This window comes from Heterocephalus glaber, unplaced genomic scaffold, assembly GCF_053883595.1.
Source record: "Heterocephalus glaber isolate CG9 unplaced genomic scaffold, H.glaber_assembly_v1.0 deba00001532, whole genome shotgun sequence".
In the NCBI taxonomy this organism is placed as follows: domain Eukaryota; kingdom Metazoa; phylum Chordata; class Mammalia; order Rodentia; family Bathyergidae; genus Heterocephalus; species Heterocephalus glaber.
The window spans coordinates 18198249-18270337 of NW_028258330.1; the positions used below are offsets into that span (position 1 = coordinate 18198249).

At 42.2% G+C, this 72089-nt stretch overlaps 1 protein-coding gene, 1 long non-coding RNA gene, 1 other non-coding gene and 1 pseudogene across 8 annotated transcripts; 2 read left to right on the top strand and 2 right to left on the bottom strand.

The window, feature by feature from the left end:
- Positions 1–927: 927 nt before the first annotated feature.
- Prnp (prion protein (Kanno blood group)) lies at positions 928–17934 on the bottom strand. 4 transcript variants are annotated; one of them, XM_004840768.3, is made up of 3 exons: positions 17830–17934; positions 14807–14888; positions 928–3246 (listed from the first exon to the last, which is right to left on the bottom strand). In XM_004840768.3, exon 3 carries the CDS (start codon positions 3234–3236, stop codon positions 2502–2504), a length of 735 nt encoding a protein of 244 aa, XP_004840825.1. In that variant the 5' UTR covers positions 3237–3246; positions 14807–14888; positions 17830–17934; the 3' UTR covers positions 928–2501. The 4 variants fall into 4 exon arrangements, with proteins under 4 accessions (XP_004840825.1, XP_021110674.1, XP_004840827.1 ...); XM_021255015.2 differs by having other exon boundaries at positions 17834–17930; XM_004840770.4 differs by lacking the exon at positions 14807–14888 and having other exon boundaries at positions 17830–17929.
- On the top strand, positions 4211–6956 carry LOC147824666 (large ribosomal subunit protein uL23 pseudogene; annotated as a pseudogene). Its single transcript, XR_015441979.1, has one exon. The product of XR_015441979.1 is annotated as a large ribosomal subunit protein uL23 pseudogene (transcript).
- Positions 17935–19775: 1841 nt separating the features above from the next.
- LOC110348324 (uncharacterized) lies at positions 19776–53580 on the bottom strand. 2 transcript variants are annotated; one of them, XR_015441980.1, is made up of 5 exons: positions 53013–53580; positions 42062–42148; positions 33887–41110; positions 31288–33303; positions 19776–20757 (listed from the first exon to the last, which is right to left on the bottom strand). It is a non-coding gene; the product is annotated as an uncharacterized LOC110348324 (long non-coding RNA). The 2 variants fall into 2 exon arrangements; XR_002393460.2 differs by lacking the exon at positions 19776–20757 and having other exon boundaries at positions 27222–33303.
- On the top strand, positions 45361–45466 carry LOC147824667 (U6 spliceosomal RNA). Its single transcript, XR_015442101.1, has one exon. It is a non-coding gene; the product is annotated as a U6 spliceosomal RNA (small nuclear RNA).
- Positions 53581–72089: the final 18509 nt, after the last annotated feature.

Sequence of the window (72089 nt, forward strand, 5' to 3'; positions counted from 1 at the left end):
GGGTGCACCAGTGTGGTAAGACTGCACCTGCCGAAGTTGCCCTTATCCTCCCGACTCTGACCTGGTGACATTCAAAGGTACCAGTGAAATCCCCTGATCTCCAGTACGGGCACTGCCCACACCTTCCCTTTCTGAGCTGCTTGGTTGAGTTGCGCCTTGAGACCTTCTCCTACGTGGTCCCTGTGCCACATGTGATGCCCCTCCTCGGACCTGGATCATAAATCCCTTGATCTGTAGGCCTCTCAGAGTGTGACTTCCAGATGAACTTGCTCCCCTATTGATAACATTTCAACCACTGTCACTTTGTGTGTTTACTTCCTGCATCTAGGAAATTACAGTTGCTAAAGAAATCCACTGCCAAGGATAACCAAGAGCACCACAGCACAGGTGGAGGAATAAAAGTGAAACCTGTGTAGTATGAGCAAAAAGACTGACAAATCAGTAAACTTTTGGTCCACAGGTGAGAAGAGTGATTGTCATTTGGTCTCAGGATCTGAGAATATTTTACGGGCTGTGTTAGGTATGTACTTCAGAGCCCAAGTTTCATTTTAACCAAGAAAGTCTATTTGTTTCTCAGTGGTAGAGCACTTGCCTGGCATGCATTAGGCCTTGGGTTCCACCACCAACACTACCAAAAAAAAATATCTATTTCTAAACCCAGGACATAAAAATGCTCCCAGAGTGTGAGGACTCCATTTTCCTGCCTCACGGGGCCTTTGCATTTTACCCAGGGCTGAGCACACTGAGATATTTGTGGAAAAGGAGCAGAGCTGAACTGGTCCGTGGGTGGCTGGAAGTAAGAATGAGGGCAGGATCAGGGCAGGCACAGGACATGACCAGGCAGCTGAGGAGTGAGGCCTGAAGGTGCTACCCATTCTGCCTACAAAGGCTGGGCATTGGTGAAGCAACTACACTCGAGGGCTGTGCTCATTTTAGCTCAGTTTAATTTCAGTCAGATAATAAACACTTACAAACTTCTTATACAACAAAACAAGTACATGCAAAGTTACAAATATAGAAAATATAAAGTACATGCATATTTCAAAGACCAGTTAGTATCCACTTTGGATTCTTATACAAAACTATTCAGTGCACATTGTAAGCCTAAGGGCCACGCAAAAAGGTTCCCACTTTTTAGGTTTATTTAATGCCTTATGAAACGGCTAATGCATTAGACACTTCAGATGTTACTGCTCTAAACAAAACTTCTAAGTTTGCCATATGCAATATATGTATTTTATATATATCTTACATAGAATACCCACATAGTGCAAGCCAATAACATTGCAGTATAGTAAGACATTTGCTAGGTGACAGTATTGAACAATTTAGTGAAGAATTGACCTTATTTTGATAACAGTAATAGAATTTCTTCTACTTGGAATGGATATTTCTGTCATCTGCAACTTATTTTTTAGATTGTCTCCTTGTTCTTTGATTTAAAAGCAAATTACAGAAATGAAGGACTCAACCTAATTTTGAGACAGAAATGAAGAAACTTTTTTGTCTGCACATTAACTACCTCTTCATTACATAACCCTCCAGAGGACCATGCTTTGCAACTGCCGCTTTCCTTGGAGTCACAATCGGCTGGTCCCACTCAAACAAGGTTAAAATCATTCTAGTTTCCAGTAAATGAACAAAGGAGATTTGCTTTGAGTGTTTAGAAGGTAATTTAATTTCTGTGTTACCTGTAGTTCATGTTTCTAAAGAAAGGGTGCCATGTGTGGATGTTTTACACATCCCAAATGGGAGGCTGTCTGCAAGGGCAATGTTTGCAAATGCTTGAGTTTTCAGTCCCAGAAGACTTCAGTCTGTGCTGCAGTCATGCTCACCTTCTGTGAATGTGTCCTCTGCCTGGAGGCCTAGGGTTGCACCAGTATTTTCCTCCTGATGCAGCAACTGCTGTGCAGCCCCTATTTCAAAAGGCTTTCTGTGGACACAGGGCACACACTCTAGCAGGCTGAACTTGTGGCCAGAGGGTGAAGGATTTCTATTGTTTGCTTTTCTGTTTTTTGAATAGTATCACGTGGCCTTTTTCCAAATTTGGCAGAAATGCTGTCATGTTTTCTTAAAAGGGAAGAGAAAAAATTTCCAAACTGCTATAAAATCACTGCTAAGCTGGAATATTCATGTCCTGAGCTCTGGCTGCTTATGAAACCACAGAGGTTCAGGCAAAGGTAACTGACAACTGTTTTGAGATCTGTTTCGGCCTCAACCTGTTGTACTACATCAAAAACAAGCCTAGATTAACTGATGATTATTTTGTTATACTCTTACTGGCCTGACATTGGCCCATGAAGGACTCAAAGGGGCCTTGAATAGATAGCATCTGGGTCTACTCTACATTTTCCAGTGCCCATTGGTGCCAAGGTTATTAGCCTATGGGGGACAAAGAGAGAAGTAAGAATGAGATGCCACCACTAAAAGGGCTGCAGGTGTATACCCCTCCCCCAACCTGGACCAAGATGAGGATGCCAGTGCAAATAGGAAGATCTTCCTCATCCCACTATCAGGAAGATGAGGAAGGAGATGAGGAGGATCACAGGTGGGGAGGAGAAGAGCACCAAGCCGGCTCTTCCGCGGTAGTAGTAGGCCTGGGACTCCTTCTGGTACTGCGTGGTGCACATCTGCTCCAGTACGCGCTCCATTATCTTCACGTCGGTCTCGGTGAAGTTCTCCCCTTTGGTGGTGGTGGTGACTGTGTGCTGCTTGATCGTGATATTGACGCAGTCCTGCACAAAGCTGTTCTGGTTGTTGTACTGATCCACGGGCCTGTAGTACACTTGGTTGGGGTAACGGTACATGTTCTCACGGTAGTAACGGTCCTCATAATCACTGCCGAAATGGATGAGGGGCCTGCTCATGGCACTCCCCAGCATGTAGCCAGTCAGACCTCCCACCACTGCCCCCGCCGCTGCAGCGCCTGCCATATGCTTCATGTTGGTTTTGGGCTTACTGGGTTTGTTCCACTGATTGTAGGTGCCACCTCCATGACCCCAGCCACCACCATGGGGCTGTCCCCAGCCTCCACCATGGGGCTGGCCCCAACTACCACCATGGGGCTGTCCCCAGCCACCGCCATGGGGCTGGCCCCAGTTGCCCCCGCTGTGAGATGGGTAACGGCTGCCCCCGCTGTTCCATCCTCCTCCTGGTTTTGGTCGCTTCTTGCAGAGGCCAATGTCACTCCATGTAGCCACAAAAAGAACCAGTAGCCAGCAGCCAGCGTTCACCATGATGAATGATCTATAAAAGGAAGAAGAGGGCATCAGTGTCCTGCATTTATGTTGAAACCAGGTGACATCTTCTGCATAATGAATGGATGAATGCATAGCAATAGCAACAGCCCCTTGGCCATGAACTCCTCATATCCTGGGCCTTTCCTGAATAGCACTTAGAAGAAAAGTGATCAGAGGTAAAGGGCAAGCATAACTCATTTTTTTCTCTGAGGCAAATCTGATCTCAAGTTAACAACTAAGATCTGATCTTATTAAAAAGCCTTTGGACAGCAAAAGTAATCACCAACTGAGTGAAAAGACAGCCCACAAAATGGGCAAAAATTTTAGCCCATTGTTCCTCAGACAAAGGACTAATATCTAGAACATATAAAGAATTGAAAAAAAATCAGACCCCCCCCAATTTAAAGACCCAAGCCAAAAATAGACATCTGAAATGAATACTCACTTTTCAGATGAAGAAGTACAAATGGCAAATAAATATATGAAAAAATGTTCAACATCACTGGTCATTCAAGAGATGCAAATTAAAACACTGATATTCCATCTCACTCCAGAAAGAATGGCTGTTATCAAGAAATCAACCAATAACAAATGCTGATAAGGCTGTGGGGAAAAGGAATCCTTCTCCACTGTTGGTGGGAGTGTAGACTGGTGAAACCACTGTGGAAAGCAGTGTGGAGATTCCTCAAAAAACTAGGATTAGGGCCGGGGATTTAGGTCAGTGGTTCTGCCGCCTGCCTCAAAAGCACAAGGACCTGAGTTCGATCCCTGGTACCCCCCCCCCAAAAAAAACAAACAAACTAGGATTAGAGGTCCCATATGACCCAGCTATTCCTCTTCTGAGTATCTTCCCAAAAGAATTAAAAGCATCATACCACAGCGATATATGCGCATCCATGTTTATAGCAACACAGTTTATAATAGCTAAATCAAGGAAACAATCCTGAAGAATTTTTTTTTTTTTTGGTACCAAGGATGGAACTCGGGACCTTGCGCTTGTGAGCCAGGCGGTGGAACCACTGAGCTAAATCTTCTGTCCCCTGGAAACAATCCAAATACCCACCAACTGATAAATGCATAAAAAGATGTGTTTTTTTTTTATACAATGGAGTACTACTTAGCCATAAAGAAGGATAAACTTGAGACATTTCTCAAGTCTTGCACCTTGAGACCATACTCTTAAGTGAAACAAATTAGACACACATGTCTAAATATCGCATTGTCACTCTGGTGTGAGAAACTAAAAGTGTAAATAAGGACCAAAATATATAACAGATATTGTGAAACAGAAATTGTTCAAAAAGAAAGGGGAACTATGAAGGGCGGAGGGAGAAAGGAGGAAGGGAAAAGAAAAAAATGAGAAAAGAAGGATAAAATGGAAACAAAGCTTTGTAAATAAGGAGAGGAAGCAGGCTTGAAGGGAGGGAAGGGAATGGGAAAAAAGAGGAATCAAGATATATCAAGTACAAATTCCCTATGATGAATGTGATCATTATGTATATCTAAATTGTACCAATAAACTTAACTTTCAGAAAAGTTAATTTCTAGCTCTGTTTCCTGGAAATTTGATAAGGTAGAATGCCAGCAACATTGCTCAGCAAAAGCATAACCTTCAATTGGCTAATTTCGTCTGGTCTGGGAGGAACTATTCCTCCTTACCCCCTACCCAGTGGGTTTGTCATGGCTTTGAGCTTCTTAGAAAAGTGATTCTTGGAACTGGGCATGTTCTTGTGGGGACCCTGGAAGCTGTACCACTGGACATCAGGTTCTATGGGGCATTGATCTTCTATACCAAGGGTATCCCTTTACCCACCAATATGGATCTCATTTCCTGAAGCAGAGCGGTCACAGGCAGGGTTGGGTGTGGAGACAACCTCCAGTTTGGGGCTGATGTGTGGATACCAAGTGTGGCCTATGGACATTTATGAGTCTCGCGCCTAGTTAGGAAGCACCCAATGTGGGTGCTGGGGATTAAGTCACTCTGAAAACAGCTGCATCTTCTTTCTTCTGCAGGGATGTCAGCAGGGAGGGAATAAGTCTCCTTGTTTGTGGCTTGTTTGGGGACTGGGGCAGTGCCTGGCACACAGCATGACAAAACAGATATTTATTAAGTGAAGCAATTAATGTTCCTGAACTTATAAATGCCAAGAAGGGTTTCTTCAAAGGAATTTCAGTACAATTTTACTAGAAAAAGGAAATTTTACTAGAAAAACCAGGATTTTGCAAGTCTACTTGTAAATTCATTACTTTCTCTACAGACAGACGGAAGGACAGAGCTGCTTAGAGTGGGCAGCACTTAAAATAAGTGCAGTCACATACTTGCTGAATGAGTTTTAGTTCAGCATTTGATATTTTATAAGTGATTTCTTCTAGTTTTTGGTATAAGAGAAATCTTATATAACAGGGCCAGTACTGTGTAGAAAATGACAAACAAACCAAATATCACAACTTATGACCCTTTGCAGAATGTCCTTCATCAAATCACAAACCTCCTTTCAGATTAAAGATCACATTTAACCTCAGTGCTCAGTTCCAAGGGAAGAGGCCAAAGATAGTGGAATGATATAAACTGTGCACTAGGTCAAATTATGCTCCAAAATATCCCCGTGGGTCACAAACCCTAGAATGGCACATGTTGCCATACTGCAGTTAGTCTGGTGCCCAGGAATGGGGTTATTATAGTGTTTTTAAGAATTAGGTCTTTTTACCAAGATGGCGCTGAAGGCGAAGAAGGAAGCTCCTGGCCCTCCCAAAGCTGAAGCCAAAGCAAAAGCTTTGAAAGCCAAGAAAGCAGTGCTGAAAGGCATCCACAGCCACAAAAAGAAGAAAATCCACACGTCACCCACCTTCCGCCGTCCCAAGACACTGCGGCTCTGGCCGAAATACCCTTGGAAAAGCGCCCCCAGGAGAAACAAGCTTGACCACTATGTCATCATCAAGTTCCCCCTGACCACAGAGTCAGCCATGAAGAAGATAGAGGGCAACAACACACTCGTATTCACTGTGGATGTCAAGGCCAACAAGCACCAGATCAAACAAGCCGTGAAGAAGCTCTAGGACACTGATGTGGCCCAGGTCAATACCCTAATCAGGCCTGACGGAGAGAAGAAGGCGTATGTTCGACTGGCTCCTGACTATGATGCCTTGGATGTTGCCAACAAAATTGGGATCAGCTAAACTGAGTTCAGCTGGCTAATTCTAAACACACATTATTTTCACCATAAAAAAAAAAAAGAATTCGGAAATTAGTTTTCATATCCTGAACAGCAAATGACTAAATTGGAAAATACTGTAGGAAGAATTATTAAACAAATAAATGAGTTAACATGCTGTCTATGTTTCTATTAACATTACTGAAGTCAGAAGTGCTGTCTTGGTGGTCATCAGCAAAAATACATTTGAGAATTACTAGTGAGATTAAAGTACTCAAGGGCCGGGGATTTAGCTCAGTGGTTCTGCCACCTGCCTCACAAGCGCAAGGACCCAAGTTTGATCCCTGGTACAAAAAAAAAAAAGTATTCAGATCTTACCAGTTAGGGTTTTGAAGGCTCGGGTGGGTGGGAGTCATAGGGGCAGGGGTGGGGATATGCTAATGGTCCCCACTCCTGCTCCTGCACCCCCTAACTTCCTAGTCTCCTGCAGGCCTGCCTGCATGATTCCCCATTTCCTCATGGGGTCCAGCTCTCAGGCTATGCTGTTCACCCAAATAAGGGACTGTCCCCTCAGTTAACAGCTCCCAGTCCAAAGGGTTTTGATGTCACTCACCTACTCATTTCACTCAAGCTCAGTGAGCCAACCCAGCTAATACCCTGCAGTTATTCTTGAATTTTCTCTCTCACAGCTTGCGCCTGCTCTATCAGCAGATCTTATGAGCTCTATCCTGAGTAAATCCTAAGGCCCTGGGCTTCTCCATTTCCCAACACTGTTATATAAGCTAAGCCTTCATCATTTCTGAGTCCTTCCACAGCCTCCCCTCCAGCCTCCCCACTTCTTGCCAGCCCCCACTGGTGTTCTCCATGCAGAGTCCTGGCCACGCTGGCTCAGTCACACGTGATGTGGCTCTGCTGCCCTCCTCTCTCCAGCCTCCAGCTCTTCCTCAGACCCAACAAGCACATGACCAGCTCTGCGCCTTTGCACCTGCTGTCCACCAGGCCTGAAGGCTCTTCTTCTAGCTACTCACATGGTCTTCACACCACTTTACCTAAGACATTGCTCCTACCCTAACACTATCCTTTGTTTCTTTCCAGAGCAGCCATGGCTACTTGAGCTTATTTCTATATGCTTATTATTTTGCTTGATGCACAAACATGCAAAATAAATACTGAATGGATAAAAAGCTGTGAAAATATCTGTTAAGACATAAAGAATAAGCAAACTAAAAATGAAGTATTTACAATAGATATCTAAAGAGAACCATGACTATATACAAAATACTCTCCTCTGCAAAGGCCAGCTAATGGCTTTTTAAAAAAAAGTAATGGCTCTGTGAGTGCCTGGAGACACCACATAGTGAAGGGAGCCCAGGACAGGAGCTGGGCACAGAAGGCGGCTGGGCCCTGAACAGCATCTGGAGTGGAGGCGGGCAGGGAGAGGGAACAGGCAGGTCTGAGAAGCGCTGAGCATGTCATGGGGAGTAGGCAGGGGTCAGGTGAGGGCCTCACATGCCAGGTGGGCAGGCATCCTCACCGCCCTAGACAGTGTAAGCCTGTTGCTCCTATGCTAACACTATTAATACTGAGTGTCCAGTTGGATGCTAGACCATGTGCCAGCCTATGGATAAGGTGTGGGAGAGCCTGGTCTTGAGCTAAAGGCACTGGGGGCTTGGCTTCTTGGGTTCTTTTTCATGAATAGCATTGTGAAAAACACACTGGGGACTTGTGTGTGTGAATGTGCACGTAAGGCAGGAGGCAGGGAAACTAGTTACTAGGCTGGTGCAGTGAAGGAAGTGAAAGAAGCTGGTGGGATTGGCCAGGGGAAGGAGAGCCAGGGGCAGTGTGACCCACAGGATGCCTCTGTAAGCTCAGGACTTGATATGGAAGGTGGAGACTGGAAGAGGCACACTGGCACTCAGGTTTCTGGACTCTCCAACTGCATAGACACAACGCAGAATGGGCAGCAGTCCTGGAGGGAGATGGATAAGGGGTGTGGCTTTTGCAATGCTGTCAAACTACATGTGGGATCAGAGATAATAGCAGACTGTGAGCTTTGTGGGTCTGGAGTTGAGGAATAACCACAAACTAGAGATCCAGCTCTGGGAGTTGTCCCCATAGAGACAATGACATAAGACAGCAGAGCCACAGACCTGCTACTGGCCAGTTCTCTACTGAAACTGAATACCAGATAATGTTGGATAATTGTAGAATATGCCATTTCAAAACCAGTTGAGAACAAGAAAAGCAACATTTAATTATGAAAAGAATTGAAAACAACAAATTCATTTAGAGGATCATTTCTAGAGTAACTCAAAACTTACATGAGATCTGTGAGAATATCTTTCTATTTGTAGTAAAATTAGGAAGAGCCTGTATTATTTACTCCAAACTCTCACTCTACAAATCAGGCCACTATGACTGATGATTCAGGAAACTGTTGGGATTGCAGACTGTGTTTCTGAGTCCCGGGCTGCGCTCTGACATTATTCATCTAAGCTCCTCCCTGTGAACAGTCAGGCCTTGTCCTCTGGCACCATTCAAGATCTTCCAGTAAGTATTTAACCAAGCTCAATACCTGCTCAGCATGAAGAATACTAAGAATACTCTTATAAGACTAACACTAGAAGGAAACTCTACTAATTTGATAAATAATTACAGAACCAAAATGGCAAACACAATGGAATACATTCCTTTAAAGATCAGAACAGTCTGTTGCTCACAGGGCTGAAGCGCCTGTCAATGACATATGTAAAGACAATGAAGTAGCAGGTGAAAGCACCACAAGGAAAGAGCCTGTGCTGATGTTATCTGCAATGAATATGACCATATACATAAAAAGTCCAACAGAATCAACAGAGGTAAAGTGAGAACCAGTACTAGAGATCAGCAAGGTCGTAAGAAACAAAATCAGCCTACAGAAGCCAACAGCATTTTTCCTGCACTGGCCATAATTGACTGGAGGGAAGAAACAGATATTCACAATAGCAAGCAAATGTAAAATATCTAGGAATTGACTTAGAAGAGACTTCTATGTAGGAAAAGTTAAAACTTTAAAATACAGACTATACAAAGTGATCTGAAAACATGGAAAGGCATTCCATGGTTTTACTTGGTATATCTCATTGTTATGATGTCAATTATCCCCAAATGAACTAGTAATTTCAATAAAATGCTATTCAAAATTCCAGGTAGACTTTTTTGAGGGATTAAATAAACTCACGTGGGAAAAGAATGTCCGTGAATAGCAAAACCAAGCTCAAAACAGAAGAGTAAACAGGAGAGACTGCGAATTATTAGATATAAACCATACAACAAAGCCACAGTAATCAGAACCAGCTGGTAAAGGTTCAGGGACAGACCAGGGGAGCAAAGAAAACAGAAGGACAGGTTCAGAGATAAGTGCAGGTGTGTACACGTCAACAGGGACTTGATGTTTGATAAAGCAGGCACCACAAATCAGTGGAGGAGGTTTGATCCTGCTGGAAAACTGGAGTAAAATAAAAATAAATAAAAATAAAATCGCTTCTTAACACCACATGCAAAAGTAGACTCTAGCTGGGTGGGTCAGTGCATACTTGTAATCCCAGCTACCTGGCAGGCTGAGACAGGTGGATCATGAGTTTGAGGCCAGCCTGGATGACTTAGTGAGATCTTATCCCAAAATAAGATTAAAAAGGTCTGTAGGGTGTAGCTCAATGTAGAGCCCTGGGTTCACTTTCCAGTACTGGTAAAAAAAAAAAAAGAAAGAAAGAAAGAAAGAAAAAGAAAAAAGAGTAGATGATCAATGATCTAAATGCAAAAGGTAAAAGTATGGTGTTAGAGGGAGAAAACATAAGCACATGTCTTTGTGACTTGAAGGAGGAGTGAGGAAAGGACTTTCTAGACAAAAAAGCACAAACCCAAAGGCAAATAATTCATGAGTCTGATTGCATAAAAATTAAGAATTCTTGTTCAACACTATGAGGAACACTACCAACAAAGTTAAAAGAAAGTAGACACAGAAGTAAAAAGTATTTGTAGACTTTAAAACCAACAGAGGAGAATCTACAAGGAATTCTTGCATAGAAATAAGAAACAGTAATTCCACTGGACTAATGGCCAAAGAATACAAACTGATAATTAGAAACTCAAAAAGATAGAGAAAGATATTCAGAATCATTAAGAGTCTGATAAATGAGACAAAAATGATATATCACATCAGGCCGGAAAAAAAAAGAAGTCGGATGATGGCAAGAGAGCAAGGGTATGGGGATATAAGGAGCCACGGAGTTCTCGAGGAGCAGGTGGAGTACAACTCAGCACACAGCATGAGAATAAACCAAACGACTGTTCAACTCAAACAAAACAAAAAACCAGAAGGGGAAAAATTCATAATGAACTGTCAAAGTAATAAGAAAGAATAGAGATAAAAATAGAATTTCATAAATAAAACCCAGAAAAATGTCAACCTGTAAATAAAATCAAGATTATTTGAAGCATCACTGGAGATGTTGCCCCAGTAGGAATTAGGGCAGTTCTCATGGGAGTGAGTTAATTCTCTGGACAGTGAGTTGTTATAAGAGCGAGCTCAGCCTTGCATCACTTTTTGGCTTCCTGTCTGGTGATATAATCTCTCGTTCTTACATGGATTTTTACCACTGTGGTACAATCCAGCACGAGGCCTTTGCCAAGGCCAAGCTAATGTTGGCCCCACGCCCTCAAACCTCCAGAACTGTGAGCTAACCAAACTTCTCTTTATAAAGTCACCCAGCCTCAAATATTTTGTGATAGCAACAGAAAACAAAGCAATCCAATTAGTTTCACACATATTTTTTTTTTTTAAATATGATGGCTTTTTTTTTTTTTTTTTTTTTTGGTACCGGGGATTGAACTTGGGACCTTGCACTTTCAAGGCAGGCACCGGAACCACTGAGCTAAATCCCCGGCCCAGTTTCATACATATTTTAAATGTCATCTAAGGTTCCAGCATTGTGCTAGGGGCTGAGTTCACAAAGGTGAGTAAAATATTTAGCTTGGTGGGTTCAAGGACTGAAAGGTTATCAAGTGTCTGGAGCTAAATGAGATAGAGGGCAAATAGACTGCTAGATTGGAAAAGTGGTTAAGAATCTTAGAAAGACAATAACAGAAAAGGATTGCCTTTTCAAAAGCTCATCCTAATCATAATGCAAAGCAGAAAATGCTGTGAGGCAAGAAAGGGAATGGAGAGATCAGTTTGAAGGAAGAGGCAGCATGTCCTGGGGTGGTGTAGACATGGCCAATGTGCTGTGAATAAATGAGATGTATTTTGCAGACAGCCAATCAGACTTGCTGATAGACTGAGAAATGAGAGCTTGTGGCTTTCATAACCAAGCAGATAGATGGACACCATCTCTGAAATAGCAGAAACTGGTGGGGATTGTGAGTGGGCAACAAAAACAAGAGTTTCAGTTTGGGCACAAAGACTCTGCCATATCTATGAGATACTCAAGTGGGAGTATTAGTATAGGCAATTGTTGTATGAGTCTGGAGTTCAGTGGAGCCGAACATTTGGATATCTTCAGTTGAGATTTAATGTTTACAGGCAATGGATAAAGGGTCACGATCTGAACCCCTGTGTGAAGGCTAGCACTCAGCCACCCCGCTGCCCAGCCTCCAGCAACAGGGTGGGCACACCCAAAAGACAATACCATCCAACCAATTTTAATATTTCAGCTAAAGAGGAATATACTGTGACTTGTAAGGGTTATTTTATGAACTAAAAATTGGCTCAACAATCATGGAATCTATTAATAGGTTAAGGAGGGAAAAATCCAAGATTTTCTGTAGATGTTGAAAAGTTTTCAATCAAAATTAACATCAATTTCTGATTTTTTAAAAGCTGAAGCTATCTTTAAAGGTCTGTATAGGAAGCTGGGCATGGTGGCACGCGCCTGTAATACCAGTTACTCAGGAGGCTGAGCAAAGAGAACTGCAAGTTCTCTTCGAGAGTTGCCTGGGCAACTCTCAAAATAAAATAAAAAGGGCTGGTAGGGGGCCGGGGATTTAGCTCAGTGGTTCCAGGGCCTGCCTCACAAGCGCAAGGATCCGAGTTCGGTTGCCAGTACCAAAAAAAAAAAAAAAAAAAATGGGCTGGGGATGTAGCTCAGTGCTATAGTGGGGCTATCATGCCTGAGGCCTTGGTTTCAAACACCAGTACTACAAAATAAATAAATAAAATAAAATAAAATATTTATGGGTGGTGAGAGGTGTGGCTCAATGATAGGGTATGGTTCAGTCTTCAGCACCGAAGGGGCCAGGAGAGGGGAAGTCTGTGTAGGACTGGTAGAGTCAGCCCCTTTCTATCATCAAGAGGGGCTATCACAAACACAAAGCCTGCACACTATGGTAATTTGAAGAGGAAAGGCATTCTTATTAATGCTGAGAACCAGGTAATAATGCAGCCTATTGCTGTTATTATTTTAGATGGTTCTGAAAGTTCAGATAGATGTGACTTTCTTTCTGGAAAATCCAGAAAAATCACCGAAAAAGATCTTAAATAAGTGAGCTCATTAAGGTGATACTTTTATAAATCAACATATAAAAAAATCAGCAAGTCCCTACATCAGCTGTAATTATTTGGAAGATTTAGTGACAATAAAGTAATGGCAATAAAAATTCAAAATGCCTAGGATTTAACCTCAAAATAAACAGCAGGATTTATATGAGGGAAGCTATAAAATTTTGCTGAGATGTAAATGAACACTGGCAAAAGAGAATAGTTTTTGCTTGGGAAAACAATATTGAAAGACATCAAATTAATTTTCAAATAATCCTAAAGTCAAAACAATTTTGTCAAAATTCAAAGAGAATTATTAAAACATGATGAAATAATACTAAAAATTAAAAGGACTAGAGGAGGGATGTAGCTCAATCATATAACACTTGCTCACTATGCATGAGGCCCTGGGTTCAATCCTTCAGTTACTTAAAAAATAACTGAAGGAACTGAAAATATTTTTGAATGAGATGGAAATTCAGAGTGCATGCACATGGTCTGCCAAGCATTACAAAACAAAAAGTAAAATAAGATCATGTGACACTGGTTGCAAGAGCAGAATGGCAGAGGTCTGGAATTACGAGAGCAGGTACAAAAAGATCCAGAAATTACTCCATTTATCTCATTCCCATTTATCAATGGGGACTGAGAGTCAGGGCAGGTTAGAGCCTGTTCCAACAGCCCAAGATGATGGAGCTGAGATCCAAATTCAAGGAGCAGTCTTCCAGCCTAGTCAGGCAGTGGGCTGACAGCCAACACGATACTCAGAACAACACACTACAATGTGAAGTTCGGCTAGTTCAACTGGGAAGTGGCAAAGATCAAACATTCCCCCTCACAGGGACCTCATGGAAATTTCTTATCTCTCTCGAGCTAAATAGAACTCATTTGTCATATATTCATCTTTTTAAGTCATTAACCCTTAAAGAATTTGATGCAAGGGATGCAAATTTTTTGAGAAAAAAGTAGGGTAGGTATTTTTTTTACTGGTACCTTGCAGCCCAGCCTTGAAATGAATAGAGCAAAGGCTTTCAAACCTGGTCCATTATCAAAATTACTTGAGGAACTTTTTAAAAACAACATTGCTAGAACTCAACACAGCTGAGCCTGAGAGTGTCTAGCAGTGGGATTTCTGAGGCAATAAAAGCTTCCCAGGAGATTGGTATCCCCGGCCAGGCTTCACAGCTAGGTCCTCAGGAATCTAAGACTTCAGATTTATTACTGTCTTTCATAAAAGGCCACTGCCTAGACATGATCACACAATACCGTAATACGTAGGACAAAAAAGACTGTTTAACACACTACTATAACAGCAATAAGCAGAATATAGTAGGACAAAAAGGATTATTTAACAAGTTGGGACAAAAACTCTTCCAGTTTTAAGAGCTGCTACACATGCTATTCATTTAAGGTTTATAATGCTGTAGCCATCCTTTGTTAGCTGCAGACGTGTTTTGAATGCTTAATATGCAGCAGTTCACAGCTGATATTGTTGCCTTGGAAAAGAAATAAGATCTGGAAAGGGAGAATGGAAAGAGTAAGTTAAAACTTCAGTTTAGAAAAACCTTTCACCTTGGCTTTGTTAGTTGGTTGAGAATCATAGTCATTGTCAATTTGGTGCAGAAATGTTTGTTGTTATTTTATTATGTTATTTTTTCAAAATAATTGCTTCCTTACACAATTCTGCATAATTCTACAGCAAGCTGTGGTCCTTGCTCTGCAAAATCAAGCTGATGTTATAAGAAAGGAGGAAGCACTAAGTGTGTTACACATTACCAAATCGGCCCAGAGCAAGGGCTGTGAGTACAGCCTTTCTGGACTCCTGTTTCTGGAAACAGGTGGCGATTTGCAACCATCTCAGGACCAGAGATTCCCCGGGTGCACGGTCTGTTGTGACTCACCTGACCTCTCCTGGTGCCTCTGGGAAGACAGAATGCTTTGACTTGGCTGAAATCACTCAGTTTTGAAATATATTCCGGCGCCCTTCAAAACAACAGCAATGAAAAGCCAGAATTGATAAATGAATCTCAAAATGATTCTTATAAAGAAAAACTTAGTAAAAAAATTACTAACCACCTAATAAATCTACTCAAGAGAAAATAATGAAATGATTTAACAAAGGAAACAAGGTCAGCTAAAAAATTTTATTCTAAGACATAAACATGGTAACTATTGCTCCCTTTTTCTCTAACACAAACAAAAAACTTTGAGTTCATTTTTTTTTTTTTTTTGTAGTACTGGTACTGAACCCAGGGCCATCATACTGAGCTACATCCCCAGGCTCTTTTATATTTCTTATTTTGAAAGAGGATCTCACTGTCGATAAATTGCCCAGGCTGGGCTTGAACTTTCAATCCTCCTGCCTCAGCTCCCAGAGTGCTGGGATTACAGGGGTCACCAAGAGGGATTCATTTTAAAAATGGAAACTTGACCCAGGGCCCAATCCCCACACTGTAAACAAGTAAATAAATGACTAAAAATTGAAACTTGTGGATTATTTTTAAAATAACATTATTTTAAAAATAACATTGGTAAGAGCAATATATAAATGAAAACTATGATCATATATAATTTCTATTAACACTGCCTAAGCTCTTCCTTCATGTATGAATAAACAGGCACAGATTCTAGTGACCCACATTTTGACTTGTCGGTTTTTCTCCACATAGCACAGGCTCTAAAACCATGAGTTTTGATGGTTATGTAATGTACCTTTCAGTTAGGTCTCATGATTTTCTTAACTACCCTGCAGTTATACATTTAGGTTGTTTCTCATTTGGTTCTAATTTTAGATTATTTTGCTTGGAATAGGTGCCTGTATTTGGCTTTTTCTTTTTTTCCTTGTTTATTTCTTCCATCACAGGTAACTTCCCAGAAGCGGTTTCTTGGGTCATAGCCTCCAATTAATGAGTCAGCCACCTGCTTTATAAAAGGTTTTACTGATTCACAATGTCTCCAGTGGGGTGTTAGCAGGAGGCAGAACAAAGCATTCATACCAAGGGTCAGTTTTACACAGATGATTAAAGTTCATTTTTGCAACAGACCCAGGAAGCAGGTATCATTTTCTCCTTTTCATACAGAGGGATAGTCAGGAAATTAGGTAAACTGTCCAAAGTCACAAAAGGGTTACAGAGCCATCAGTCTAACCACGAGGCCCTCCGACCTGCCCAGACAGCTGGACATGCCAACTTTCCTTCACCTTTCCAGGAGGGGCTGCTGTTAGGGTTGCAAATCTGCTTTAATTTGCATTTTATCCTGTAATTTACTCGTCATTTTTATTATTTTCCTTTCCCAAGCATGAAAAGCTTGAGTCAGATACAAGTAATATACACTTCATCCTCACCCTAACCCTAACCCTGCCCCTTTCCCGTTCCCTGAAAGGCTAACAATTCTCTCACATTAACATCTTTTCAGTGATCTGGGCGTGGTGGCTCACACCTGTAATCCCAGCACTTAGGTATAAGTGCTGCCAAGGGGGCACCTATAATCCCAGCACTTTGGGAGGCTGAGGCAGCCAGCTTGGGCAATTTAGCCAGACCCCACCTCAAAATAAAAAATAAAAAGGGCTGGGGATATAGCTCAGTAGGAAGGCTCTGTATTCAACCCCCAGTACCACTAAAATCAATCTTTGTGTAGGTAAAATTGTTTCTTTCCTTGGTGATTTTTTTCCTTTTTCAAATCTAAGTCATTAATTCCTCCAAATGCCTTCATTCTTACTCAATTTTTGTTCCCATTTTTCAGATAATTAGATTATATAAATCTTTAATCTTATTCTACTTGTTTTTTTTTGTAAGGAACATGGAACCATACCAAACGTTCAGCACATGTGTAACTGCTTAGTAAGCCATGGTATGCTAAATACAAGAAAATAACACAGCCACAAAATCATAGCACAGGGAGTGAAACTGCATTGCGTTGTGATTGAGGCTGAAAAGGAGAAAGCAATAATTTTGCGATGGTGAGGAAGAATGTGATGGAGGTGGAATTACGAGGTGGAATTTTCTCTACCGCTGCTACAAAGAAGAGAAAAATCAAAAGGACAGTAAAAATCTGCCTCTGGTTGTTTGATAAACGCCGGCTGCTCAGGTGGAGGAGGCCCAGGTCTCCTCCTTTGCAGCCCCTGATACTTGAGTTGTCCCCCATAAGGTATGACGGATATGACAAGCGCAACGGGGGTCCGCAGTCACAGCTGGGGCGAGGCCGAGAGCTTAAGGCCAGGCCGAAGACCCCCATCCCCGGGAGCTCGGCGACCTCGGCCAAGCGAACTGGAGAGCGGAGGCTTCCCAGACTCCGCTCGCAGGGACCTGAGGCCCCGCCCCGAGCCCCGGCTGGGTCCCCGAGGAGTCAAAGGCGCTCGGGTGCGGCCACCCAGGACGGTCTCGCCGAGGATGCCGGGCGGAGCGGCCTCCCGGGTGGCGCTTGTTGGCGGCGGTGGGCGCTCCGGACCCCGGGGAGTCGCCTGGCCTGGCCAAGGGGTTCCGGACGTGGCGCGCGGGCTCCGAGAGTGGCCCGCGGGCTCCGAGAGTGGCCCGCGGGGGGGAGTCGGACCCCTCCTCGGCTTCCCCGCGAGCTTTCCAGCGGCGCCGCGCGCGGCCCTCCTCGGTTCCCCAGCCTCGCCTGCCCCGGACCCGCGACCCCGAGTGGGAGCGATCAGACACCCCGGGACCACCAACACCCTTCCAGAGGCTCTCCGGACCCTCCATTCCGAATAAAAAGGGGCTCTTCTAAGCAGAAAGGCAAACCGAGCGGCGTCATCGAGGAGCCGGGCACCCAGCCGGGCCTGCGACGCACCACGCGCGAGCCGAGCGGGCACCCAAGGGCCAGGTTCTCTGGGGACCCCGGCCCGCCACGCCCTCGCGCCTCGGTCCCCGGCTCCCCCGCCGCACCCGGGTTCCCGCACCCCGGGCCGGAGAAGGGGGTTTACCTGCCTCCCAGGGAGGAGAGGAGCTCGCGGCGCTGCGGCTGTCAGCTACTGGCTAGCAGGGCTGTTGACGCGCAGGGCGCAGAGCCGCGGCGGGGCGGGGATGCGAGGCGGAGGCGCTCAGCTCGGGGACCAATCGGCGCACGGCCACGTGCACGCCCCCGAGTCTCCGCAGGCGCCCGCCCGGGTTCACCTTAAAGGGTTCAGGCTCCGGAGCAGTGCCCATAAGGAGCCACTGCAAAAAAACAAAAACGAGTTGAGATTCCCTTAAACGCATCAGTAGATACCACCACGGAGTGTCAAAGCTCCGTGGCGTTGCTCAGGACTATAAAAATCATCTTTAATGGGCCATTTTGGTCCAGAGTCCCAGCTCTCTGTTACATAATGGAGAACGCGAGAAAATGAAAGGTGAGGTATGGAATGAGAGAGCAATCTCTGGAACCTGGGTAACCAGAAATCTCTAAAGGGCAAGATTTTGCTACCCTAGATTGAGGCCAGTATTTACGAATTTTCACACAAAACTGAAAGCCTAGAAAGGACATTGGCCATCCTTTGTTCACTTCCTTCATCTGTTCACTTTTTGCTCCTTATAATGCACAAACGAGAAGGTGTAGATTATGATACCAGCCAGGAGGAAAATGAGCTGCATGTAAGGAGGCCACTGCACTTGACCTGAGACAGAGGACTGTGTGCTTGCTCATGATTCCTAGTGAGACGTCTCATTAAAGGCTGCTGGGAATGGAGTGATAGAGAAACAGGACTGAGAGGTAGGAGGGCATATATATTGTTGTCCCCATTGAGCAGTGAGGGCGTAAACTGGGACTGTCTTGGGGGAATAGGAACATCTAGTTCCCTTGCTGTGGCCAAAAGGCTGACAAACATTGAAGAGGTTGACAGGCTGCTGGAAACAGTACGTTTTTCTTTCCTCAGGGGTGGCACATTGCAGGATGACCTGAGTGAAGGAAGTGAAGCATCCCAGAGGTCTTTGGGGGCATTAAAAGGGGGTGACCAGATCAGAGAGGGCAAAGGGCTTGCTTCCCCCTGGCAGAGGGGGCTCAGTAAAGCTTCGTAAAGAGACACCAAAACCTAACTTTTTCTTCAGAAGAATCCTGTATCTACTGACGACTGTTCTCCCACCTGCAAACAGCTCAAAAGGCAAAGGATTTCTTTGGGGGGAGGGGGAAATTGGGGGCCAAATGGGATCAACTGTCTTATATACTATTCTAACTAGCCCAGAGCTTAATGGTTTGAAACAGTCACTATTTTACTAGCCTGTAGAGTGTGTAGCACAGAATCCCACAGGCACAGTGGGGACTTGTTTCTGGCCATGGTGGCTGGGGTCTCAATTGGGAAGACTCAGAGTTTGAGGGTGCCTAGATAATGCCCTAGGGTAGGAGGCTGGAAAGTCACGGGTGCCGAGTCAGTGCCTGCACCGTGGCGTCTCTGTGTGTTCTGGCCTCCTCACAACATGGTGGTCTTGGGTTAGATGGATTTCTTAGTGTCTCAGGACTCCAAGTGTCAGCATGTAAGATAGCTCCTGAGAATTGCTTTCACTATATGCTACGGTCTAGTCATCTACCCACCCAGATAGGGCGGGGATTTACACTCCCTCTCCTCTCAATGAGAGGAGAGTTGAAGAATCTGTGGCTATTTAAACACTGCCACAATGGGGTTGGTGGTGTGGCTTGTAGATTCTTAGGGGTTTTCGTTGTTCTCATGAATATAGTATTTCTTTGGAAATAGGATCTAACCAGAAAATGAGCATTGCATGATTTTTAGGATGCCCCTAATATAAGCCCTACCCCCAAATAAGCCACAGTTAAGACTGTCAGCCAAATGGATTAATTTATCTGTTGTAATACACAACTGATGTATTGATTTATAAAATAATAATATTAATATATAATTAAATATAAATAAATATATATATATATTTTTGGTACCAGGGACCGAACCTGGGTCCTCAGCTTTCGAGGCAGATGGTGGAGCCACTGAGCTAAATCCTTGACCTTATAAATAATATTGTTGACAGTAATACTTTAAATAAATGATAATGTAAATTATAATTATTTGTAAATACTTACACAGGTGCCTTTGCATGAGAGGTAAATGCCTGTATAAACAGATGAACTTGAGACTTACTGTTGAGTGACCAATCGGAGTACAGATACAACGTACAAATAGTGTGTGCACTTGGTAACTAGTGGACATACTTGAGTCTAATATGAATCTTCATATTTCAGTATGTCATATGTTGTAATGGATGTACTTAACACATTCATGTGAAATAAAGAAATGTTTCCTGCAACTTTTGGTCACTTTTGTGTGGACCATCATTCTTAACTGTCATCATTTTTGTTGCCACTCCTGTCTCATAAGTCTCCAGTTAACACTCGATTTAAGTACTCGTTGTACATGAAAAAACAAGACATCCCTTGAAAATAAGCCCCATTGTGTCTTTTGGAGCAAAAATTAATATAAGACCTGGTCTTAGTTTTGGAGAAATGTGGTAGCAGCAGTGGAGGGAGCTTCTGCACGTGGCCTGCAGCATTCCTCATCCCAGCCTCACTCCTGATTGCCTCTCCCATCACCACAACCTCCCACATCCTGCTCTAAGAGATGAAGGCCATTTTCTGGACTAGATGGGGCCTGCAAAGTAGAGTTTTTTGGGATGCTTGCCTGGCTTCTGTTGTGCTCAGGTTCACAGCACCATCAGGTCATCCTTTGAAAGATTCTCTTCACATCTCCCGTTGCTGGTTTAAAGTTATCTTTCATCATCACACAGATCCTCCTTGGTAAATAAGGAGATACGAAAGAAGTGAAATCCTAGCTGGGTGTGGTGATACATGCCTGTAACCCCAGCACTCTGGGAGGTTGAGGCAGGAGGATTGTGAGTTTGAGTCCAATTTGAGTAATTTAGCAGGACCTTGTCTGAAATTAAATAAAAAAAGAAGTCAGCCCCTAAATTTACTTTATTCACACAATTATTTCATCCAATAAATCATTTATTGAACATCTAGTGTGAATTTGTAGTTACAATCTCTGACCTCATATGGACATTGTGACAGAGTAAGGAGACACACATGGCCAAGGTGTATAGGAGGGAATGGGGACCCCAGAATGGTGCACTGGATGCCAGAGTGAGGACTCACACTGAAGATTGCAAGTGCTTGGAGAAGGCATGCTCATGAGAAGCACCATCCTCACCAGCCACCCCTCTGGTGAGGGTCCAGGGTAGGGAGATGGGTACAGGACCCTGAGTGCTCAGAGTCTCTGCGTTTATGAGTGTCTGGCACTACAAAGTCATCCCAAATGGAAAATACTGTATTTTACAGCCAACATGTGGCTGGGGAGCCTGTTAAAGGGAGAAAGGATTTGAACATCTTTCTATTCAGCCGAGGCTGTTCAGGAATACTGTGTAGTGCCTCGAGCGAGTTGGCGTTTTCTCTATTTCTAATCAGCTTTTTAGGCCTTCTTTGTCTTTATTAAACAAACTCCTTGTTTTTAAAACATATTTCATGTTGTGCCATTCTTCTCTGAGAATGGCTGTGTCTTCTCAGGTGCAGCCCAAGAAGCCAGCCCTCTTGCCCTAGCTGGCTCCTTTGGGGTTTTATGGGTTTTATTTCAATGTGGCTGTTGTGCTTGGGGAGCTGGCATATAGGGGAGAGGAGGACTGGAGAGTCTCAGCTTTAGTCTGAGCTGGGTCCTGCTGTGGATAGCAGACAATCAGGGCCCTGTCACCCCATGGGCCTGCGTGCCACAAGTCTCCAGGGAGAGAGCATGTCTGAGAAGTGAGAATATCCACCAGCACACCTCGGCCTAGCAGTAAAGGCAGTTTGTCTCCTGTCTGTCTCTGCTGGTCCAGCCCCTGTGGACAGAGTTCTGAGTCCTGTACAGAGGGTGCTGTGGATGTTAAACACAGAAAGACTTTCACTACTTAGCAGCCTTGGGGATTCTAGAGAAACCAGAAGGAAGAAGAAAAGGTGTTTTCACTGTTGTTTGGGGCACTGTGTGGCTGCGGGACAGGAAGGTTCTGGGAAATCCTGAGCTTCAATAGTGATGACTGTGGTAGCCTACGGAGGGGGCTTGGCTCCAAGGGGCCTGGAGCCTGAGAAAGGGACTTGTTCATCACATACGCACATGGAAACACCTCCTGCAGCCCCCAAATCTCAGATGTGCAGAAGTTGTTTTGCAGGAAACCAGGTCCTACATGAATTGGTGAGAACCCAGATGTTGCCTGAATCTATTTTTAGTGTGTTAACATTTTATTCCTAGCTCTTTATCTCAGTGGACACAATAAAAATGAAGAAGGATTTATAATGGAAACATGACTCCTCTTAGGCTTTCTTCCCTTATTTTTCTGTTAATAAAAAAATACAATTTAGCTATGCTGTAATTACACAGAGATTATTTTAAACTACATTATAAGTGGACCTTGCTTTGATGGGTTCCTGAGAGTCTGCATGTAATTTAACATTATTCTTTGAAATAAAAATGTGAAAATACATCAAAGGTGTATTAGGTTGGCAAATCATCATTTTGTAGCATGGATTGTCTTAACATATTTTATAGGTCTGTTTCTCAGATGCTGGGTTTGCAGGGCACATCTTCAAGCATCCTTTGAGGGCCTCCAAAACTCGCTGGCTCCTCCTGGACCCTAGCTTCACCCTGTGCCTGACAGTGGTTCCTTAGAACTCTGACAGCTGCTCTCTGGGCCTCCTTGCTCAGATAGGGCTTTGTCTTTTTGCTTTGAATGTTGCCAGCCAGGGTCAGCTTCCAGGCCAGCTGCTCCGACCACACCACTCTTAGGACCCTTGGTGTGACTTATTAGTGTGTCGTGCAAGAAATTCTAAGTCTATACCAACTTAATCATCTCAATCTTGTTTTCAGAAGTTTTATTCACTTGTCCTTTAATATTTTCTCAACTGGCACAGAAAGATTCTAATGCTTTAATTTCCTGATGGACTCTGTTATTTCTTTGAGTGTGGCTATGCCAAGCCTCCACTCAAAGCAGGGCTGGCTTTATGTAAACTTGAATTTCTTGTCTGGGATGACAATGGAAAATAATCCCCACATTTTAAATGAGTGACATCTGAAAAAAGTTAATAGCATACAGTGGGAACAAAATTGAATGGCAAAATTAATAACATGTAAACCAAGTAAAAACGATTGAAGGTTTTGTCAAAGCTGATATACAACAGTGCTATTTTTTTTTTTTTTGCTTTCCTTTACCTATTAAAGAAAATAAGACAAGCCAGTATTGAAAATGCTTTTGTTTGAAGCAGTTTGAAAAATTACTCTGAAAATTCTAGTTTATTCTTGTCTGCATTTTGCTTCTGATTTTTCTGGTAGGGAGAAGCACTTTGAGGCGCAAATGGAGTAGGAGTTACTGGGGTAGGAGGACCTGGAGGCTCAAATGCATTAGGGGGAGGCAGAAACCCACATCTGTGTTAAATGAAGTCAGGATATAGATCTATTTGCAGTGTCTTGGAGAAGTAGCAATAGCAACTTGTGCTTACGAGTGGGCTGTCCTCCCTCTAGCTCAAATCTAAATGAAAAGCTTTGCCTAAGATGATAAGAAGGTTCTGTTTAACCCAAAGATACTGGGCTGGGGATTTAGCTCAGTGGTTCCGTCGCCTGCCTTGAAAGCGAAAGGTCCCGAGTTCAATCCCCAGTACCAAAAGAAAAGCAAACCCAAAGATACAAATAATCTGAGCTAGTGCTGTGGTTTGAAAGTGTCTCCTCCAAAGTGTGCCAACATGATGGTATTAAAGGATGAGACGTTTGAGAGGCAATTAGGCTGAGGAGGCCCACTCCCCTCGTGAATGGGATTTGGGCCCTAATAAAAGGAGCTTCACACATGGTTTGGTGCTCTTCCCTTCTGTCCTCTGCCCTGCCATAAGACACAGTGTTCTTCCTGTTCACAGGACTCAGCATCAAGGCTCTATCAGGAAGCAGAGCGTAGCCCTCGCTGGACACCGAACCTGGTGATGCTTTGATCTTGGACTTCTCAGCCTCAGGAACTATGAGAACTAAATTCCTTAAATTAGCCAATCTGTGGCATTCTGTGGTAGCATCACAAACACTTAGCTGGATGGATGCAGCCACTGCAGATGTTGAGAATTTCAGTTTATTTCCTAAGCCTGACAGCTTTTGGTGCTGAAGGTGGAGCAAATGGAACACCACAGATCTTTGGCTAGCACCTCTAGGGGATTAAAAGTTTGGATTAGAGAATTAGAGACCACTGACTTCAAGGAAGAAAAACCCACTCAGCCTGGCTCTGGTAAAAGGCAGTTTGTGAAACAATAGACAACAACTGTCACACAGGGGATGGCCAGGCTCCTGTGGCAGTATTTAACCATTTGGTCCTTCTCACTTCCTTTTTTTTTTTTTTTGGTACTGGGGATTGAACTTGGGTCCTTGTGCTTGTGCAGCAGGTGGCAAAACCACCGAGCTAAATCCCCAGCCCTCTCATTTCCTTTTTGATGATCATTTTAGTTGTTTATTTCCTCTGACAAAAGCAATATATCTTCAATAAACACATTAGAAAATAGAGACAATACAGAAAATAAAAATATCCATAAATCTTCTCCTTTCACATTTTATGAGTACATGTAATTCTTACTTAGACACTGTCATAAGTTTTGAAGTAGTCTCTTCCCAGGTAATGATATACCCTGGGAAACTTTTTTTTTTGTTTTTTTTGGTACTGGGGATTGAACTTGGGACCTTGCGCTTGCAAGGCAGGTGCCAGAACCACTGAGGTAAATCCCCAGCCCTGGGACACTGTTTTAATGGCTGTGCAGCATTTCACTATGCAGCTGGGAAGAACTTTCCTGCAGCTAAATAAGTTGCCAGGAGTAGAAAGTGGAGAAAGGTTGGGTGCATTTTTAAGCTTTAGAAACAGGGCCAACATGGTTGTATCAATTGACAGTGACACAAAAGTGTGCTTTGAATTTCCTAGCAAGATATCATCACTCCTTTCTAATCATTGCCATTTGATAAGTGAAAATGGAATTTGTTTTAATGCTCGATTAATGTTTTTTAATCACTGTAAAATTAATTGTGGAATCCTGGCTCTTACAAAGAATTTCCAGACAAAGCAAAAAGAAAGCATTTCCTAACTATATTTCCTAACTAGCTATTGGTTTCTTAGTCTCCTTTTATCTTTCTTAACTGAATAAGGACCCCAGATACTCTTATTACTAATTTTATAACTGATGTTTCTGGTGACATTGTGAGTACTATTATATTTAAAGATTTTTTTTTTGGTCATAAATGAGCTAGAAAATGATGTGGAATTATGACAGGAAAATGTTGAAAGTCAGAATTTTTTTTCCTGGGCTGACCTTTTTTTTGGTTTTTTTTGAGACAGGATCTCACTAGGTAGTTCAGGCTGGCCTTGAACTCACTTATGTACCACAGCTTAATTCTTTTTATGTCCCCTTCTCTTCCTCTTTCTCCCCTCTTTCTCCCCTCCTTCTATCTCTTGGTCTCCTTCCGATTTGCAAAAGATCCATCTCCTTGTTTCTTATTATCTATCTTTTATTTTGCTCTTTAATTTATTTATCTTTGGGTTTGTCATATAAGAGAAGCCATATTTTTGTATAAAGGAAGTGATATTTAAGCTTGTGTGTCTGATTTGTCACTTAACATTCTGATCTCAAGGTGCATCTGTTTTCCTACAAATGACTCAAATTTACCTTTCTTTATAGCAGAGTAGTATTTCATTTTATACAAATGTTATATTTTCTTTAGTCACCTGTTGATAGAAATAGAGGCTGCTTTCAAAATTTAGCTATTATGAATTGTGCTATTATAAACATGTGTATGTATATATCATCATAATATGATGACTTTAACTCTTTCAGGAAGATACCTAGAAGCAGAATAGCTGGGTTGGATGGAATTTCTAGTTTAATTTTTTTTGAGGAATCTCCATGCTGGTGTCCCTAGTGGTTGTACTAGTTTACACTCCCAACAACAATGTAGAAGTGTTTCTTTTTCCCTCCAGTCTTATCAACATTTGTTATTATCTGAATTCTTGATATTAGTCATTCTTTCTGGAGTAAGATGGAATCTCAGTGTTGTTTTAACTTGCATTTCTCTACTTATTCTGAGAAGTGTCTATTCATTTCAGTTGCTCATTTTTTGATTTGATCTTTTATTTTGGGAGGATTTACCTTTTTTTAGTTCTTCATCTTAGATATTAGTTCTCTGTTCGAGGAGTAGCTGGCAATTTTTTTCTCATATGATGTTTTGACATATTAAAAAACATTTCTGGCTAGGGAGAGACTGCCCCTAACTGAGCTACTCGATTCTTAGAGATGGCAAGAGACTAGCCAGAAACATGGCTTTCAAGTTCCAATTACCCAAGCCCAATCTATACCTCTTCCACCTGGCCCATCTAAGCACAACCGGAGGCAAATTCTTGTGGCTTAACCATTCTAGGGTCAGGTACCAGGCAACTAGAGACCATCCGTACGGCTGACCACCTGACAGAATTAGGCAAACTAAGCAGTCCTAACGCTTCTGTGTGGATACCCCAGTGAAGGCTCTGGCTTTATGCCTTCCCCTCACTCCTGTGTTCCACCTCTTGACCTTCCTGGTGTCTTTCCCCTGTGGCCCTGTGGGACTTGTGACACCCCATCTCTAGGACTGTGAGTGTAACAAATTCTGTTTTTTCCTGAGCCTCTCCTGTTTCCCCTGGTGGCCAGACCTGGCTGACCATTCCATAAAGGAAACAAGAGAAATGCAAACAGAAAGTCTCTAGAGGTTATATGTGTTCAGGCTATTCCTCAAATACACTTGTGAGAGATTGGGTTATTGTTCAGGAATAATGTTTAGTAAAACTTTAGAGAGGGTGAATGTATTTCCTAGCCCACTGATGCTGGGCTTGTCCACAAGTGCCACAATCTGGCCTATGGCAAGTTAGTGGATGCAGTGTGTGTAGAGGCTTGAAATGCTTCCCATCTGGTCCTTCTGTCTCTATCCTGCAAAGAGCTGCCTTGGGGAGCTCTTGGTCCAAAGATGATGGAAATACACTTGGACCCAACCTCAGACTCAGGCCTGCTGAACTCAGTCTGTGTTGGCCCAATCCCAGCTCCCTGCAGATACATGAGCGAAAACAAATGCTTAATGTTGAATGCTACTCAGTTTTGGGTTGATTTACCACCTGATACCACACTATCCTTTCTTCTTTTTTGTATAAACGATTCCCTCTGCTTTGAATATTTCTTCCATCTTTGCTACCTGCAGGGAATCTTTTGTATATTTCCAGGTTGCATTCAAATATCACATCTGCTATGCAATCTGCCTGGATTTGTTTTACTTTACCATATAGATAGAGATGCAAGAAGCTTTTTAAAAACACATTTGAAAAATCTTTCCACTCTCACAAAAGAATACTTCACCTCTGGGTGCCAAAATGTGCTGGGATTTCTTCCTACCATCAACAATCTTCCAGCGGATATCAATGAGGGGTCACACAATTTAAACTCACTCCTGACCACATCTACCTGGAGCTACCCACAGATCCCACAGGTGAAGGGCTCAGCCCCACAAGATTGACCCTACTTCCAGCGCCAGTCAGGTGCAGTAAGTGGGTTGTCACCTGTACTTCTCACTGACCTCCTATAAATCAAGGCTCCCATAACCCTCACCTTGGGTTCAAGTAACATGTTAGGATGGATTATAGAACTCATGGAAACACTCATACTTATTGCTTCATTATATGAATAAAGGATGTGATAAAAGATACAGATGAACAGCCAAAGGGAAGACATGCATAGGGCAAAGATGTGGGAAGCTGTGGGCCTTCTGTGGCCTCTCTAGAAGGGTTACCTTCTGGACATCTCCATGGGGTCAGCAGCCTGTGAGTGCTCCAAGCCCATTTTCTATAGGTGCCTCTTCACTTAGACATGATTCATGATTACCTCTACTCCTGCCCTCTCCCCTTCTTTGGGGATGTGGGGTGGGGTTGAAAATTTCAAGCTTCTCATCTTGGGTTGGTCTTTCTCGGGGGGCAAACCCCATTTCCTAGCTCACAAAGAGTCACCACATTTGAACACAGGATACTCCTACCACCAGGAATTTCCAAAGGATTAGGAGTCTACATCAGGAAATGTGCTCAGAGGCCAGCGTCTAGAATAGAAGATACACCTAGAGCCACAGTAGCTCAGGAATTTCTGAGGGTTTTAGGATCTCGGTGCCAGGAACCAGGGCCAGAGACCAAATATGTATTTATCATATTTCAGCATCACAGTAGTAGCATGTTCTGTTCTGTCCTTTCAGTGGCCATGCTTGTATTTACCTTCTTTCATTCATCTGTCACTGACCTGCCTCTTCACACAATACACTGGGGATAACAGCAAATGTAGTCTTCGGCTTCAAGGACCTAGCAAACCTTTTTAAAAAAACATCTCCAGTACAACATCTGTATTGTATTGTGCCATATATTTTTCTTTTGTATGCTGAATTCCACAAGATAAGTATCATGTTTCAGTCTTTTTTTCTGTCCTCAGGAAATGTACTCACTAATACAATAGATTTTTAAAAGTTGTTGCTTATAATTTACCTTCTCATTTTATCAAAGCTGTACCCATCATAGGGAAGTTTAGACTGTCTCTCTGCAGGTTGAATATGAGCTTGCTGAAATAAACTGATGGTAGATTAGCAGGAGGAAAGTCATTGCAAATTTATTTGATCATGGCTTTATGTGACTCAGGAGGCTTCAGATTAAAGATCCAAGGTGAACTGTCTTTTGTTGTTTTTTTTAAAGACAGAGTCTTGCTATGTAGTTCAGGCTGACCTTGAACTTGTGGAAATCCTCCTGCCTCAGTCTCCTCAGTGCTGGGATTACAGACGTGTGCCACCACACCCACCACTGAACTATCTGTTTTTAAACCTAGGTTTGATGAATCAAGGGCAGTTATGTGAAAATAAGAGTGGAGGAAAGGTCTGACCTAATGGAAATAGGCTGAGAGGGGAACCCAACAAGGCCTGCCTGGGCAGATTCTATTGGCCTATCTGGGCAGCACTGTCTCTTCCAGGGAGAGGCAGGACCCTCACGGGGTCTTATGACCTTATATCAAATAGGGTAGGTCAGAGAAGTCCTTTATAGCCAAAAGGGAAGCAGAAAGTTAATGTCTTAGGTTTTATGGCTTGTCTGAGTCATAGCTGCCTTGGGAAGAGGAATTCTAATCTCTATGGCTAACTTTGGAGGAGGCTGAGGGGTGAGAGTCTGGAGAGAAGGAGGAGGTCAGAGAGAAGTTCAGCTTCAGAGGTTTTCACTTTGGGGTGTCGTTTCCTGAGCCCCAGCAACACAACTTCACAGAGTCACACAGTTTCAGACTCTGGGGGGAATCAGAAGGCCTCCTCTCCCCTGCTTCCAAACTCTCTTTCACACACACAACGCCTTTTGTCTCTAGCTAATTATTTTATTTTATTTTTTAAAAATTCTTTTATTGGTACATTTTAGGTATACAATACGTTTACACTTATCATTGGGTGCTTGTACCTGTACAAGATGTATCTTGGTTCTTATTTTTTCCCCATTACCTGTGCACCCTTCACCCCCTCCACCCTTCCCTATTTACATAGACTTCATTTCCTTTTTTTTTCTTTTCTCATAATTTTTCCTTTTCCTTCTTCCCTTTCCCCTTCCCCTCCCATCACCCTTACCCCTTTGGACCTTTTCCTATTTCAAATTATCAATTATTCATTTTAATAATTTTGATCCTTATTTACACTTTCAGTTTCTCACACTAGAGAAACTATTTGGTATTTGCACATGTGTGTCCTATTTATTTCACTTAAGAGGATGGCCTCAATGTGCACCATTTAGTTATAAATGACTCTAGTTTCTTGTTCTTTATGGCTGAGTAGTACTCCATTTTATAAAAAAACCACATCTTTATCCAGTTTCTAGTTGATGGGCAATTGGGCTGTTTCCAAGTTTTAGCTATTATGAACTGTGCCGCTGTAAACATGGGTGCAGATATATTGCTGTGGTATGATTCTTTTAATTCTTTTGTGAAGATACCCAGCAGGGGAATAGCTGGGTCAAATGGGACCTCTAAATCTTAGTTCTCTGAGGTATCTCCATACTGATTTCCACAGTGGTTGCACCAGTCTACACTCCCACCAACAATGGAGAAGGGTTCCTTTCTCCCCACAACCCCACTAGCATTTGTTATTGGTTGATTTCTTGATAGCAGCCATTCTTTCTGGGGTGAGGTGGAATCTCAGTTTTGTTTTCATCTGCATCTCTCGAATGACCAGTGATGTTGAACATTTTTTTGTATGTTTATTTGCTGCTTTTACTTCTTTGTCTGAGAAATGTCTGTTCATTTCAGATGCCCATTTTTGAATTGGGTCTTTGAATTTGGGGGGTCTAATTTTTTTCAATTCTTTATATATTCTCGATAGTAGACCTTTGTCTGAGGTACATCTAGCTAATTATTTTAACATCTACAGCTGTGTTCCTAATGCCCCGCTCCCTTTGCTGCCTCTTGGGCTCAGAGGTGAGACTCTTTTGCCGCCCTCCCGCCAGCAGCCCCATAAAGAGATGTGACAATTTCATGGAGATGTTATCTAGGGTGTGCAGTGGTGAGACTTGAAAATGCTGCTCACATAGGAGCCATGCAATGAATTAGGATCATTTTTCCTTTTTTGTCCAACTTTTGGTTTTCCTGGTTTTTGTTTGCTGCTTTTGTTTGCTTCATTTCGGAGGTAGATTCTGCCTGTTGTGCAGGCTTGTCACGAACTCGTTGGTTCCAGTGATCCTTCTGCCTCAGCTTCCCAAGTAGCTGGAAATACAAGTGTGTGTCGCCATACCTGGCTAGCTGATCCTTATATTATCATGCATTTGGGTTTAACAGGAGCTCAGAATTTCATATCCTTGAAGAAAACCCTCTGGGGGTGGTTTGCTGACCATTCCAGTCTGCATTGCCCTTATCCCAAATTCACCTCGACCCACTATTTCCTCTCCTCTTCTTGGTACCGCAAGATTTCCTCTTTCTTCATTTACCCTCTCACTTTTGTCGAACACATTGTTAGGGCAAATAAAAATTAAAAGTTTGGAAGCGGTGGTGCACACTTATAATCCCAGCACTTGGGAGGCTGAGGCAGGAGGTTTGCTCTGAGTTCACTTCACTTAGATGAGGACTAATTATTCAAAACATAATATCCTGTATTTCCTTGATGACATAAAAAGGTGAGTTTCTTTCTGTCTTTGCAGTCTCTTAGCAGATTGCCTCTGATGTCCACCACATTCTGGTTGAATGCTTATTCAGTAATAAAACTCTTTTCTTTTTCTACTATATTTGTGGAGAGGCTTTCTGGGTTGGGAGATTTTTGTCATATTTCCCCATTAACAACAACTAGTAGCTTCCTGAGATAGGGACCTTGGAGATGAATATTGTGTTATTACATTTCTGATGTGGGTGTGATGGTGCATACCTGTTATAATCCAGCACTCCAGAGGCCGAGGCAGGAGGATTACAATGAGTTTGAGTGCTGCCTAGGCTACATGGTGACTTCAAGGCCCGCGTGCACTACATGTTGAGGCCCTGTCTCAAAAAACAAAAACAAAACAAATAAAAAAATACATTTCTGAAAATAACATTTTTTAGTTTCATTAAGCCTAGAATTCGACTCAGCATGTGTTTTCTTCTGAGCATGGTGGGTATGGCTCCACTGTCTGTGGATTCTAGAGTTGCTGTTGGGAAGTCTCAGGCCATCCATCTCACTCATGGTCTCTGGTATGTGACCTGCTTTCCCCTCTGGAAGCTTTGGACGCTGTTCTCATAGTGGCCAGTGTCCTCACATGTCATGGGGTTGGGCTTTGGAGTGACTGAGTCATTATGAACGGAAATATGTTCCTCACTTCTGGGAAATCAGCTCTAATGCTTTCTTGAGTGATTTCTTCCCTTTCAGTTTCTCTGTTCTCTATCTTAATTTACATTTGATTTTTATTTTTTTGTGGCGCTGAGGATAGAACCCAGGGCCTTGCACATGCCAGGCAAGCATTTCACACTGAGCTACACCCAGCCCTGTTGTCTTGTCATGGAGCACCTATTATTTTAAACTAAGCCTCTTAAGCTGGTCTTTTCCTTCCCCTTCTTCTTTTCTGTCCTGAGGATTGATTCCAGGGCCACACACATGCCAGGCAAATGTTCTACTACTGAGCTACACCTCCAACCCTTTTAAAACTTTTTTTTTTGGTATCAGGGATCGAACACGGGACCTTGCGCTTGCGAGGCAGGTGGTGGAACCACTGAGCTAAATCCCCAGCCCATCCCTTTTAAAACTTTGAGGCAGGGTCTCAGTAAGTTGTACAGGCTGGGCTGGAATTTGTGATCCTGCTGCCTCAGCCTCCTAAGTAGCTGACACTACAAGGTGTGTGCCACCATGCCCAGCTCCTGTCTTTTTCTTCATATTTTCCATTTCTTTGCATTTTTTTCCTTGTACTTCTTGGGGGATTCTCAACTTTATCACCCATTCCTTCTATTTTGTGTCTCGGTTTTATCATCACGATTTTCCGAAGTGTACGTTCTATTCTCTGGATATTCATCTTAGAGTACCCTGTTACCATTTCATGGATAACACTGCTCCTCTTATTTCTGTACGGATGTTCATGGTAATTTTTAAAAGCTGTCTTGTCTTTGCAGAGTCCCGGTTTCCTCCAGCTGCCTTGGCTGTGCCTTTTGTGGTAGATGCGTGGGGTGGCCATGCCCGTGCTTCAGAGCGCACATGCTCGGCTGCTTGGATGCTCCGAATGCAGAAACTGGGCGTGGGCGTCAGCTGTCTGAGCCTGTGGCTGGAAACTTCACTCGTTTCCGGTTTCCTTTCTGGATGTCGGCCAGGATCCTGAGAACTGAATGGGGCACAGGCTGGGGAAGGGAAACATTCACGTGATGACTGTCCTGAGAAGCAGCCTTGCTCTTGAGCTTGGCGCCTCCTAACCAGATCTTCCATTTGTCCTCTTGAGAAACTAGATTCCCAGGCTTCTGCAACGGAGCAGAAGCTCTGGGACCTGGCTGACCAGAGCAGGGGACATTTGGGGATCTACCAGGTCCTAAGCATCCTCTTTACGTTAGCCTTTTCCTCCATCTCCGTGACCGGTGGGGCCACGTGTCACCAGTTGATCAGGCTTTGGGGGGATTCTACCGCATAAACTGGTGGGTGGGCTTTTGACTTTTCCTGCTGCCAGCTCAGGATTCTACTTCCAGGGACGTGTGCTATTGCTTACCTCTCATCCACCTGGTTTCTAGTTCCCAAAATGTCCTTGTGGCGGGCTCCTCTCCTCTTCTCCCTGTTGGCTCATTGGTGCTTTCACATGAGTTCAAGCTGCCACTCCCCTGGATCCCCTGTTCTTCTCTAGCCGCTCTCTTCCTTTGGCTTCTCCAGGGTCTCAGTCCTGGTTCCCTGGCTTCTCAGGGGCACCACTGGGTTGCTGCCTCCTCTTTCTCCCTGCTGGACAGAGATGTGCACCCCAGAACTTCAGCGAAGGTTGCCTTTTCCCCTCTGTCCACATTGCCTCACCTAGCATATCTGTGATGTGTGACTGAAATATATGTTGAACATTTAAATTTAAAAAATACATTACAGTAAAGGACATGCTGCCATTAAACTCCCTCAGAGTTCTCCCTCACAGCTTCAATCTTATCCCATCCATCTTGCCACTTTCTGAAGCAGTTGTGGCAGTGCTCTTTCATGAGTGTCTTTATGACATGTGGTCAAAAATAGAGTGAATCCAATGGAATGGTGGGATCGTGAAAACATTACAATGTGTCCTCATCATCCTATTTACCAGATTTGGCACTGTGCAGATTCTGGCTCTTCCTTAAAGTCAAAATGACCATAAAAGGTAAATTTTTCGAATTAATTCAGGAGGACTTCAAGACAATTACGACAGCATAACTAAAGACACTGCTTCAGAGGGTGGCAAGACTGGTGGCATAAGAGTGGAAGGATTTGTGGAGAGATTTATGGCAATGTGCCTTTAGCTATGATACATTTTTAAAGTTGAAACATTCACCTTAGTTTTCAATCATACCTCGTATTTTTCTGGTGACTCTCAAGCTCTCATCTCCAGCCCTGCTTTCTTCCTGTTTGACATTAGAAGGAAATGAGAGCCACGCCCCCTCGACATGTGGAGGAGTGGTGATCCTGGCACAGGGAGCAGCAGGGGCTGGTACCAGGGCCAGCTTGGTGCCTTGAGGAACAGCTGGGTGACCTTGAGGGACAGCTGAGTGACCTTGAGTGGGGAGGCTCTGAGGGCTGGGATCTGCTCCTGAGTGACCAGTTGTATTCACAATACCAAGGCTTGATGGGTCATAATGGGGTCATGTTAGCCATGACCCTCTTGAGTTTCCATGTTACCTGGTGCCCTGGCACCGCATATGAATCTCTAAGTCAGAATTTCTTTGCTATCTTTTGTGATAAGAGAAAAACATAAAATCCACATTGAAGAGATGCAGCTGTGTCCACAGAATTATGTGTGAATTTGAAGCACAAGTTCTGCAAAAGTTAAACTTCTTTCATCTCCATGGTAGCTGGAGAGGTTGTGACAGTCCTTTAAATGTGACTAAGTGTTAATTGTAACATGGATTGGGACTGGGATGGTGCAGGGCCTGGGCTCTGAGAAGGCAGCGACCAGCTTTGGTATCTTTTTTCATCCTGGAGGTGCTGTTTCCTCCCTGGAAACCACAGGGCTGTTTGCAGCCTGTGTACCTGTGAGTCCAAGGCCAGGGGATACAGATGGGCAGAGCAGGTGGCCCGAAAGCCACATATGCCTCCCAACACGTGTGTTCCCATATAAGTTCTGGGGAAGAAGCGTTTGAGAACAGCTTCTTTCTGCACCCTCCATGCAATCATGACTTAGTGTCTGGTCAGGGGATGCGTGGGAAGACATTGACCCGATGACGTTCCCAAGGGGAAGGAGCCTGGGGCCCCTGATTTTCCTGTGTCCTGGGTGGTCCCCAGTTGAGACAAACTGTCTCAGAGCAGCTCCCTGGACCTGGACTGCTTCTGAATTGAGGCTGTGCTCCCTCTCCCTGCTGAGTCCCGAGGACACAGGGGATTTGCCTGTGTATCTGTGGGGCTCCCTGGTCTCTTTGCCGCCTCCTCCCAGGCCCTGTTGGGGGAGGCATGGCAGGAGGCAAAAATCTGTCACTTCCAGCTTTTATTCTTGGTTCCTAAGTAGTTTTGGATCAAAACCATCTGGCAAAGGGGAAGTAATTAAGAATTCAAGTTTACGTGTTTGAAATTCAAACTCACCAGCTTTGATGTTAACCTCTTAGAATTATTTTTACTTTTGTCAAAGAAACCTTTTAAGGCATAGATTTGTTGTAAGTGACCAAGGAGTTAGGGCAGGGACAAAGGGAAGAGGGAAATGGGGGGGGGGGGAGAAAACACTTTGGGAATTTAGGGAAAATTTTTATACTGTAACTAGAATAGGATCAGAGATGTTAGAGCCTAGATGAAAAAAGATATATTGGTCCAACCAGCATGGATTGCAGCCTGAGACTCCTTCTGCCATCAAAGCACTGAATTTCTAACTTGGGCTGAGGAGTTAGGGGGACACTGAAGTGACAGCCACCACCAAGTCTCCTGCCCTGCAGGGTCCAGATGGTGAAGACAGTGAAATTGGCTGCAGTGGTTCCCAGGTCAATGCTATGGGCCCAACAAAGCTGTGGGGCTCTTGGCAGGGAAAGGAGAGTCCAGGAAGTGATGCCGATGCTTCCTTCCTGGAGGTCTGCTGGGGAAAGCCATGCCTGCAGATAACCAGACCAAAGGTAGTACATTTGTTCATTTCTTTTGTTTTGAGCCAGGGTCTCACTAAGTAGTTCAGACTGGCCTTGAACTCACTATATAGCCCAGGCTGACCTCAAACTCATGATGATCCTCCTGCCTCAGCCTCTGGAGTGCTGGGATTACAGGCATGTACCACCATGCCTGGCTTGTTTGTCCTTTTTAAAAATGATAACATGTTTGAGGCTGGGTAACTTTATAAAGAAAAAAGGCTTATTTATCTCAGGGTCCTTCGGGTTCCCGGGCCTAGCACTGGGCTCTGCTAGGCTCTGATGGAGGCCTTGTGTGGATGGTGTCATGGTAGGGGGGAGTGCACAAGAGGGAGCAATCATACTGCCAGACAGAAAGTCAGAGAGCAAGTCAATGCTCAGGGTTGTGTTTTTGGAGGGGAGTAGGTACTGGGGATTGATTGAATCCAAGGCTTTTGCACTGAGCTACATCCCTACCCTTTTTAAATTTTGAGACAGGGTTTCACTAAATTGCCCAGGCTGGACTTGTGATCCTCCTGCCTCAGCTTCTCAGAACGTGGGATTACAGGTGTGTGCCACCTGACCTGGCTTCAGATTTGCTCTTATAGCAACTCATTCTCAAGAGAACTCACTCAGGGTCATGTGGGAACCTAACCACTTCTGAAGGCTGTGCCCCCAGTGATCTAATTTCCTTCCCCCCACCTCTGCCATCTTAAAGGGCCATACCATCTCCTAACATCACCACCCCAGGGACAGTTGGGGGACAAACCACTTCCAAACCATATCAGGTAGAATGCATTTCATGGCCTTGCTACAAACTGGACCAGAATCACCAGGATCACTGGAGCTGGTTGGAAATGCGAAATCTCGGGTCCATCTCAGGTTGAACCAATGAATGCATCCTAGCTGGATCCTCAGATGATGATGATGATGATGTGTGTGTGTATGTGTGTGTGTATTTTAAGGAACTGTCCTAAGGCTTTCAGATGTAGGGCTCACGAGCACTCAGAGGTGTCCAAGGCTTATCCAAGTTCCTGGAGATATTCTACTCATAGTTTGAAGGAGTCTGTGTGTCAGTAACTGACCATGGAGATCTAAGGGGCCCCAAGCAGAAGGTGTTAGGGGGTAGCCTGGGGCACCGTTGGCTTGAGTGGATCTCCAGGCTTGGATCAGGCTCCCTCAGTTTCCTGGCTGACATAAACCTTTTTTTGGTACCAGGGATTGAACTTAGGACCTTGCGCTTTCGCTTTCAGGGCAGGTGTGGCACCACTGAGCTAAATCCCCAGCCCCATGATATCAACCTTTTATGCTTCCACACAATATACCCTGCTTGGATGTTATCTTTACCTACTTGTGCAAGTGATTTCTATTGGGTAAATGCCTATAAGTGGGCATACTTAAAATCCTAGCAGACATCACCACATTTCCAACAAAAAAGTACACCCGTCTGTATTCCCTCTGGCAGTGCTGAGAACACATTGCTCCAGGCTCTTCTGATGTTACTTATTATCAATCTTTTAAATTATGCCATTTGGGCACATGCATGTATGTAGTGATTCAAATTTACATTATCAAAAGGTTGAACTTCTTTTCCTTTAGTGGCCATTTGAATACTTCCCATAATTAATTTACTCATATACTTCTCTATTTTTCATCTAGTCTGCCCATTACTGGTTTGTATCAAGTTTTGGGTAGTAGGGAATTAATTTTGGTCTCCTTTATATATTACATATATTTTATTTTGATTTTAAGACACATACTCTTTTTTCTCACACATGACCATTTCTATCCTTACAGTACAGAAATTTATTCATCAAGGAGGGTTTGGTCCACTTTGTGCTGCTGTAACACAATATCGGAGACCGAGTCATTTACAAAGCACAGAGATTTCTTACAATTCTAGAGGCTGAGAAGCCCAAGCCAAGGCCTCACATCTGCATTATCCCATGGTGGAAGGCAAAAGGGCAACAGAGCACACGTGTGATGTGAGTGAGGACAGAGGATAAACCCATCCTTTCATCCAGAACCCAGACCTGCATACCTAAGCCGCTTCTGGGATGATGGGGCATGGTCAATTTACTCATGACAGCAGGGCCCTCATGACCATCACCTCTTAAAGGCCCACCTCCCTACACTGTCTCACTTGCTGTTTCCAAGACATGAACCCTGGGGGACCCATTCGACTGTAGCAAGTGGTCATGTTTACTGCTCCTGTCTTTTGTGGCTTCTGGGTTTCATCTTTGAGCTTAAGTAAGCTTTCCCCAGTCCCCATATTAAAAAAACACACACCTGAAACAGTGCATTACTTCATTAAAACAAGAGACTGCTTCATATAAAATAAATTTTGATTAAGAGAAAAAAGAAGTTATCCTATTTGTTTTCCCCAAATGGCTAACAGATTGTCCCTGCAGATTTTCTCATACAGCACAGATTTTCTCCATTGGTTTGAAATGCCACCTTTAATGTACTGAATTTTCATATGCACTGGAATTTAATTCTGTGATTTCTTTTATTCCATTTAACTGTCTGCTGATTCCAAGCTGTTTTCTTTGAAGCAGTTATTATTGTAGCTAAACTGTTTCTTTTCATATCTAGTATGCCCACATCAACTACCCTAGTTTTCTTCCTTCCTCCTAGAATTTTCTTGGCTCTTCTCATATGTTTATTCTTGCAGGTAATAAAAAATAAGAGCTAACATTCATGGACTAGTCTGTGTCAGGTACTGTTATAAAAACTATATATGTGTTAAATAACTGAATCTTTACATGGGAAATTTCATTATTTCCACTTGATATCTAGGGAAACAGGCAGAGATGGGAGTAATAACTGGTGTAAGTTTACACTGTAGAACTCAGAACTATTCTCTTGGTGTTTTCATCCAAACTGCATTTAAGACAGCTGGTACGAAGAAAAATCAATCTTTTAAACAGAGTTTTGTCTTCTCAATATGAATAGAGTAGTAGTGATACCTGCTTCATTGAGTGAACCTGAAGGAGCTTAGCACGTGCTTGCACCACAATTAACAAAAGAAAAGATTGGCTCTTATTATTATTAATGCCATTATTTATTAACATTTTTTGTTGCTTAGATTTTTTTTTTGAGACAGGGTTTTGGTATATAGTTTAGGCTGGCCTTGAACTCACTATGTTGCCCAGGCTGGTCCGGAACTGGCAGTGATCCTCCTGCCTCAGCCTCCAGAGTGCTGGGATTACAGGTGTTACAGGTGTGCACCAACCACCATGCCTAGCTGTTGCTTAGACTTTCTATAGTAACTTCTATATGGATCATGTTCATTTCTTTTCAAGAATATATACTTATAGGGCCGGGGATTTAGCTCAGTTGTTTTGCCGCCTGCTTCGCAAATGCAAAGACCCAAGTTCTATCCCCGGTACCAAAAAAAAAAAAAAAAAAAAAGAATATATACTTATACATTATGTTTGCTTACTGGGATCTCATCTTACTAAAAATCTTCTGCACTGCAAGAGAAACCACCAATAGAGCTAAGAGACAACCTACAATATGGGAAAAAATTTTTATCAGCTGTTCTCAGACAAAGGACTACTATCTAGAATCTATAAAGAAGTGAAAAAAAATCAGACCTCCCAAATATAAAGACTCAATTAAAAAATGAGCATTTGAAATGAACAGACACTTCTCAGACAAAGAAGTAAAAGCAGCAAATAAACATACAAAAAAATGTTCAACATCACTGGTCATTCGAGAGATGCAGATGAAAATGACACTGAGATTCCATTTCACTCCAGAAAGAATGGCTGCTATCAAGAAATCAACCAACAACAAATGCTGGTGGGGGTGTGGGGAGAAAGGAACCCTTCTCCATTGTTGGTGGGAGTGTAGACTGGTGCAACCACCGTGGAAATCAGTATGGAGATACCTCAAAGAACTAGGACTAGAGGTCCCATTTGACCCAGCTATTCCCCTGCTGGGTATCTTCCCAAAAGAATCAAAAGAATCATACCACAGTGATATATGTGCACTCATGTTTATAGTGGCACAGTTTGTAATAGCTAAAGCTTGGAAACAGCCCAATTGCTCATCAACTGGGGACTGGATAAAGAAGTTTTTTTTAAAAAAATAAAATGGAGTACTACTCAGCCATAAAGAATGAGAAACTAGAGACATTTATAGCTAAATGAATGCATGTTGAGACCATCCTCTTAAGTGAAATAAATAGGACACACATGTGTAAATACCAAATAGTTTCTATGGCGTGAGAAACTAAAAGTGTAAATAAGGATCAAAATGTATAATAGATAATGTGAAATAGGAATAAAAGGTCTAAATGGGAAGGGGAAGTGGGAGGGGTAGGGCAAAGAAAAGAGGGAAAGGAAAAAATGTGAGAAAAGGAAAAACTGGAAAATTCTATGTAAATAGGGAAGGGTGGAGGGGTTGAAGAGAGGGCAGGGGAATGGGGAAAAATAAGAACCAAGATATATCATATAAAGGTACAAGATCCCAATGATGAATGTAACTGTATTGTATGCCTAAAATGTACCAATAAACTTAATGGAAAAAAATAAATAAATTATGTTTGTTTTATTGCTATTTGTGAGCATAAAATTTTCTTTAATTGTATTTTTAACTAGTTTCTCTTTGATTATAAAAAAGCCTTATTTTCATGTTAATTTCTTCTTAAGTTTTATGTTAATTTCATAAATTGTTATCTTTTTAAAAAAGTTTTTTCTTAGTATATGTTTGTGATACACAATGAATGCATTCATTGTGGGGGTTTGGTACCTGTACATATTTCATCTTAATCCTGTTTTTACTTACCCTTTCCCCTTCCCTCGTCCTCTCCCTCCATTTCTAGATCCCTTTCCCATCTCTTACTTTGCTTCTAAAAATGTTTCTAGTTGATTCTTTCAAATCAGGGATACAATCACAGCCTCACAAATGATGATAATGAGGCCTCTTCATTTGTGTACTGTGTTTGCTATGTTCTAACCCTAACTGGATTGAGTGAGGCTTCCAGAGCCAGATGAATCAAGTGCTAATGGTCACCCTTTCTTGTTCTTGCCTCTAATGGGGCTGCTTCTAGGGCAGCACCATTAATCAAGGTGCTGTGGGCCATATTGGGGAAAATATCAATCTTCACCATTTTACTAAAGATTAAATAAACCTAAGAATGGATATTGATTTTACCAAATATTATTTTATTTATCCTTCTATTTATTAGCATGTGAATGATCAGAAATTTCTAAATATTGATCCAGTGAACTAATACTGTTAATATTTTAATGGTGGCTGGATTATATTCAGTGATATTTAACTTGGAAACATGTTTTGAAATTCCTGAGAGAGCCTGAGTAGCAGATTTCTCCTGTGCTGTCATCAGCAATTTCAGAATAGAGATTTTTGTAGCCTGAGTCTAATTAGTGTGAGAAAAGAAGGAATTCACTCCTGGAGCCAAAAGAACTGGCATTTCTTGGTTGCTTGGTCTTTGAAAATTTTCAGGATCACATCCAACTGAGCAGCTTCTGCACAGCAAAGGAAACAATCAACAGAGTGAAGAGACTTTCTACAGAATGAGAGAAAATATTAGCAAACTATACATCTGACAAAAGCTAATATCCAGAACACATAAGGAACTCAAATGTCAAAGCAAAACCAAAATAATTGAACTTAAAAAGAGACCTGAATAGTTATTGAAGAGAACACACATAGTAGCCAATAGGTATTTGAAAAGAAATGCTCAATGTTATTAATAATCAGGGAAATGCAAATCAAAACCACAATGAGATATCATCTTACCCTATTTAGAATGATTATTATCAATAGATAAAGAAAAAAATGTTGATGAAGATGTGGAGAAAGGAGAACTCATAATTTGTAGATAGGAAAGAAATCAGTCAAACCATTATAGAAAATGGTATGGTACCAGGGATCAAACTCAGGACCTCGTGCTTGTCAGACAGGCACTGTGCCGCTGAGCTAAATTCTCAGCCCTAAAAAAAATTTTTTTCAGACAGGGTCTTGCTGTGCAGTTCAGGCTGACCTTGAGTTCACTGTGTAGCCCAAGCTGGCCTCGAACTTGTGGTGACCCTCCTGCCTCAGCATCCCGAGTGCTGGGAGTATAGGCATGTGCTACCACTCCTGGCAATCCTCAAAAAAATTTAAAAATAGAGCTACCACATAATCCAGCAAACCCATTGCTGGTATATATTCAAAATGAAACACACATGTTGAAGAAGCACCTGCACTCCCATGTCTATTGCAGCATTATCCACAGTAGCCAAAATACAAAATCAACCCCAGTGCCTGTCAATGGTTGGATGCATGCAGAACATGTGGACATGTACACAACAGAACGTCATCCAGCCACAAGAAGCATGAAGTCCTTCCACCTGTGACAACATAGACAGACATGTATGACACTATGTTAAGTGAAGTAAGTCAGACATCCAAAGATAAATACCATATGAACTCACTCATATGTGGAATCTCAAAACGTTGGGTCAAGGAAGAGAGGAGAATGGTGGTTGCCAGGGGGAGGATCTCTTGGTGGGAGGTAGATGCTGGTTAAAGGGTACACAATTGCAGTTAGATTGGGAATGTAAATTTCAAGAGATGGTAATATATTGTATTGTATTATATTGTATTCTTTTTTTTTTTTTGGTACCAGGGATCAAATATATTGTATTCTTGAAAAATATAAAGAATGATGTAAAGTCACCACAAAAATGATAATTATGTGAGGTAATACAAATTATGTTAACTAGCTCAACTTAACCACAATGTATACACACTTCAAAACATGTTGTATAGGGGCCAGGGATTTAGCTCAGTGCTTCCACTGCCTGCCTTGCAAGCACAAGGACCTGAGTTCGATCCCCAGCACCAAAAAACCCCCCCCAAAAACCCCAACCATGTTGTATATAATAAAGTTCCATGTCATCTGTAAATTTAAAAATTAAACATTTAAAAAATGAATCAACTTATAAATTTTGATATGTAATATTTCAATTTTTACTATTTTCTAGGCAGTCTGAGAATGTTTTCCCTTTTTATTGAGATGTTACTTATATACCTTAACTCACCAGTTTTAATTGTGTAGCTTTGAAGAATTTGGAATTGTAAGTGATTGTGGACACCGCACTACAATCAAGATAGGTTCGACCCTCACCCTAAATACCCTTGTACACTCAACAGATCTGCTTCTGCTGGTTTTGCCTTTTGTACCTTCTTTTAAAATGGAAGTCATACAGTCTATCTCTCTCTGTTTTTGTCTTCTCTCGCTATCATGTCAGTGAAGCTTATCTGTGCTGTTATGTGTTAGGATTTCATTCCTTTTGTTAGGTTGTATTGAGAAGTAAGTGTAAAACCTGGCAGCTGGGAGCCCAAGAGGGATTACAGTGTTAGAGAGCTAACAGAAATAGCACTTGGTTGTTTGCTGCGTGTGGTCAGGGTTTGCCCACAGATCTCACCTCCAATCCTCAGAGAGCATTGCTTTTCAGTGAGCCAACACCACGGGGAGCTTGGCTGTGAGGGGCATGTGGGCTGAGGAGGGAGGCAGTTCCAGGATGCAGCCCCTCCTTCCAGTTTCCCATATTTCGGTCTTTATTTCATTTTATCTGTTGTCCTCATCCTCCTTACTATACAATTAGTCTTTGTCTTCACCTTCTTTAGTGGAAGAAGTCCAGTTTGTGCTCCACTAGTAATGGCTTTTATATATATAGTCATTTTTTTTTTGGTACCGGGGATCGAACTCAGGTCCTTGGCTTGCATAGCAGGCAGCGAAACCACTGAGCTAAATCTCCGGCCCAGCTTATATATTTAAAACATTATTTGAAGTCTCCTGTTTAGCAAGCTTAGAAATAAAAGCATGTATGTTGATGGCCTCTGTCATAAATAATAATGGCATAAATAAATATCCATTGTAAGTTTCCTTCTTCCCTTTCCACTTTCACCTTATTGTTTTGCTGTCTCATCATTGGTCTGGGTAACAAACTATCACTGATTACTTATTATTTTGATATAATTTCCAGAGAAAAACAGAAGAGATTTTAAGTTATTTTATGTTTAACTGTCAGACTTTTACCTTGTGTGATTCACCACTATTATATCTTTAAAGAAAATTTGCATGGAGGTTTGGAGGGTGATACCATTTCCAAATTCTTTTGTATTTGAAGATATTATTCTGCTGCTTTTCCTCGCAAACAGAATCCTAGAAGGGCATGGAGTTAGTTGGGTGTGGTGGTGCACTCCTGTTGTCCACCACTTTGGGAAGCTGAGCACAAGTCTGAGCCTGAGCAAATTAGAGAGAGCTGCTCTCTGGAGCAAGCGCCTCACGACAGTGGTGTCTGCTGGAAAGCAGCAGGAAGAGGTGCAGTCCTTGTTCAGAGGGATCTGCCCCTACCCCTGCACACTGTGGCGACACTGTGGGGAAGAGGATGTAATCTATTGGACCCCTGTTCACTCTGCGCAGGACACAGTCTGTGTGACCTCTGGGGTGGGGTTCTCTTGGGTGGAGCTGCCTTCTCTACTGTTTGTTCTCTTTATGCATTTTCTCTACTTTTTGAAAGGGGGATTGTATAGCATTCCTTTTAACCATCTTTTGGGAAGTTCTTTCTCTCTGTTTTGTATTTTTAAATTGCTATAACTATATTTCTTTTTTATTTCTCACTTTTTTTTGGTGTTTTTTTGTTTTGCTTTTGGTACCGGGGCTCAAACTCGGGTCCTTGCGCTTGCGAGGCAGGCAGTGGAACCACTGAGCAAAATCCCCAGCCCTCTTTTTTATTTCTCATTTCACATATAGTTGTTCCTCTGTATCCAAAGGGAATTAGTTCCAGGAGGCCCTCAGATACCAAAACATCCCAGTTCTCAAACCCCTTAGATGAAATGGCACATATTACCCAGGCACGTCCTTGCCATGTTAAATCATCTCTAGATTACTCACAGTACCTAATACAGTGGAAATGCTGAATACATAGTTGTTATATGGGGTTGTTTAGGGGATAATAATAAGAAAATGTACACATGCTTTCTTTTTTGGTACTGGGGATCAAACTCGGGACCTTGCACTTTCAAGGCAGGCAGCGGAACCACTGAGCTAAATCCCTAGCCCTACACATGCTTCCCCCCCCCCCCCAAATATTTTCACTATGCTGTGTTGAACACATGGTTTGGGATGATCATGTTTGTCTTTTAAAATTTATTTTTCTTAATTAAGATAGCCTAAAATTTACCTTACATTTCCCACCTGCAAGCACAAGAAGCAGCCAACTTACTGGAAGCCAATTAATTCACTGGAGGAGTTAATTCATCAAATGATAAACTCAGTCTTTTAAAAACAGATCTGTTGTGTGCAGTGAATGTTGTGGCTCCCCACACCCCTGCCACCAACCTTCATATGTTGAAGCCCTAGGTGGCTATGTGATAGATATTTGGAGTGGGGACTGTGAGAAGTAATTAGGCTTAGATGAGGTAGGGAGATGGTGTCCTTCCAGTGGGGCCAGTGCCCTTTGAAGAAGGGAAAGGCAGTCTTTCTTTCCAGCATGCCCCGGGGAAAAGCCTTGTGGGGACACAGTGAGGAGGGAGATGCAGTCTGCAAGCCAGGAAGAGGCTCCTCCCAGGACCTGACCATGTTGGCACCCGGCCTGGGACTTCCAGCCTCCAGAACTGTGAGAAAACAAGTGTTGGAGCCACTCAGTCTACGGTATTTTGCTATAGCAACCCAAGCTAAGGCACTATCTAGTTCCTAAAACCTTGTTGTAAGAAACATGGTCCTGTGCTTGCTTTGGCAGCACAGATACTAAAACTGGAACAATGCAGAGAAAATTAGCATCGTCCCTGTGCAACGATGACATGAAATTCATGAAGCGTTCCACATTTTTGAGTCTAGAGTGCTTTCCTTTCTTCCAACTTTGCAAAAATTGGCCAAAGCTCCTGCATTGTCTCCTTTAGCTGCAGTAGATCTCACAAATGTTGCTGAGCTGCTTGCAAATCTAACAAAACCCAGCAGATTAAATCCTCAGGCCAAGAATCCCCAGGACTATCAGGCCTTAATAGTACACTACAACTTGGCTATAAATTTTGCAATTTGATCTTAACAAGTCGATTCTCACCAGAAATTTGGGGCTATGCAAAAGCTTCGAGTTCTTTAGAACTCAGCAGCAATCTTGCAAAAGATCTTCTGGTTCTACTGAAAGGGATTCTGGAGAAATCAAAAGATGGGGCATTCTGAGAGCTTGGGAGAAAGTCAAGATTGGGTTAGAAAAAGGAAATAAAGAATTTGGTGGCTAGTCTGTAGCAGCGCAGGATACCAGCACAATTCCATCTATCTTTCAAAATGAAGATGCAAAGAATAAAGAAATACATATGACTCCTCTCTGGGATATAAAAGCAACCTAAGGATCAAGCTCCACTCAGCAAAAGACTTACAATGGATGGGGAAAAGTGACAGTGTTAGCTAGGACAAACAGGAGATGGAAGACTGCTGAGGCTAATTCTGGAAGTGATCATGAGGTTCCAGAGCCAGAATCAGAAATGAAGGTGAGATTATTAAGTAGAACTGAATCGGCAGCACTAGGAAAAAGCAAACTGAACCTGGCACAATTTCTCAATGAAGATATTCATTACGAGATATGATGGAAGTGGAATTCTTTAGAATTGTGTTCATTTTTCTGCTTTAATAAAGTTATTCTTGGGCCTGGGATTTAGTGCAGTGGCACCATACCTGCCTCACAAGTGCAAGGTCCTGAGTTCGGTCCCTGGTACCCCCCCAAAATAAATAAAGTTATTCTTGTGCTAAAATTGAAAAAGGAAGCATAGTCCTTTAAGATATACTTTTGAGTGGGAATCTATTCTATTTTCTTCTATTTTCCTTGATCGTACTAATTCAACAAAATGTTTATCAATCACTGTTCTTGGTTCTAAGAATAAGAGGAGAGAACAAAACAGATAAAGTTTTGGCTCTCATGGAGATTTGGCTCTGACATTGAAACAGTGTGTGTGCGTGTGTGTATGTGCACACACACGAGCCAGGGACTTTTTGGTAGAAGTGGTGTGGCTCCCCCAACCGTGTCAGGCTCCTGGGCAGACAGGACACAGGAAGAAGGTGGTTCTCTGGTGTCTTCTGGGGGTTGGGGGGTATGGTTGAGGAGAAGACATGGCCTGGGGGCTTTCTTTTAGCAGCAGGTGTCTCCACGGATGGGAAGGGTGATAGTGCAGGAGAGGGAAGGATGTTCTTGAGTAGCCAAGAGGGGTGGGGCAGAGGATACAGGGTATGGGGCTGGTCTTTGCTGGGATCAAGGAAAGTTACTGGGATCCTGGAAAGCAACAGGACCAGAACTGGAGCACTGGGCTAGGGGAGAGCAAGTTGGTAGATGGATGGGACCAGGTGGAACAATTCTTCCCTTGGCTTCTGATTTCTCCCTGAAGTGGAGGCAGGGCCCGAAGCTGCAAGGGCAGAGGGGGATTAAATTGACCCATAGCCCAGAAATCAGCTCTTGGGTGGATTTATCATTTCACAGATTTTTCATTTTATCTCCTCATTTTCTACTTTATATCAAATTCTCCCTTCCATCTTCCTTATGTTGCTGTTGGTGCGGGTGGTTAACTTTTCCACTTTTCATCTAACAATGGGGGCTTTTGAGGCTACACATCTCCTGTTGAGCACAGCTCCTACCCTGCCTCTCCTCCCCCATAAAGATGCCACAGCACAAAAGCACGCATTCAGCCTGGACCCCAAAGTCCAAATTCTCATCAGATGATGCAGGGTCTGTTGCAGTAAAGAGGCCTGGCCTTTCGGCAGCCTCCTCTTCCACTTCTGTAGCTTTTGCAGAACCAGAAAACATGCTTGTCATGAAAACTTCCTCACTCCACAGAACCAAAAAAAAGCGTATGCTGTTACATCCCATTGCTGCTGAGAGGGGCTTAATAGAATTGTTAGATTTTTCTCAGAGGCTTTTGCACCTTTGAAACTAATCCGAGTGATTGGATTATTGGGGTTTTATTGATTGGGAAGACTATTAAATCGTCTTGTAGCAAACACTTATCCTATTCATATACAGCTATCTCATTTGCTATGTGGATCCTCTGAGAGATTCTGTGTCAGCTGTGTTTAAGAATCAGATTGAATTACATATTTACAGCTGTGTAGAAAGGCATAGATCAAAAGGCTATGGGGAAAAGCACCCTGACATTAACTGTGGTGAATTCTGGGTAAGATTTTAGGTATTTTTTTCTTTACATTTTCCCTCCAATTTCCAACCTTTATGTATGTAATAATTTAAAAAAGTGTTTCAGAAGGACAAAACATTTACATTTACGTATATTCTAGGAATCACTATTACATAAAAAATAGTATGCACATTAATAGATCTGAAAGAAATGTATGAAAATGTTAGCCAAGTTTTTCTCTGAGTAGTAGTACAGTGGATGATTTTTATTCTCTTCCTTTTGGTAGCTTGCATTTTTCAAGAAAATATTTTTGTCTAAATGTTCTTTTTTTTTCATAATGGGAAAGTGAATTTTCTTTTTAATAAAGTAAATAGTATTATCAAGATATCCTGGGAATGAAACTTTATTCACTGATGTTTCCCAAAATGTAGAGTCCTCCCTTAACCTAAATATTCAGATTTTTTCCCATCTTGGAACAGTTTCCCTCAATTATGACTCTGATCCTGGGTTCTAGCCTAATTGTTTTTGCTTCTTCCTTGGAAACACACTCTGCTCTTGGGCTTTGTTATTCAGACTTTGTACTTCTGTATCACGCATCTCCTCTCTCACCTTTTTCATCTCTTTGTTGTTTTGCTTTTTATTCTGAGAAGGCTTTGCCACTCCATATTGGTGTCCAAAGGAGAGCTGCTCTCCTCCTGGAAATGGGATTATAAGAAACACCCATTTAGAGGAGGAATTGAGAAAAAGAATGCCACCCAATAGTAGGATGGGAAGTAGGGGGGATTTCATGACATTCAAGATCCTAGCAGCATGCTATGTGCAGGTTTCTGGGACCACTGCCTGAGCTTGAACCATGAGTCTGACCCAACAGGGTGACATGCAGGACAGGTGGACACAAGTGTCTTTAGGTGAGAGCCCACCTGCCTCCTTGGGAAGTAGGCCACAGAGGGAAGAGCGACTTCCGGGACAAGTCTGGCGGACACACAGCTGATACAGAGAGACAGAGTTGTTTCCCAGAGCTGTAGTACCTCTGCTGCTCCCTCCGTGGTCCTTTCTGCTTTCTCTATGTTCACCAATCACCCACTTCAAAGTTCCTAGCAACACTTTCTCCAGCTGTTGGAAATTCTTTTTGTCACCAGCTCTTGCGCAGTGGGCTTTCATCACAGCCAAGATTCTGTTCTTTTGGGTTTCCCAGCCAGATTTCCTGGAGCCTCTGGGAGCTCGGGCCTTTGAGATGCATCTCTTTGGCTGTATGTGGTGGTGCTCCGTGGGGCCCTTTCCCAATACAGCTCCCACTGACAAGCACCACAGATGTTCAGACCTTTCTGCTGGGTCTACTCCTGTCTTGCCTGCATCCCTGGTGAGCCACTTCCAGGGCCCTGGGGCTCCTTCCTGTCTCCTAGCTTCTGTCCCCTCTAACGGTGGTTGAACTCCAAGTTCAGGCCATTACCAGAGACTCCTGGATTCCATGCAAGTCAAGGGGTGTCCACAGTCTTACCACAGTTGTTTTCTATAGACCAGGTCATGCAAACTTCGAACTGCTTTGCTCATTGTGGGTATTTCTTAGGGATATCTCTTTAAAGATGGGGTTGTTTGATTAAAGCATACTGTATATTATAAAATTTGATAAATATTGCCTTCTTGCCTCCACCAAACACCTCTATCATTTTGTATACCTACCAAGGGTTTATGGGTTATACCCAAAGACTCACATCAAAGTTACATAGATTTTCTCCTGTTTTCTTCCAGAAGTTTAACATTTTAATTTTATATTTAAGTCTACTATGTGCTTTGAGTTAACATTTGTGTACAGTGCAACATCTGTGCCTAGGTTCTTTTCTCTGTTTTTCATGAGGGAAAGGTTATCCTTTCTCCTTGAATCACCTACCCACCTTTATCAAAAATCAGTTAACTGTACTATGAGAGGCTGTGCTTTCTGTTCTGTTCTGTTGATGAAAGTATCTGTTTTCTCCAAAACCACACTGTCTTGACTACAGTAGCACTAAGGTAAGTCTGAAATCAGTATTATGAGTCCTCCAAATCTGTTCCTTTTCAGTATTCTATTCTAAGTCCCTTGTTTTCCTTATACATTTTAGAACCAATTTATTTACAAAAAGTGCATGGGAATTTTGAATGAGATTTTGTTAACTCTATAGATCACATTGGGAAGAACTGATATGGTGACAACATTAAATATTTTAATCTATGAATACAGAATACCTCTCCCTTTGTGTAGATCTTCTTTGTTTTCTTTCATTTCATTGTTTTATAATTTTCCAAACACTAATTTAGTACATATTTTGTTAGATTTATACTTAGGTCTTTCCTCTTTTTTTAGTGCTCTTGTTAAGTGGTATTTTAAAAATTTCATATTTCAGTTTTTCATGGCTGGCATGTAAGAAAGCAACTGACTATTGTACTTGGCATCTACAACCTTGCTATACTCACTTGCTGGTTCTAGGAAATTTTGGTGGATTCTTTGGAGTCAAGTGATCTTCTTGTCCCAGCCTCCTGAACACTGTGATCACAGGCAGGCAGCACTGTGCCCAGCCTCTGGCTCAGTTTGGAATTAGGTTATTTATCTTTTTACTGTGTTGTAAGGTTCCTTTATGTATTCTAGATCAGTGATGATGAACCTTTTAGAGCTTTCAATGATACAAACAGCCCGCTATGGTGTGAGTGCCATAGGTTCACCACCACTGTTCTAGATACTACACCCTTATCAGGTATATAATTTTGAAATATTTTCTTACATTCTGTAAATTATCTTTTCATTTCTTGATGACAACTTTGGAAGCATAAAATTTAAAAATTTTGATTAAGTCTTATTTTTCTGTTTTTCATTATTATGCAGTGTTCCAATATCTCAAATATTTCTCCTTTGTGTTTTTCCAGGAGTTTTACATATTTAGCTCTTGAATTTAGGTCTATGCTCCATTTTTCAATTAGTTTTTGTGTAGGATGTGAGGTTGAGGTCTAGTGTTGTCTTAGGGTTTATAATATAGTATCCATTAAAACCCATCTGCCTCCACCTTTCAACATTACACTTCTTCACGTGTAGTACCAGTGCCAATTCTCTCCTACTTCTTGTGACATTGCTGCCATTAATTCCACTTATCCGTAGGTTATGAGTACACAATACCTTGTTACTCTTCTCTTTTTAAACAGTTTTAGAGCAGACAAGAATAAAAAAAATGATCCTACTTTTATTATTTCCTTCTCCAATTATCTTTCTTTCTTGAATAGATCCAGGTTTCCAGCATAAGTTCTTGCTGCTCAAGAACTTCTTTAGTGTTTCTTTTCACCTGGAGAAGTGTTTACTTCTTTACTTTTGAGGGCTGATTTCTCTGGATATGAAATTCTAGATTTCCTTCTTTCAGCCTTTTAACAGTTTCACCCATTTTCCTGTCTTCTTGTATGCATGGCTTCTGGTGAGAAGCTTGTTGTAATCCTTGTTCCTTCCTTGGTCAGGTGTTCCTTACCCCTGGAGACTAATGGGTCTATTTTTTGTTTTTTTTTGTTTTTGGTACCGGGGATTGAACTTGGGACCTTGCGCTTGTGAGGCAGGCGGTGGAATCACTGAGCTAAATCCTCGGCCCAAGTGGGTTTTTTTTAAGATGCTACTTCTCTCCTTTCCCATCCAGACTAGGAGGCGATCCTTCTTAGATTATCTCCACGGGAAGCTGATGGGGTTCCTGGAGGGAAGCCATGTAAGCATGACCCCCCTTCCTCCATTGCTGCGGGCTCCCCCAGAGAGTCTCATTTTTGCCCAAGTCTGCACTCAGCTTCCTGCAACTCCACAAAACAAAGTAAGTGCTCCTGCCAGCTGATTGATTCTAATGGCTTCTGCTCCAGGTAAGTAAATTCGGAAGGCTGCATGTCTAAGGATGTATATTGGCCAGAGCTCAGGTTAGTGGTTCATCCTATGAGCTCAGTTTCTCTGATGGTTCCAAGAAGAGTCATTATCTTCAATGTGTTCAGATTTTTCTCATACCTATGGATAGCATGACTTCTAAAGTCTTTACATGTCGGAGCCTGGTGTTTGATGTTTTCTTGTTTACCATGAAGCTAGAGTTCATTCTGTATGTGCTCCTCAGGTTGAATCCCAGTGGTGGGGACTTAGCACCCAAGCCCTAACTTGTTTGTCTAGCCTCCAAATCTGCCTTCTGCCTCCTCTAGAGTGAGCACTGAATGGTAATCAGCAGGTGAGAGTTGGACTAGCCCAGGTTTGGTATTTTGCCAGGTAAGTGAGAGGCAGAGAGTTGATGGTGTATGCAAGGCACTGATTATAAAGGCAAATCACAAAATCTAAGCTTGGAAAGCAGGGGGTGAGGGATGGTGAAAAGGCAATAAGAACTGTTGTAGGTCCTGGCATCTCTTACATAGTTATTTCTCTGTCCAGAATCCAGTAATCACCTCTCATTACTATTTAACAGTTTCAATAAAATCATCATCTATTGGGACCATCACTAGGCAAGCCATTGTATTAGATGCTGTGACACAATGATCATGTGTGTCTTCCAGGTGAGGTAGGCAAGTGACTCGAGGAGACAAAGTATCCCAATATGTTTGACACTCCATATGTACAGGTTCCACAGTCATGGATTCAACCAACCAGATTTAAAATATATTTTTTAAAAAGTTGTGTTTGGGCCGGGGATTTAGCTCAGTGGTTCTGCTACCTGCCTTGCAAGCACAAGGACCCGAGTTCGATCCCTGGTACCAAAAAAAAAAAAAAAAAAAGAGAAAAGTTGTGTTTGTATTGAACATGAACAGACTTTTTTCTTGTCATTATTTCCAAAAATTACAGTCTAGCAACTATTTAAATAGGACTTATATTGTATTAGGTTACTGTAAATAATCTAGAGATAGTTAAACTATAGTAGGTAGAGGAGGTTGTTCATTGATTATATACAAATACCACATTATTTTATACAGAGAATTGTAACATCTATGGATTTTGAAAATCCAGAGTGGAGAGAGGATTCTGGGATACCAAGAGATAAACAACTGTATTTTAAAAGTTGATTCTGTAATAAATCTAGACTCTTCAGTCAGTCATTCAAAATTATCTAGAATAAGAAGTCACTTTTTGTTCTTACCCCCCGACCCTGCACTGTCCCCAAACAAATCCAGCTTGAGCCTGTCATCATCCTGCAGCCATACTTTCCCTTTTTCCCTGTTCTGCACCTTTGGCATGCTGGTGATATTCTCCCTGGAATGCCCACTTCTGAGGACTCCCCAGAAAAACTTACTCACCATCCTGAAGGTCGAGTGCAAATGAAGAATCCAGGAAGCTTTTCTGATATCTTTAGTGGGAAATTGTCACCTCTGCTCTCAACTGTGCATATCACATCTGCTGCTATATACAGATACTTATGCCACCTCTCCCTACAGACAGCATGGACACTTTCTTGTCTGCCTCTCTGTGTAGCAGTGTGACAGCACTTTAATGAAGCAGTAAGCAAAACCCATGAGGAAAAGAGAAATATACAGAACAAGATTAGAACCAGATGGTTAAAATCAGCCACTGCTTTGAGTTTTTCTGGTTGTCATGGACACGATCCTTTCTATTGTTGGTAACTCCAGTCTCTATGGTGAGCTCATACGTAGAACCAGAACCTTAGAAAGGCAAGAAAGAGGATTGGCTATGGATGACTATTTAAATGAAGGGAGAAGCAGGTACAGAGAGAATCAATAGATGGGGAAAAGACTAAAATATCTGGCTTACAGTGGCTCCCCTCCCCCAATGAATATTACTTTTCAAGTTAGGTAAATCTTGTTTTAGATCTATTCCACCTATTCTTGTTGAAGCTTCAATATAATTTCCTCCACCATCTGACTCCTTCATCACTATCCTACAACCCATGATATCCTCTGAAATGTCCAACTGAGTATGAAAAGCATGGAAAAATAATTTCAGGAAGAAGTAGATTGAATCCCAGACCAGAGATTTCAAGAAGTATGTGCTAGATATGGGGCATATCCTACAAGAGTAAAGAGGGGGTTGAGGGCAAGCTGTCTGGCCTCTTTCTTGGCAAGTGGATGAGGCTCAGATGAGACTTTCTAACTCAAATGATAAGGAATGAGACAAAGATTCTAGGAGGACATGGGAGACCTCTTTTTTCCTAGCATTTTACAGGATTGGCTTAAGGCAACATAAAGCAAACGTCTTAGGAAAGACAGATTATGTGGCTCAGGTTGGAAGCCAGCAGAGTTCACTATTTAGATTTAGCCAATCTACAAAGTTTGAGGTCACAATTCCCATGCAAGACCATTTCTGATGCCAATTATAAGTTTAAGGTTCCCTTACACCACCTTCAGTATTGATAAGTCACTAGAAAGCCTCAGGATTCACCGAAAGCTATTTAGATTCAGTTGAAGGACTTATCTTATCCTCTGCAGGGCGTATATGCAGGGCAGAATCTAGGAAGGTTCCAGACATGAACCTTCTGTGTCTTCTCCTCATAGAGTCAGGACATGTTACTTTTCTTGCATTAATATGTGACAATGAAGTATTAACTACAGAAGCTCACCAGAGTTTCAGTGTCTAGAGTTTTTATCAGGACTTTATTGATTTATTATTTGTCATACCAAGGATGGAACTGTCCTTTCTCACTGAGCTACATTTTTAACCCTTTTTATTTTTTATTTTGAGAAAGAGTCTCACTAAACTGCTAAATTGCCCAGAATGTGATCAAACTTGTGATCCTCCTGCTGTAGACTCCCAGAGTGCTGGAATTACACCGAGCCTGGCTCTTGGGACTTTATAATGGAGGCATGATCAACTAATTGCTTGTGTGGTTGAACTCAGTCTCAAGGTCAACTGATAATACATGCTTGAAAGTTGTCTTTTTCAATCTCATAGTTGGTCTTTCTGGTATGTTGACACCCTCTGTCCAAGGATTTAACCCAGGGTGATCAGTTCCAGCTGTAAACAAAGACTCCCAGAAGCTGAGACAAAAGCCACACCTCATTTTGTACAAGGCTAAATTCTTTACTACATAGCCACACCACAAGTTAGAAACGGAGATTTAATTCATGGGGTGGTAGTTTTGCTTAACAGAGAAGAGCAGAAGTAAGGTTTCCTTGTTGGGTGAGTACATGGATCTGCTTTCCTCCTCTCCCTTGCCTGGTTGCTGGATTGTGCAACTAGAAATGCAAGTTTATATCAACTAGCCCTCTAGCCTAAGAAAGAGAGAAAGATACTAATAACAGAGAGGCTCAGAGTGAGGAAAAACATTTTCCTCATTCACAATCCAAACAGCAGGATTGGATTGACTTTTCTTTGTGCAAATAAACTAATATGGCAGCTAAGAAAATATTTTATTGCAAAGAGATTGAGAATGGAGATACAGAGTGGGAGAGGATTTGCGGGGGGGAAATATTTAAGTCCAGAAGGAGAAAGTTTTAAAAACATCTGGAATGGGGCCGGGGATTTAGCTCAGTGGTTCTGCTGCCTGCCTTGCAAGCACAAGGACCCAAGTTCTATCCCTGGTACCAAGAAAAAAATCAAAAAAACAAAAAAACCCCATCTGCAATGTGTTCTCAATATAATTAGGGGATGAACTTGAAGTAAGAGATGAATGGTAGATGATAATACAGCAGAAATGAAAAGGTAGGTGAATGAGCTATCACAAGTGGAGGTTAAAAGATAAGCAAAGAGTTTAGCTATAGAATTTAAGTCTTTAAAAGTAGTAAAACCTCATCAAATAAAATTATCCAGGTGGAGAGAAAACTTGAGAATGTTTCCCAGAATGTACAGTGGATCCCCGAAATTTGCAGGGGTTGCATTCCTAGAGCACCTGTGAATTGTGAAAAACCTCAAATTTCAGATATGGTCAGAAAAATGCCTGTGTTTATAGTTTAAACCCTAAATATGTTATGTCTCCCACAGTTATGTAATTTAATTTAATAAAATACTGTATACAGTACTATAGTAATTTTAAAAAAATGCTAGTAGTAGTAGTTCAACCTTCTCCTGTAGTGTCTTAAACTTCTTCTGGCCAGAAACCTTAGAAAGTGCAGGGTGCTTTGGTGGCATCTTAGGGATCTTAGGGCTTTAAGAAGAACAAAACCAAGAACACTCCAGATAGCTACACCAACCTGTTCTGACATGAGAATGCTGGTGCATCTGCCAGAGATGAGTTACAGGGTAGCAGCCAATCAACAGAAAGGAGAACTGAATAATGCTCTTGCATTGGCCACTTGCAAACCTCCTGCAAAGAAAACAAAAAATTGAGGAGGATACAGTATTAGCAGTTTCCACAAAATTGTGGGGGTTTCCCCAAACAATTATTAGTTAGATTCTAAGGAAAAATCTGCCAACAACTGAGGCCTCAAACTCTGAATGGCAACTTCACGGAGGTATACTGTACAGGACAAGGTGTAGGATGAAATGAGTGACAGGGAAATATAATAGATACTGAGGAAAGAGAAAGAAGGTCCAGCATCAGGCAAGTGGTGCTAACAAAGAAGATTGGATGTACTATTCAGAGATAGCCCAGGGGATACAGTGGGAGAAAGTTTTCTTGATCTGAAAAGAAACCTAGGACCAAGAAAAAATAATTTTAAAAGTGTGTCCACCACACTTTTAAATTTTAAAAAAAATTTTAAAGTGTGCTCTTAGGGCCCCTGCCTGATGGACCAATTCAGGTCTGTATGACCAAGTGAGCACCCTCAAGATTAAGATATGAAGACATCAACTCTGATGACTTGTCCTTTTTCCCTCTTGATTATTTTCTCTGTGAGGGCTCAAACTGCCATGTCATGAGCTGCCCCATCAAGAGTCCCATGTGAGGAAGAATTGAGACCCTCCTACCTCCTACCAGCAGCCATGTGACGATCTTCCTGACTCAGCAAGCCTTCAGATGACTCTAGCCCTAGGGACTTCATGGGATATCCCAAGTTAGAATAGATAACCAATAAGATAATGAAATGGAGAAGGAGGTTAGGAAATATCTGGAAAGACAAATAGACTTTAAGAGATAAGAGCATGTTTTGATGCTAGTGGAAGAAATTGCTAGACAAGGAGAAAGGTGAGGGGTATAGTATGGAAGAAGGGATCTGTACTACCATGACTTTCCTGAGAAGGAAGGCAGGGGTGGGGCCCAGAAGATAAGTATAGAGATGGGCTTTCTGCAGGAGTAGGGACACTTTTTAAGGATCTTAAAGTCACATGTGGATGTGTTTGACAGTGCAGACATTTGAATTTGAGAATCTATGAAAGAGGCAAATAACACTAATAACAAGAAAAGGGATATTATAAAGAATATAGGTGATATTAAAACCATTGTAAGGAATATGATATACAACTCTAAGCCAAAGAATTTGAAAATTCAGGGGAATTTTTTCTAAGATAATTATTAATGATCAATTGGAAGAATTATCTGACAGATAGAAAAATAAGATGAATAACTGAGCAAAATGAAAATAGCTGTTAGAAATTATACTCAGGAAGATATTGGATACATGGTTTCACAGATTATTTCATTCAAACTCTAACGTTGGGTTGTCCAATATAATCAGGGACTGGTCACATGTTGCTATTTAATGTTAAATTAATTAAAATGAATAAAATTTAAAATTTAGTTTCTTATTTGCACTGGCCACTTTTCAAGTGCTCAATAGCCATATGTAGATGGTGGTTGTTATATTGGACAGCACAGATGGAGACAGTCCTGTCACCCCAGAAAGTCCAACGGGCCAGGGCTGCTCTAAGGAATCATTTTTGTCCTGTATAACTTGTTTCCAGGTGCATAAACAGGCTGTGAGTGTATCAATTTATTTTGTGAAATTATGCTAGCTTTGATGCAAAAACATGGCCAAGATGAACATCACAAGACTCAGAAGGCAATTTCACTTATGAATACAGGGGCACTCAAAATATATGGTGAACATTTAAAATTGAAAAAGTTTTTACAGTAAAAGATACATTGCCCCTCAAGATACTCAAGATACTCCCCCATGCTTTGAACACACTTATCTCATCATTCTTGACACTTTCTGAAGCAGTTCTGGAAGTCCTCTTTCATGAGCGTCTTTATGAGGTGTGGTCAAAACTACGGTGAATGCTGCTACTTTCTGCCATCAACAGAAAGGCAGGCTTGTAAAAAACATTACAGTGTGTCCTCATCTACCTTATTCACCTGATCTGGCACTGTGTGACTTCTGCCTTTTCCTCAAAGTCAAAATGACCACGAGAGGGCTGGGGTAGCTCAGTGGTTCTGTCGCCTGCCTTGAAAGTGCAAGGACCTGAGTTCGATCCCTGGTACCAAAAAAGATATATATATAAGAAAAATGACCATGAGAAATAAACATTTTTAATTGATTCAGAACATCAAGGCAGCCATGATGCCTCTTACTGAGACACGCCCTGGTTCCCTTTCAGGTGTGCATTTACCATCACAAGGAGCAGTGAACCCAGTTTGTTCAAGTTCAGGTATGTATCTGAGGCCATGGTTAGTTATTGACAGGAAGCTATTTAGAAACACATATACATAGCTGGACATGGTGGCACATGCCTGTAGTTCCAGCTATGTAAGAGGCTGAGGCAGGGGGATCACTTGAACCCAGGAGTTTGAGGCTAGCCTGGGCAATATAGGAAGACACCATTTCTTAAAAAAAAATTTAACCCCCCCCACATATACAGACAGTAACAACAGAAAAATAAAAAAAATAAAACATCCTATATACTATGAAATCCAGTAAAGAATATACAATGAAAAAGCATGCACATAAGTTTGTACATTTGAGAAAACCTAAAAGACACTGAAATGTTAATTATACTTATCTTCTATTGTGTGGAACTTTAATGTGAGATTTACCCTCTTGACAGATTTTTAAGAGTGCAACACAATACTGTTAACTCTAGGCACAATGTTGTACAGCAGATCTCTAGACCCCGTTCATCTATCATGACTGACTCTGTACCCCCTGAATGGCAGCCCTCATTTTCCCAGCCCTTGGCAATCACCACTGTACTCTCTGCCTCTGTGAGTCTGAGAATTTTAGGTACTTTACAGAAATGAAACGGGGCAGCCTAGTCCTTCTATAACTGGCTTATTTACTCAGAATGTCTTCCAGGTTCATTGATTCGTTGCTTATTGCAGGATTTCCTTTTTTTTAAAAGCTGCATAATATTCCATCACATGTATATACCACATTTCTTTATCATTCATCTAATGACAATACTTGGATTGTTTCTGGGTCTTGGTTGTTGTGAGCAGTACTGCAATGATAAACCTTTGATAAGTGGAAAATATCATAAATCAAAAATGCATTTGATACTCCTAACCTATTAAACATCATAGCTTAGCAATACAGCATCAGGTATGGTATTGGTTGTTTACCTCATGGCCATGTGACCGACTGGAAGCTACATCTCAGGGCTGCTGTCCACTGTCTGTTTTTTTTTTGGTACCGGAGATTGAACTTGGGACCTTGTGCTTTGGAGACAGGCACTGGAACCACTGAGCTAAATCCCTGGCCCTGTCCACTGTCAAGAGAGTGTTTTATCCCATGTCATTGAGCCAGGAAAAGATCAAAATTCAAAGTGTGGATCCTACTGAATGCATATCACCTTCATACCATTGTAAAATTGATAAATTGTGATAAGTTGGGGATATCGCTCTACAATGCAAATGTGTATATATAGATTGGTATATACATGTACACATACATGTCATGGAGTATTATTCAGCTTTAAAAAGAAGGAAATCTTGCTATTTAGAACAATATGGATGAAGCTGAAGGACATGGCAAGCAAAATAAGCCAGATACAGAAAGGCCATACTGCATGTCTCCCTTATAATGGAATCTAAAAAGTCAGCCATCATTTCTTTGAATTAGCTCTCTTCCCCTTTCTTTTTCCCCTTTGAGACTTTCATAATACACATTCGTCCACTTGATAATGTCCATAAGTCCATTAATTTTTCTCCACTCTATTTCATTGGTTTTTCTTTTTGCTTCTCTGACTGGCTAATTTCAGATGACCTGTCTTTGAGTTTATGCATTCTTTCCAAGGGCCTTCCTATTTGGCTGTCACCCTGCCTATGATGTTGAGCATCTGCCTTTAAAAATAGTACATATTCTCTTTATTTTTAGTCCTGAACATGCATTATTTTTATAGCCAGGGAAACTTATTTTCTGAAGGTAGTGACTAATGGGAGATAGTTGAAATTCTCAAATGAGATCATTGTGCTATGAACTAATTAGGTTATAGAAAGTGGGCTGTGGAACTGAAAGAATCCAAATTTTCCCAGTGTGGTCCACTCCTGGGTAGCTCACACCTGCTCACAAATGGTATAGAACTGGGGAGCAGGCAGAAGAAGGTGCAAGTAAAGGCTTATTCTTTACATGGGACAAACCTGCACACTCTTCCTGCCAGCACAGTTCCCCTTTCTTCTAGACCAGCAAAGCATTGCACGATATGTTCTGGCCTTGTGGAACTTGACCTTGAGTGTGCCCATGGCCAGTGCTGAACTTGAGCCAAACCCCTGTACTACTGCAAAGCAGTGAGGACTGAGAAATTCCTTTGTCCCTTTTGTGTACTGGGAAACAGGGTACATATATACATATACGTCATGGGTGCATATATATATATATACATGTATGCTCACTGCTAGGAATTCTTCTGCCTCACGTGACATAGCTAAGATCCATGTTCCCTTGTTTACCTAAAGGAGACCAAAAATGACTCCCCCAGTTCCCATTCTTGGCTTCATAAATGATTCTCCAAGCTGCTTGTCCCTACTGGTCAATCTGAACAAAACTCTTCTTAAACACACTCCCCCTCCAGGTCCCTTCAGCCTACCCTCACCCTAAGCAATCATCCCATTCCTCCTCACCAGTCGCTCTGGAGCATAGGCTAATTTGGGAGTGAAATATGCTCCAATTTGCTTTCCAGTCATGCTGCTCCCATCCATCCCATCTTCTAGCCTTGTTTTCTCCTCCTTTAAAAGAAAGCCTTTTGCCTAAGCCTCCCAGGTCTTATGGTCAGAGCTTTCCACATTTCAAAGCCACTTTCCCCTACTTTTGCAACAATCTTTTTTTTGGTACAGGGGATTGAACTCAGGACCTTGTGCTTGTGAGGCAGGCATGGTGCCACTGAGCTAAATCCCCGGCCCTGTAAGAATCTTTTTGAATAAAGCCTGTTTACTAAGCCTAGACTTGTTTTAGACATCATACAAAATATGAAAGAAAGCAAAACCTTCACCCTGGGGTAAAGATGGGAGCCAGTATGAACATCCACCCACAAAAAGAAGGTCCTGAACACATCACTTAGTTGAAAATAAGGCACCTCAATGTCTGGAACCAGTAGCAGCCTCAATCCCAGGTGGAGAGCTGTGAGGTGTGGGATGAGATAAGAAGAATAGTGTACCATCTGGGGAAACTTGGCTACACATCTCTGGGGAAGATTACAAACGCACTGAATAAAAAGAAGGTTCAGTTACTATCAATGTAAAGGTAGAAAAAATTTTATTGCATTTGAACTACATATATAGAGAAAAAGTGTTCCAGGAGATTAGTTCCATTTTTGCAAAATCTGTGTGGGATTTTCTTGATTTGTCAGTTTTTGTTCTTGAAGCATCATTTTTGTGAGTGTGCTTTTTCTTTCAAGCTCATGTTGTTCAGGTGAAGCAAAACAAGACTGATCTGGTTTAACACTTCCTGCAGAGCAGAATTTCAGCTATCTGAAAAAACTGATGTTTCACCTGCAGGCAGATTATTAAAAGACACAAAACTTTCTAACCATTAAGCAAAAAACAGGCTGATGGTTATGATTATTAAGGATAATTATACCATTTAAGCTCAAGGGCATAAATTGGTTAGGTGGGTAATTTACCTTGACAGACAACAAAATTACATTTATATATCAGAGAAAGGAGACAAAACACACAGAGATGGTTGTTGGATGGGCTCAAAAGTTTTCTGAATATCTTTGGAAGGCTTGAAAATATTTTCTGTAATTTCTGATTTCCTTCCCTGCTATGAGTCAGCTTTGTCTGAAATTGTGGCTTTTGAGAAGTTAAGGACTTTGTTTCCACTCAGGTTTGATTGTGAGTCATTATTGCCATCTCAGTGAATATCGCAACCCCATACCCACTCACATTTAGTGTGTCTTCCCCATGGACAAACAAAACTGGGAGGAGTCTGAGTGGTTGCCATGGTTCCTTTGGGTGGACCCAAGTGTTTCTGAAAACTAATCAAATAAAGGGGTTGGTACTTCCCTTAGCAGTGGCTGACTTTCTTCAGGAAGCAATCTGTAAAATTTTACTTGACTGGGTTTTATTTTTCTCATTGGTAACAAACTCCTTGTATAGGACACAAAGAGTCCTCAAACAGTGATGGGGGGCCTTGTGCTCTGGTCAGCACAGACTTTGGGAACTCGGCTTAGCCATGATCAAGGGCTTCCCTTTTGGCCTTCACTTGGTCATCATCTCCCCATCTCTCCGATCTCAGCATGAGTGTCATTTTCTCAGGGACCCAGTTCTGCATATAGTCACTTATTTTGTTAGTGTCTGGGTTGTCCATCAGCCCTTGAGTTCCATCCAGGAAGGCAGAGACAATGCAAGGACTTGCTCACCTTGCACCCCTATTACTTGCACAATGCTTGGCCCAGAGTAGGTGCTCAAGAAATATTTATTAGATGCTAAACAAAGGGGAAGACAAGGGATCCTTAGAGAAAAACAGACAAGGGGATGGTGCCAACACAGGAACAAGTTGACTACATGGCTTATTACCAAGATTTATTTTGATGCTGCCACTCAATGGTTGTGACAGGAAGTGCTCTTTCTCCCCTGTGCCTTGCCCTCTTTACTCTCAGCCTTCAAGGCCATCAGCCCAGTGTGTGTCCACTGATGTCAGGACAATGTGGTGGCAAATCAGTTCATCTGGCTCTCCTATTCGGGGATCTCTAAGCTTCAGGACCTCTTAGCTGGGTGTAGTGGTGATGCCTGTAAATTCTAGCACTTTGGGAGACTGAGGCAGGAGGATCCTAAGTTTGAGCCCAGCCTGGGCAACTTAACAACTTAGTGAGACTCTGTCTCAAAATAAAAAATTAAAAAGGTTGAAGATGAAGCTCAGGGTGAAGGCCCTCAATCCAATCACTCCCCCATACTGCAAAAACCAACAAACCAGTCAACCAACTAACCAAACAAACAAACAATACTTCACATTACTGAACAGATATTGACCATCTTTTCAGTTATGTCTTTTGCTGATTTCTTTTCTGTCCTCTAAGTTTTATTATGAAAAATTTCAAACCTACAGAAAATTTGAAAAAATAGGACCAAGAATAGCCTTCACTTAAGATTCATTAATTACAAGCATTTTGCCAACTTGCTTTGTCTTTATTGATACATGCATATGTTTTTTCTTTTGCTGAACCAATTGAAAGAAAAGTTATCAATATTGTGACATTTTACCTCTAAAAATGTTATCAAGTATCTTCTAAGAACAAAAACATTCTTCTACACAGCTACAATACCATTATTAGAGCCAAGACATTTAACATAGAAACAAAAGTCTAATGTACATCTGTTGGGAGCAATGCTACATAATTCTAGGGAAAAATCATTTGAGTAGGCCTAGTTCTCCTGCCTACAGGCCAGCTATGGCATTCTGAGACATAACTGCATTTTGGCCTTGGGTCACAACTGAGACCTCTGTGATCCGGTGATGCTGTGATTCTCCAGGACAAGACCACAGCTGCGGAAGACACCCTGGGAGGAACAAAATCTTCATCTGCATAGTTCCTCATCGTTCTTGGATTTCCACTGCCCCCCAGTCTTTTGTTACACCTTGTTTATCCCAATGTGAAGTACTGAACTCTGCATTTCACTTGTTACATCTGTTTCCCCACGTACTGAATAAAAGGTGCTGCAAGCTAGGGGGTTTTTGTCTTTGCTGCCCAGAGCAGCACTGATCAGACCCAAAGCTCAGCTTCTTCTCAGTCTCATTTGTCTACCTTTCCTGTAATTTGCCATGTGCTGCCGTGGCTCACAGGAGACTAGGACTCACTGCAGAGGTTCTGGTAACATCCCCTTCCCCTGTTCCCTACATACATCGATATTTAAAATTTTCCATTTGTCATAACAATATTTATTATCACATAATTTTGTTTCATTTTTGTTTTCTTTGTGTGTTTTAGTCTAGAATTCAATAAATGATCATGCATTGTATTTAGTTGTCCTGTCTACTTATTCTCCCTTGATTTAAAACAGTTTCTTCCACATTTCTTTAGTCTTTGTTAAAGACTTGAACAGTTCTGGAGGGTCCAGCCTGCCTATTTTATGGAATGTCCAGGCCTGTGTTGATTATAACATTGTTAATTGAAAATAGCAATTTTTCCAATTTTATCAGTCCTTCTTTATTCTATATTATTTGGTTGGCATTTTCCATAAAAAATCACTTTCTCTAACACCACCTGCCCTTCCTCTTCATGCTGCTGTGTCTCTATGATTTTGATGACTGAGGAGTCACCGAAAGTAGCTCACATGGCCATGCTCAGAGCCAATGAGGGGATGTCTGCTCCTCCCATGATGGAAAAGAGTGGATGTGACTAGTTGCTGAAGTCACCAAAAGTCGCCAGCATTCCATGATTATAATTTTCCATCTGTAAAATGGGAAGAGCACCACTTCCATCATTAGCAGAGATAGCAGGGGTGATTAATAGTCAGGGCTATGATAGGTGACAACTGGAATGTCAGCATGGTTAAAGGCAGCAATAAGAAGCAGGAAAACACTGTTTTAGAGCTTTTTTGCTTGCCATTTCTGTACAAATCTGAATTGTGAAGGATGAGGGAGAGAGACTTTTGCATCTGAACTTGCTCACACATAGCTGTGTGAACTTGCTCCAGAGATCATAAAAGCCCAACACTCAAGCATTGTTTCTACTGGCAGACTAAGGCTGACATTACAATCTGCTCAGAAGTGAGGGGAGTGGTATCTTCAAGATGACCAGGAAGAAGCCTGGTCTTCAGAAGCTGTGACAACCAATTGTCTTCTTGTCCCTCCCACAGAATGCACCCCAGGAAGGTTCCTGACAACTCAGCAGAGAAAGGGGTTTAGAGCTCAGCTCTTTTTGCCAAAAGATGCCACTTCCCTCAAAGTTGAGGAAGGAAACAGATACTTCTAAACCATTTCTAAACCAACTCCACCATCTGGAGGCATCCATCTGGAAAGAGTGACTTCTTCACACATGGAGGTGGGGAAGGTATGAGGAAAGGAAGGGGATGCAAGGCAGGCAGCAGTGTGGAGGAGGCAGAAATACAGGCTCCAAGACTCAGTGGTTACATTTGCAGGAATTTTGCAAGCTGGTTGACATCATGTTGGTATCTTAAAAGTGACACTGTGGGAAATCAGCTTTATTACTCATGAGGTTGGGCTGGAAAGTGTGGCAGGTCAATGGACTCAAAATATAGCCTGAAAGCAAAGCAGGAGGCATCAAAATCCCAGATTTAAAGTTATATTACAAAGCTACTGTGGTTAAAAACAGCATGGTACTGGCACAATAACAGGCACGTGGATCAAAGGAACAGAATAGAGGAAGCACAAAAACAACCTCAGGCAATTTATCTATTTGAAAAGGGGCCAAAGACATACACTGGAGGAAAGATTGCCTCTTGAATAAATGGTGCCAGGGAAACTGTCTGTCCACATGCAGAAGACTGAGTCTAGACCCATATCTCTCACCATGTACTAAACTAAAATCAAAATGGATCAAAGATTTAAATGTTGAAACAGAAACATTTAATCTGTTGGAAGGTAAAATAAGTAAAACTCTTGAAGACATAGGCATAGGCAAGGACTTTCTGAACAGAAACCCAATGGCACAAGAAGCAATACTGAGAATCAACAAATGGGATCATATCAAATTAAAAAGCTTCTGCACAGCAAAGGAAACAACCAACAGAGTGAAGAGATAACCCATAGAATGGGCAAAAAATTTTGCCAGCTACTCCATGGACAGAGGACTAACATCTAGAATATATAAAGAATTCCATAAAAGAAGACACTCCCCAAAATAAAAGACTCAATAAAAAATGGGCAACTGAAATGAATAGGCGCATCTCAGAAATACAAATGGCCAATAAATACAGGAAAAATGTTCAACATCTCTGGCCATCAGAGAAATGCAAATTAAAACAACACTGAGATACCATCTCACTCCAGAAAGAATAGCTATCATCAAGAAATCAATCATTAAAAAAATGATAGAGAGGATGTGGGGATAAAGGAACTCTCCTACATTGTTAGTGGAATGTAAACTAGTACAACCACTATGCAAATGAGTGTGGAGATTTCTCAAAAAAACTAGAAATAGAAATCCCATTTGACCCAGCTATTCCTTTTCTAGTATCAGGGATACAGGCATACCCATGTTTAGAGCAGCATAATTTTATAATAGCTAAATATTGTCCATCAACTGATGAATAGATAAAGAAAATGTGTTATTTATACACAATTGAGTACCACTCAGCCATAAAGAAAGATAAACTTGAGGCATTTGTAGGTAAATGGATGCATCTTGAGACCATAATATTAAGTGAAATAAGTCAGACCCACAAGCTCAAATATTGCATGGTTTTCTTATACGAGAATATATATAAGAAGATAAATAGAAGAGATAGAAGATAAATAAATAGAAGATAAATAGAATAAATAGAAAGTAGGGAGATCTTTTTCAAATTGATGGGGGAACAAGAGATGGAGAGGGTAGGGAGGGAGGGGAGGGAAAGGGGATAGAAAAATAAAGAATTGAAGAAGAAAAATAATGAGAATAGACCTTTTGCAAATGGGAAGGGGACCTAGGGTTGGAAGGAGCAGAGACAGAGAGGAAGAGTAGGGGATGAAAAAAATGAATTAGAATGTATCATGTACATGTGTCAACTCCCCGTGATAAATGTAACCATTAAGTGCTGCAGACATGTACTAATAAAAATATATACATAAAAAAGAGCAATGAGATTTTTTAAAACACACAGCCTGAATTTTCAGGCAGAGAACCTGAAAAACAAAAGCCAGTCACCTCCACCTGCTACCTGGTGGGGACCCTGGGGGCACAGGGGGGCACTACCTCTGTCTGGCACCAAGTCTCAGGGGTAAGAGACAAGTCCACCATCCAAGGGTGCCTCTCCTGATAGACAGGGTCTAACAGAAGCCAGGCTGCTCTGCCACCCAGCAAGTAAGTCACATCTGGATGAATGTTCCACGATGGAAATAGTCAAGAAGGAGAAATGGCATTTGTCTCTAATGTTGACTTGAATGCACTTGCAGAGCAGAGACACACATTTTATTTTATTCAGTCACAAGGGGCAGATAAATCCTGAGACTTTTAGAAACACTGATAACACCAAGGGGCAGGAAAGCTGGGTAGGGTTTGAGCTGGAACTGTTATTGCTGTGAACTGCAAGCAGGACCAATTTACTAGAGAATGAAAGATAAGTACGGAATGTCTATTGTGCACACTTTGTTAGTTACTTTCTATACTCTCGTAAATTTAAATTCGTACAAGAATCCATTGAGGTCAGTTCTACTACCCTCATAGGAAAAAAAGCGAAACAGAATCTCAAAATCTCCTAGCCATTTGCCCAAGGTCACTCAGCCCACATCTGGGGAAGGAAGTTGCTACCTCTGGCAGTATCGACTCCATGCTGTTTGTGAACAGTCTGTGGAGACTTTCTTGATGAGCCCTAGGCCCAGCTGGTGTTCTTTCAATCCACTTTGGCTTGCACAGGCCTGAGAGGCTGCACAGATAAGCCACCTTCCCCCAGGAGCCGCTGTCCTGTGTATCTGGACAGAAAGTGAGAACTGGGCTTGGAAGCTGCCTTATCCACTGAAGTGGTTTTACAGACTAATCAGAAACCCTTTCTGAATCACCTCACTATGATGAATTGAAGAAAACCCCCAATTTCATTGAGTTTTCAAAAGATGATGAAACCCTGAAATATGACACATCATCACATTGCACCACTGTTACTTTTCCCCAGCAACATGGGCATGCAGATAACTTCTAGTAGTGCAGGGGAAAGTCGGGCTGTCACCTCAGTGTTATTACCGCAGTGTTATATGGGAGAATTTGGTGAGAAGGTGTAGAAGCCATCAGGGTCCTGTGCCGGCCACAGTGCCTTACTCAGCCCATCCTTGTCCAGCAAGTTCTTAGCAGCGTGTTGGTTCTTTTACCCCTTTCTGTTCTCTGAGGGCCTGAGCACACAGCTTAGCTGTGTGGTTAAGGTGTGGGCCAGGTACAGGTTAATGACAACTGGCTCATCAATGAAGGTGTGAGTTAGTGAGAACCAGCTCATGAATGTATTGTTTGCCAATATTTTTCAAAAGCCCAGCTAAAAGACAGCTGTGGCTGTCAGAGGACATGAAAGCCACACCTTGCCCCAGTTTCTGTCTGATTAGGTGCCAGAGCTGTACGCCTGTGCTGACCTCCTGCTGGCCCTCAAGAGGGCTACTGCTAAACTTTCTTTCCAGGCAAGGCCCCACTGTGTCTCTTAGCAGTGGGGGCACATTCTGAGAAATGTGTTGTTCAGAGGTTCTGTCGTTATGTGACTATCATAGAGAGAACTCCTCAAACCTGCTTGGTGTGGGTCAATCATTCAGCTCACAGGGCTGGAGATCAAACCCAGGTCCTTGCATGTGCTAGGTGAGTGCTCTATCCTCATTCCCTCAGTGTGTTCTCTTGATGCAATCAAGAGATGTGAGAAATTGATATTCGTGAGGCTGCTGCTGGTACAACATAGCACAGGGTTTTAGAGAAAACATTTTTTTGTAAGTAGAGGTACATTGTAAAATAAGCACAATCCGGGTGTGGTGGCTCATGCCTGTAATCCTAGCACTTGAGAGGCTGAGGCAGGAGGATGGCTGTGAGTTCAAGGCCAGCCTGGGGTACATAGTGAGTTCAGGGCCAGCATGAACTATATAGCAAGACCTTGTCTTAAAGGTAGCAAATAATAAACACATAAACCAGTCATATAACCATTTCTTAACATTACCAAGTGTTATATATGATATGTAATTTTATGTGCCATGCTTTCATAGACTAGCAGTGCATAGGGGTTTGTTTAGGTCAGCAACACCACCAACTCATGAGTAATGTGCTGAACCATGACCTTATGAGAGCTGTAACACCACTAAGAGGTGTAGCTCTTCTTTCTTTTCTTTCTTTCTTTCTTTCTTTCTTTCTTTCTTTCTTTCTTTCTTTCTTTCTTTCTTTCTTTCTTTCTTTCTTTCTTTCTTTCTTTTTCCCTTCCTTCCTTCCCTCCCTCCTTCTTCCTTTCTCTCTCTCTTTTTCTTTCTTCCTTATCATATCTTTTTTATTAGTATATTTTGATTGTACAGATTAATGATTTTCGTGCACATGACATACTTTGGATCATTTTCAACCTCCTTGTCATCTCCTTTGTTCCATCCTCCACCCTATATATTTTTTGAGACAAGGTCTGACTGTGTCCAGGCTGGACTTGAACTTGGAATCCTCCGCCTCAGCCTCCCAAGTGCTGGGATTACAACTGTGCGACACTACACCTGCTTTGACACATGATTTCGGCACATGGCTTGTTTGACTGCTCTGCAGAGGGAGGCATGGAGGGCACAGAAGTGCAAGTCGAGGAGGCTGTGGCAGTTATCTAGGAGAGGGTGATGGTAGAGATGGTCTGGGTTTGTGACACTTGGGAGGCAGAATTGACAAGACTACTTATTGGGTTTGGGTGTTGGGGTGAAGGGAGAAGAAGGGGCTGGAGAAGCCCCATGTCGTCTGGCCTAGTAGTTGGCTGGATGGGGATGCTATTTCTTGAGATGACTGAGAAAGATAAGGTTAGAGAGTAGGGTGAAGACTTCAGTGACATATGCCTGTAACTCTAGCACTTAGGAAGCTGAGACAGGAAGACTGTGAGTTTGAGAGCAGCCTGGGAAACTTAGCAAGTTCAAGTCTGCCCTGGACTGCATAGCGACAAAAATCAATCCAGCTGGCACAGCACTTTGAATGCTGCTTGGGGTATCTCCATGGAGGCGACAAAGTGTTTCTTCATGCAGGAACAGGGAGAGAGCAGGCCTAGAGCACAAACATTTGGGAGATTTTGGCACAGGTGGCATTTTAAGCTATAGGGTATGAGATCATGTAGAGAAAGTGGAGAAGTAAGAGAAAAGATCCCAGGACATAGCAGCCCAAAGGGGCCCTGGCATGTGGAAGGTAGGTGGAGAAGGGAAGACCACCGAAGGGTCAGTAGGAGGAGCCATCAGGGAGCTAGGAGTAAACCCAGGAGAAGGTGGCATTGGCAATGCCAGGGAGGATGTGGTTCTAATATGAAAGTTCAACTGGGAGGAAAGGGGCTGGGAAGTTGAATGAGATTTGGACAGAGAAATGACAAAGTACCATAATATTTGGCAGCACAGAGATACCACAAACTTGCCGAATGCAACTTCCATGGAGAAGTGGGGCAGAAACCAGACAGGGATTGAGTCTCAGAGAAGAGAATTGATGAGGTGGGGACAATGTGTAATCGGCACCTCGGAGTGTTGGAGGGGAAGTGGAGCAGAAGAACAAGTTTTCCAGAGAAAAGGAACAGAGAATATTGTGTTCTTCTTAGCAACTGGCATCCTTCCATAGTGTGAGAAAGGATGGATTGGTCTAACTGGCTGGCTTTCTTCTCATGATTGGCTAGAGGACCAAAGTGCTAAATTTGTGGCCCATCCATAACAAGAATTTAGGACTTTGTAGTGTGCATTATTTCACCTTGGCTCAATTTTATGTCCCTATTTTTGCTTTTTAACTCTGTTGCCCCTCACTTTGAACCTAGCCCATCCCATTGATTTTATATACCATTTAAAAATATTTTCTGAAGAAATCTGAGCATACAAATAAATAATTTAATGGTCTCAAAGGCAATTAGAGGCTTTGACACTGTCTTCATCAAAGATTGGTCTCACTAAGGTTCAATGTTTGGATTTATTCTGACAGGTACTGAATACTATAATTTTGGCTGAAATTCCATTTTGTTTCATGTTAGGACATGTCCACGTTGTCATGATAAACCCACCTCATTGGTGCTAAGGCATGTGTGAGATTCCTGGTGAGATCTGAGCTAGAGACCTTTTTTCTCATCTGACTTGTACGAGCATCTACACCGTGAACACATGCATTGCAGAAACACTAAGTACTTCAACTTCATCATGCATCTGCATGGCCTGGGAATCTGCTAAAAATACCAATTCTAGTTCAGGTGGTCTCAGTTGGAGTCTGAGGGTCCTTTTTTCTAACATGCTAACGCCTCTGGTCCACAGGCCACACTTGGAGTAGTGAGGACATAGGCCACTCGGGGCTGTCTGCAGGACACCACAACAAGCCTCTCTGGAGTTTCTGAAAGTGCAATCATCTCAGCTGACTGGCTATGATCCTGTGGGCACAGTGACAGCCACCAGGGTTAATACAAGGACCTACTTATATTATGAACTTCTGCTCTGAATTAGAAGGGACAGCTTATTTGTGAGAATTATATAACTTTCCAATCTTGTTTACTTGAAGATGTGGGCTAGTATCCATCTTGGCTTCCTCTGTTAGATTTGCAGCAAGAGCTGCAAGGATTTATCCCAGACTACATTGCTTCTCTCTCCCTTTAAAGAATCTCATGCTTGGCACCATGACCTCGTGGGCCAGAGCCCAGTTGCTTCAGAGGCTTTTCCAGCTGAGAACAGTCTGGTGGTAGTGGTAGTGTGGGTGGCTGTGGGGATTAGCTCACTAATTGTGGACAGATTCATCCTTCATAATGACTGGCAAAATCTTGGGTAAAAGGATGACACAGGTATCTTTCAGGGACAAACTTTGGGGTTAAAAATATTTTTGGTATGTTTTGAAGTCAGGCATTATGATGCTCCAGCTTTGATCATTTTGGTCAGGATTAGTTTGGCTTTTTGAGGTCTTTGTAGTTGAAACATTTTAATTTTTTAATGAAAGAAACACCATTTCTAGAAGCAGGACGGAGTCAGGAAGCCCAGAGCACCAGGAAATTTTGGCTTGAAATAGAGGTGGTGGCTGCTCCACCTGCCTCCCTCCCTAGATCTACTGGTCCCCACTTTGTGCTGAGAGGACTGTAGAGCACCCCCACCTCCATAGCCCCAGGGTTCCATGTTCTTAAAGCAGCTTTGCACCAGGAGAATTTGGTAATTAATCTGTCACTGTGTTGCCATGGCAACATATTTATATACCTCAAATGCCATGAGCCCGGGGGGCCAGGATCTGAAAAACCGCTTTACCCAGTGCTCTCAATAGTAATTAACAAAGGATTATGTTGTAGAATACAGGGCAGGCTGGTTGGGGCAGGGCAAAGA

Excerpts from the sequence above, each read along its gene's own strand:
- Prnp (XM_004840768.3), bottom strand. The coding sequence starts at position 3,236 with ATGGTGAACGCTGGCTGCTGGCTACTGGTTCTTTTTGTGGCTACATGG.